This window comes from Apium graveolens, chromosome 4 (genome assembly GCF_009905375.1).
Source record: "Apium graveolens cultivar Ventura chromosome 4, ASM990537v1, whole genome shotgun sequence".
Classification (NCBI taxonomy): Eukaryota; Viridiplantae; Streptophyta; class Magnoliopsida; order Apiales; family Apiaceae; genus Apium; species Apium graveolens.
Genome location: NC_133650.1, coordinates 286,139,308 through 286,211,396, shown reverse-complemented (window position 1 = coordinate 286,211,396; position 72,089 = coordinate 286,139,308). Strand labels below are relative to the sequence as shown.

At 35.3% G+C, this 72,089-nt stretch overlaps 2 protein-coding genes across 2 annotated transcripts; one reads left to right on the top strand and one right to left on the bottom strand.

The window, feature by feature from the left end:
• The first annotated feature begins 15,780 nt into the window (after window positions 1-15,780).
• Window positions 15,781-17,473, top strand: LOC141721139 (putative strigolactone esterase DAD2). The gene is made up of 2 exons (XM_074523899.1): window positions 15,781-16,203; window positions 16,803-17,473. Exons 1-2 carry the CDS (start codon window positions 15,833-15,835, stop codon window positions 17,230-17,232), a joined length of 801 nt encoding a protein of 266 aa, XP_074380000.1. The 5' UTR covers window positions 15,781-15,832; the 3' UTR covers window positions 17,233-17,473.
• An 18,089-nt stretch (window positions 17,474-35,562) lies between these two features.
• Window positions 35,563-38,786, bottom strand: LOC141721138 (ABC transporter G family member 1-like). The gene is made up of 8 exons (XM_074523898.1): window positions 38,211-38,786; window positions 38,030-38,109; window positions 37,414-37,878; window positions 37,238-37,324; window positions 36,997-37,122; window positions 36,677-36,871; window positions 36,459-36,545; window positions 35,563-36,378 (listed from the first exon to the last, which is right to left on the bottom strand). The coding sequence occupies exons 1-8, from the start codon at window positions 38,641-38,643 to the stop codon at window positions 35,713-35,715; spliced, it is 2,139 nt and encodes a 712-aa protein (XP_074379999.1). The 5' UTR covers window positions 38,644-38,786; the 3' UTR covers window positions 35,563-35,712.
• Window positions 38,787-72,089: the final 33,303 nt, after the last annotated feature.

Here is a 72,089-nt window from a genome sequence, read left to right as displayed (position 1 = left end):
TTTGAAAGAAACAAAGTCTGGACCTTAGTGCCAAGACCCAAGAATAGATCGGTTGTTGGTACAAAGTGGGTATTCAGAAACAAAACTGACAGTGATGGCATAATTGTAAGGAACAAGGCAAGGCTGGTTGCAAAAGGATATTCTCAACAGGAGGGAATTGACTATGATGAAACATTTGCTCCAGTTGCTAGGTTAGAAGCCATAAGGATATTCATGGCTTATGCTGCTCACAAAAAGTTTACTGTCTTTCAAATGGATGTGAAAAGTGCTTTTCTCAATGGAGAATTGGAAGAGGAAGTATATGTTGAACAACCTCCAGGCTTTGTAGATTCCAAACATCCAGATTATGTCTACAGGCTTGATAAAGCACTTTATGGACTTAAGCAAGCTCCTAGAGCATGGTATGAGACTTTAGCTCAGTTTCTTCTGGAAAGTGGATTCAACAGAGGAACTATTGACAAAACATTGTTCTATCTCAACCATGGCAAGGACTTACTTTTGATCCAGATTTATGTTGATGATATCATTTTTGGGTCTCCAAATGACAAACTTTGCAAAAAGTTTGCAAATCTAATGCAGTCAAGATATCAGATGAGTATGATGGGAGAACTTAGTTATTTTCTGGGCCTTCAAGTCAAGCAGAGTGAAGAAGGAACTTTTATTTGTCAATCTAAGTACACCAGAAACTTGCTAAAAAAAAAAATTTTGGAATGCAAGACTGTTCAAGTGCATCCACTCCCATGGCCACTGCAACAAAACTGGATAAGGATACTGGTAATTCAGTAGATATTACTGATTACAGAGGTATGATTGGCTCACTTCTCTATCTAACTGCTAGTAGACCAGATATCATGTTTGCTACCTGTCTTTGTGCAAGATTTCAAGCAGATCCAAGAGAACCTCACTTAACAGCTGTAAAAAGAATCTTTAAGTATCTTAAAGGAACAGCTGATCTAGGATTATGGTATCCTAGAGAATCAGATTTTAAATTAATAGGTTACTCAGATGCAGATTTTGCAGGTTGCAAAATTGACAGGAAAAGCACAAGTGGAAGCTGCCAATTTCTTGGAGGCAGATTGGTTTCTTGGTATAGCAAGAAACAAAAGTCAATTTCCACATCAACTGCAGAAGCAGAGTATATTGCTGCAGGAAGCTGCTGTGCACAGATTCTCTGGATGAAGAATCAGTTACTGGATTATGGGTTAACATATTTCAAAATCCCTATTTACTGTGATAATCAAAGTGCTATTGCTATGACAGGTAATCCAGTTCAACACTCTATGACAAAGCACATCAGCATCAGGTACCATTTCATCAGGGAACATGTGGATGAAGGTACAGTGGAATTGCATTTTGTTCCCACAGATCAACAAGTAGCAGATATCTTCACAAAACCACTGTGTGAAGCTACCTTTTCAAAATTGGTAAATGAACTTGGAATGATTTCAGGTTCTTTCTCTAAATCTGCTTAAACTTGTTCTATGTTATCAGACTTTATGATCAGTATTTACAGAATTAATCTCTTTGTATATTCTGTGCATTAATTGATAAATGTCTTCAAGTACTGACTGTTGTCTGATATATGTGTCTAAACTCTGATAAGTGATATGTCTGTTTCAGTAACTATTCTATCCTATGAGGATAACTGTGCTAGATACTGACCTACTAGTCTTCAATAAACAAATGATCCCATGAAAGAAGTAGTTATTTCTGTGGAAATCTTATGACACAAGCAAATTCTGATAACTGAGCTTAGTTAAGTTTACTTTGTATATCTTATTACTAAGTCACAAATTAGAATAATGCTACTCATCTGTTTAAGTTCTGATTCTAGTAAAACTGCTGAATGTACTAAGTGCTGATAAACCTCACTTATCAAAAGAAGAAGAACAAAAATCAAAGAATAATATCAGATACTCCTTTGAGATCTAGAGTAAAAATGTGAAAGGGACGACCCAAGTGCATTGCTGGTATTAAGTAAATATGCATTAGAAAAGCAAAATATTTTCTTGGTGACTTTTCACACTCTATGATTACTGGAGAAATACTCTGATAATAGCATAAATTCTAATAAACAGTCGTGACTCACTTACACTGAGAAGCCTCTGTAAAATAGAATTTCAAAAGATGCATAAAATTAGCACAAAAACAGTAGAGGTGAACTCATGCATGAACTCATTTATCAGTAGGTTTCAGGATAATGACAGATCTTTAGCAAAAATTTTAATTATGACTTACTTCTAAGATGTACTGAAGTAGATCAGACTTTACTCTTTGTCTGTTATTTAGCTTAATGCACACACACATCACTCCATATGAATGATGAAATTTCTGTGGTGGTCTATGTTATTTTAGATAAACAGTCATTGTGTCACTTCTGCACAAATTCTGAGGACAAGTTCTAGTTACACGTTCTGATGATTAATTTCTGACGTTCATAACTAAGAACTTGTATGAGTATTTACTAAGATAGATATTCCTTGTTCGAGTTAAGACATTATGTTCTGATGACTGTTAAGTTCTGGTATAGGTCTAAGTTCTGATTTTTCAGTCTAACCCTTTACTTAACTTATCTGTGAGTAAAATTTGGTAACAGTCTCAGATTAATTTCGAAATGTTGAAGTGGAAGCTCCAACAGCAAATAATCCTTCCACAACACCTGTTACTGATGCTGTTCAAACTCCTGAGTTATCACTAACACCTTCTCTGCATCAAGATGATGATCAGATTTTAGGTGAGCATCAGGATATGGCTGTTGATCAGAACTTAGTATCAGATCAGCAATTAGAGGATGTTGAAGCCTCCATTGCTACTCATACAGTTGTCTTATCAGAAGATACTGATTCTTTAAGTTCTGATGCTGCAAATGTTGGAGATACTGGTGATGCTGCAAATGTTGGAGATACTGGTGAAGCTGCTACAACTGTAGATGCTGATGCAGCAGGTCCTTCAGGACATACTCCTCCACTGACTCTTCCTAAGTCTGAACTGCTAAAGGAGTTTGTTATCAGGGATGCACCAGTACCTTGGAGTGAAACTCCTGCAGGACAGGAGTGGACTAAGGAATGGAACTCAGTTTCATGTGTTCCAAATGCTTTACATCTTGCTGAGCACTTGACTAAAGCTGATGAAATGTTAAATTCTGATGATTTTAAAACCCAGCTTAGAGTCACTGCATTGAGTACTAAACATCTACAAGGTCTTCATTCCAACACTCATGCAGAGCTACACAAGATTCAGGAGAACTTTATTAAACAGGAACAAGTTTGGAAACTTGATAAGAAAAAGTTCTTCCAACCTACCATTGACAGGGTTGCTTATATTGAGAAAACTCAAGAGAAGCAACAAGCTCAGATTGATCAAATTCTGACAAATCAAGCTTCTCAGCAATCGCAACTTACTGAAATCCAGACCTCAGTGGAACTACTTATCTCTCTTTTATTACCTGCTGATGCCAAAAAGGGGGAGAAGGTAATTAAGTCCAAATGCAAAACCAACAAGTCACTGCAAGGACAGGATGATGGAAAAGATGACCAAGGAAACTCTGGAATGGGTAGTGGTCATAGTCAAGGTAGAAGATTTACATCAAGACAAGCTAGTCACAGAACAAGTTCTGATACTGGGAAAAGAATAAGTTCTGCTGCTGGTAAAAGGATAAGTTCTGATGAACTTCTAGATCTTGATGAGGAAATGTCAAGACAGTTATTTCTTCAAGAAAATCCAGGGATGGACTTGGAAAGTTTAAAGGAAGAAGAAGCCAGACTTAAATCAGAGAAAGTCACATCTAAATCTGAAGCTTCTGGTAAAAAGTTACTTCCAAAACCTAAAGGCATTGTGATCAAAGAGAGGATACATACTGAAGAAACTTTGGCTAGATCACAACCACAGATAGATCCAAGATCCAAGGGTAAAGAAAAGGTTGGTGAACCTATCAAGCCTTATGTACCTCCTGAGGAAGAAGAAATTACTGATGGAAAACATAATCTTGCTCTGACTTCAAGAAAAATTCTTAAAACAACCTCTGACATGGCTCAAGTTGTTCAGAGTCAAGAAATTGTAAGTTCTGATATTCAAAAGAAGCAAGTAACCTCTGACAGTGCTCAAGTTAACTTGATATCAGAAGATAAATCTAAAACACTCCTACCAGGATTCACTAAAGCAAAACAGACTCAATCTTTGAAGACTACTTTAAGTGGTTTTGAAGCAAGAGTAGTTACTGGAAAGGAAGCTAGAGATAAAACTGGATTGGGAAGTGCTGATGAAAGAAGAGTACACAACACTACTGATGATCCAACTTCCTTGAGTGAACCAGGTATTGGAGCAACTCCTGAGAGATTGAATCAACTAGAATCTGTACAGATGGTTTACCATACCTACTTGAAAGAATACATCATGTTGTATTTCATGACAGATGGTAGGGTTTATCATATAAGACAAAATGCCATTCCATTGAAGTATTTTGAAGAATTGGAGCATGTATTATTCTTACTTCAAGTGGATGACAGAATAACAGAGACTGCTGCAAACTACTTAAAGGAACAGATTCAGAGACAGAAAAGACTTTATTCTGTTAAGTCTGACAGCAGATATGTTCCAAAGTACAGAAATCACAATGGTGATATTGTTGATATGAAGCCTAATACTGCACAGATCAGAACATATCTTGGTATTAAGGGGCTTGAATTCAATCTAGAGTCTAACAAAGCTTATGTCATAAGACTAGATCGGGAGTTGAGAAAAGCAAAGATTAATGATCTCAGAGCTGCAATATTTCAAACTGGTGAAGATACTGCAGAGCTTAAAGATGTCAAACGGAGAATGATTGATGAACTCAGATATGCTGAGAAATGTTTGTTGAAGAATTATCTCAGAACAACTCCTGACATCAGAGAGATTGGAAAATGATGAAGCCAAGTCGAAGATCTACAACTGCTTAAATTCTGATATTTATACAGGTTGAAGTTGTTATCAGAAGTTGAATTGGTAAAAACTTTAAGGACTGTAAGTTGTAGTTATCTTGTCTATTTCTCATGCATTTGTACTTAATGTTTTTGACATCATCAAATATCTGTTAAACTTGTATATTTTGTTAATTTACAAGTTGGGGGAGATTGTTAGATATATTTGATAATGTCATGGCTAATATGTTTTATGTTTAGATTTCAGATCTTATTTGAACAGAACAAATCAGTACTTAACTGATCAGTACTTATACTGGAAGTCAGAACTTAAGGTACTGGAAGTCAGAACTTAAGGGATATCAGTACTTATGTTATCAGGAGATAGATATCAGAACTTAAGTGCTGAAGGACGATCAGATAAGGACAGTAGCTGATTAAAGTTAAGAAGATCAAGATAAACATAAGAAGAGATATGCATGAAGAAGGAATTCCGTGAAGAATGGAATACTTGGAATAGAAGATATCTGATTGATATATTTTAGGAAGCAGAATTATATTCCATATCAATTAGCGAATATCTTGTAACTGTGTAGTATATAAACACAGAAATAGAGTTTACACTAGAGGTGTTATCATTATCGAGAATATTATTTATTATAACTCTAGAAGCTCTCGTGATATTTTGTTCATCACTGAGAGATAACAGTTCCAGATTGTAACAGAGTTTATTGTTTAAATAAAGTTTGTTTTCTGTTACATAAGTTCTTGAAGTTTGATTTGATTGTAATAAACACTGTATTCACCCCCTCTACAGTAAAAGTGTGACCTAACATTGAGACATTATTTTGAGCCACATAAGATACACGTCATGACGAACTTTCCTTTGAGGAATGTGTTAAGTAAACCTGACTTGATGGGGAGAATGGCAAAATGGGCAATACGACTAAGTACTTATGACATAACGTATGACACGAGAACTGCAATAAAGTCGCAAGCTTTTACCGATTTTATGGTTGATTTCAGTCCAAGCCAAATGACGGATGCTGAGCAGGATTTTCAGGAAGTCCTTTCAAGAGTAGACGTGAAGCCTTGGATATTGTATACGGATGGGGCATCCAATATAAATAGAACGGGATTGGGGCTTGTCCTCAAATCGCCACAGGGGGATATGATAGCCTAATCGATATGTTGTGACTTCAAAGCCACAAACAATGAAGGTGAATATGAGGCGTTAATCATGGGACTCATAGTCACTAAAGACATGAAGATCAAAAATATTGATGTTAATTGTGATTCATTACTTATTGTCAATCATGTCAAGGGCTCTTATGAAGCCAAAGATTCTAAAATGGTGGCTTGCCTCGACATCACGAAATGAGTAATCAACCATTTCGACAACTTCAACATACAACAGGTCCCAAGGGAGAATAATGTGCAAGCTGATGCATTGGCTGGAATGGGAGCTGTGTTCAAAAACTTAGACCTCAACAACATCCCAGTAATTCACATCGTAAAGCCTGCTATGGAAAGATTAACCTTTGGGACAGAAACAATAATTCTTGATCAACGTAATGATGAAACCAGTGAGGATGCAGACAACTTGATAAAGAGGTTCAAGGATTACATACAATTTAGAACACTGCCAACCAACAACAATGAAGCAAGGGTTCTCAGGATGAAGGCGTCAAGGTTCACAATTATAGATGGGGAGTTATTCAAAAAATCTTCCACATGGATGCTACAAAGATGTTTACAAAAGCATGAAGCATACATGGTGTTAAGGGATGCACACGAAGGCGAATGCGGGAATCATACTAATGGAAGAAATTTGTCTTTGAAAATTTTACGCTTGGGATACTATTAGACGATATTAAGACAAGATGCCCTAGACTATGCAAAATAATGTGACGCCTGTCAATGACATGCACCTGTCATACATCAACCATCCGAGCAGCTTCACACGTCCATTCCATCTTGGCCTTTCATGAAATGGGGAATGGACATTGTGGGAAAAATACCACCAGCACCAGGACAGAAGGTGTTTATGTTAGCTATAACTGATTATTTCTCAAAATGGATTGAGGCGGAGGCATTCAAACAAGTAACGTCAAAGGAAGTGATTTCATTCATTAAAAGAAATATTCTCTGCAAGTTTGGCGTGCCATCTGAAATCATTTGTGACAATAGATCACAATTCATCAGTGACAAGACAGAAGCATTTTGCAAACGTTGGAATATTGATTTGATTAAGTCGACGCCAAGATACCCTCAAGCCAATGGACAAGCTGAGTCAAGCAACAAGATTATAATCAACAACTTAAAAAGACGGTTGACGACTTGCAAAGGAAAGTGGGCTAAAGAGTTGCCTTGGGTGTTGTGGTCAGATAGAACAACCCCAAAGACGTCTATAGGACAGACACCATACAGTCTAGTATATGGCACCGAAGCTGTGTTACGAACAGAGATCATGATACCGACGGCAAGATATGGACTCCTGACAAATGATGTGAATAATGTAGAATTATCGCATGACAAAGACACAGTAGATGAGCTGAGGGAAATGGCAAAGATTAGAGTGGCTTCTTATCAACAAAGAGTGGACAATGTCTACAATAAACATGTTCACGTAAGGATTTTCCGTGTTGGTGACATGGTACTAAGAAAAATATTCCAGAACATGATGGACATGACGGCAGGGAAGTTTGCTGACACTTGGGAAGGCCCTTACTTCATAGATGCTTTCGTGGGACGTGGGGTTTACCGACTGTCGAGTATGGATGGAACGCGGATACCAAGAGCTTGGAATGCTTCGCACTTAAAACTTAGTAGACCTTTCCTCACGGGATCTCTTATTGAATAAGTCTTTATTAGAAATCAAAAAAGGCTTAATAGTTGGGGGCTTAAATTCTACAATTAGAAAACATGGTTCAATCAGGGATAACAAGAAAGTCCACACAGATAAAGCCAACAAGACGTACATCAGGAAAGAAAGGAAACGACATATACCTTTGGCGTATTTCCGTCCTGTGCTCATCCCAGCGTCCTGGTCACTTTTGGGGCTCTCCAAAGTTTCAGAAGATAGACTTTGGACTGACGCATAAGGTTTGATAGCAGCAGATACAACCAGTTTTCCTCTAGTCATGTGTGCAATATTCCTGGACCCGGCTTTCTTCAAAATACTACCTTCACCTCCTTGTGATTTATTCATATTGGCCACGAACTCCTCAACATTGACCTTGCCAGCGTTGCGTTGCGAATTGGACGTCCAAGACAGTTAGGCCACAGCCTCTCAGGCACATGCAGAGACCGGATCTTGTCCACAATGGCCTTAGTGGCGGTATCATTATCATCAAATTCAAAATCACAATCGATGAAAATAAACAATATATATAAGCACCTCAACGAATTAAGTCTACGATTAAAACGTCTAATTACGAAGGGATAAGAATCATACAGTGCTAACGGTAGTGAGACAAGCATGAGAGATCCACAACATATAACACATACGGTGAACATAAGAACAATACAGTGAATTAAAAAACTCGCGGAGAATAGTTGAGAGTCATACCCGTGTTGTTCCAACGTTCCAGAAGGTAATCAGCATCTTCACCCAGCGTTTTCTTCTCAGCAAACACATAATCTTTCTTCCAATTTATGTCATTGACGGTTTCATTGTTGAGTATCAAGGGGTCTTCGGTATCTCTATTTGTGAAACCAACTCTGCAATTACTAAACTTCTTGAGGCTGTAAGAATGCTTCACGACGCCTACATCGATATTCAGTCCATGTTTCTCTTCAATAGCGTCAAGACATGTCAAAACTCTCCAAGCAGACGGCATAAATTGACCAGGGGATATGTTCAATGCAGTCAACACACTAGCAATAAACTTAGAAAAAGGGAAAATGAGTCCAACGTCAAATGGGTAGTAGTAAAAATATACCCATCCTTTCCTGAATGAATCAGCACGAACACTCGAGTCTGGGACGATAATATTGACGTCAGTGTGGAAAAGCAACTTCAACTCTTCAAATCGTTCTGATTTGATTAAACTGGGTTGGCTATCACGAGTATCAAGTATATTGGTCATAATCCAATTAGGGTTTTCGAGAGAAGTTTTAAGGGACTCACTGTGACTTTCAGAGCTACGAGCGGATTTTTTGGCCATGGCTGAGGGAAGAAAATTGTTTTCGATTTGAGGCAAGAGATGGAGGAAGATTGAACAATATGTGGTGAATAATGTCACGGGAGTAAGAGTTGTGAGAGTATATAGGGAAGAAGAAGAGAAAAGATAATCACAGCAGAGGGTTTTTTGGAAAATGGAGAGCCAATGCATGCATATCCGCGTTGCACACGGAGCGATAACCTAGGGGGATGAAACGTCTTTCCAGATACTTCCAATTATGACAACATATTTTGTTTAACCAAAATTCTAGCTAAAAGATTTTATTAATCTAATCTTTACATTTATAAAATCTGGGGTTATTGTTATGTGTGGAATTTCATGACGTGATGGGAAGGCTTCACAGAAAGGGCACGACGAGATGTCAAGACGGGAACTCGAGAAAGCTGTCATGAACAACACCAGGAAAAAGAGCAGACGACTGGGAGTATGACTTAGTCCAGCAAATCCCGATTTATGTGGAGGACGAATAGGTGAGACAATCTGTATTAGTAACAACCACGATTTGAAATGGAGAAAAAGAAGGATGAGTTGGAGAAAAAGGAGGAAACATGGAGGATAAGAGAAGAAGAGATAACAAGATCAACACACATCCATTCAACATAAAAACAAAGACAACAGCCGAGAGAGAAAAAAAACAATCACAAGTGATTCGACATCATAAACCACAAGTTAAACACTTATGTCAATCTCAATTATTCATGTAATTCATATTCAAGTAGTATAAGATTTATGATCGTGTATCCATAATTATCATTCTAGTGAAACTCATTTTGGTTGGGTACACATCCCACCCGCAATTTTTTCCCGTTCTCGGGTTTTTCGCGTCAACAATTCTTTGTGTTATTTATCTTATTTTTCCTTATAAACACATTAACGTTCGTAGTAGAATACGATAGCCAAACTTAGCATTTAACCCGTAAAATCCAGCGAAAACAATATAGACCAGGACATATAGTTTATTTAAATAAAATCAATTTTTTTGGTCAACTATGTATTCCACATATATGTTAATTTTTAACTTTTTCTTTGTAAACATACTAACGGCATTTTATAAATTAAGTTTAATCGTATCATTTTAAACGTACACTAACTACCCTCTTTTTATTGTTTCATTAAATATAAATTATACAACACAAATAAAAATATATATTTTAAATTTCTATTTTTTGGGTGCCCTCATTCATTGGCATAAAGTGTTTGACCTCCTGACCGATTCTGGCTATAAATGAAATGTATACTGATTTGTTTTAAATGGAATTTAGGAGAGAAACAAAATTTCACTAAATTTGAAAATATTTAGTTATAAAATAGAACTAGTATGGAGGTTGATTTCATATTTTAGTACCAAAATATATTTTTTGGTCTCAAATTAGAACAATTGATATAATTATTTTAGTTTTAACATTGAATTTGCTCTAAAAAATTACTATGACGTTATTGGACATGCTCTTGCAAGGCAATTATAGGGAGCTCTAAGAGCAATTATAGGGAGCTTTAAGAGCAATTCTCACGGTTTTCTTAAATATGCTCTAAAATTTAAATATAAGAAATATGACACAAATGATTCCTTATATCACTAAAACACCTCTCTCGTGACTTATCTTTAAAGAAACACAAGTCATCCCTTATTTTATTTTTATTAAAAAAATAATATATTTTTTCTTTTGTTTTTAGTTCTTATTCTCTCTTTTCCTTTCATATCTCATTCAAATTTATTATTATTATAATAATAAAGAATGAAGATAAAGATTATTGTTGAAGTTTAAATTCAAAATAATATTTTAATTCACTAAAAACCAATATATTATAATATTTATAAGGAGTCTATTAATACACAGTTGGACTTGGTAGTTTGTTTCATTTAGAGTTAACGGTCAACCAAACAAATTCCAATGCTTATGATCAGTGTCTATTGCAGCACGGGTCCTGTGAGTGAACGTAGCCGCCCATATTTATACATGTTTCCGTGCTTATTATGTGTTTTTCAACATACAATATATTTAAAACCCTTATTTATTTTGTTCCTGTTTGTCGTGAAATACTTGTTTTTGAGGATGTAGAAAGAACACTGTGATAGTGGCACGAGCTACCTTCCACTGAAACAATTGCACTAATTGGAACTATTTGTGTTGCATGTACATAACAAACCACATCGTATTGCTCAAATCTAATCTAGGCACATGAATGTAAACATGCAAGGGTTCGAAAGTCAATGTAGTTCAAAGAATCTACATCACGAGGAAAGAAAGTGAAAGATAGATAAAGAAGAGTGAATGGGAGAAAAACAGGAGCGTAAAAGATAAGATAAGCAACATGACTCACATACCATCTAGACTTTACAACAAGCAAAGCAATTGTAGTAGTACAACTCTCTCAACCACACTTGTAGAGGTGTTTGTAAAATGTCATTGTATGGATTATATGCTTAAATTTTGAGAAGCGGAGAGGGGAGGGTCCCAAATTCCATAACTTATCTGCAATATTTCACGCTCGTGTCCTCGCATTCTTTCCTTATCAATTGATAGCTACTTCATTTTTACCTCTTTTTTGTTTTTGCCGACAAGCCTTCTACATTCTTATGCTTCAATAACAATTAACAACTATGAAATCTAATTTGAATTCATTTAAGATATAGGTCTTGTTTGACAATTAACAATTCATCATTAGTTATAGCGGATTTTGACTAGTAAATTGAATTTATATATTTTAATTGTCTGATTGAATTACTTATTTTAAAATAAAAAAATTCAGTAAATAACTGTTTAAATTAACTGTTTGTATTTTAAAAAGATACATCTCAGTCCAGCATTCAAAGTAATTTTTTCAAAATTAGTGGCTTGGGTCGAAAACAATATTTTAACCCGTTAACCACTAAACATCAATGTTAAAGAATTTATTTCATCAAATCTATGATTTGTTCGATCAATTTATTTTTTCAAACCTCTCACTTTTAAACAAGACCATACTAAAATAATCATATTACCGCCATTAACGGGGTAAGTAAATACCGAATCCGCTCATTCTTAGCGCCATTATTACGAGTCGTGGATTTTTAAACTATAGTGCTTATCAACAATAATAACGATAAATATGTTGTTAGAACCATATATTTTTAGAATATACTCTTTAACATAAAATTTGGACGATGTAATTAGAACAATAATAATTTAATTTGTATAACCTTTATACCATTGAGGTAACACTTCAACAACCGAAGAGAATAGATGATGCACCCCCAACACAACACTTGTGGACTCCAATAATTTGGTAGAAACTTGTGGATTAGTTAAGGATAATGTTGTTGATTACAGAAATTGTGAAATGGTACTTGTGTCTGTAGCATCAAAAGAGATGGGGCTAAGTGGTACAATATTCACATGGGATTTGGTGGGTATAAAGGTGATCAACTTTGAGCTAAGAGTGTTGGAGTATATGTGTAAATAGACATGTCCATCCATACTCATCAATCTGTATTAGCTGTTCCCCCCAATATCTTCCACTGTGTATAAAGCTAAAGCTGTATATATGTTAGGTCGCCTTTCCGGACAAATATATATTGAAGCATACCGTACATTAAGCACGATTTGGTTCAGAGCGCGTTTGAATACATCGTGGAAATGAGAATCAGAAATGAGAATGAAGGGTATGAAAACGAGAATTAATGAAAATGGGAATGAAATGGAAAATCAAATAATATGACAGGTTTAATTTATCTCATTTCTCACCACTAAATTAATAATCTAAATACTATAATTTGATTTTAAGATTCTGATTCCCGTCAGCGGGACACATTAATCATCAATCAAACACCTCTTAATATTTACTACACGCGGTATAGTATGCCGTAACTTCGGGGGTGTTATATTACTCTGATTAGGGTAGTAAGAGTCGAACTTGACATGCATCCAGTCGAGATATGAATGATTTGAAATTTGGGTACATGGAACATTGTCATATGTTTGGATCCTGGTACGCATAGTGACTATAATATATTAATAAACAAGTATGCCATGTATGACTTCATAACAAAAAGTAATAACAATACTTATATTAAACGGACTTTGCTAATAAATAATCTTTTCGCAGTTTTATCTTATTCTTATTTCTCTTTTAAATTGAAAGTTCGCTCTTAGTTAGTTTTTAAATTGATCAAAATTTTCACAATTTAATCAAATAATTTGACACGAAATAAGTGTGGCGTCCAAATAACACCAAAGGAGTAACATAGTGCGAGTGTTGCGGGCCTGAAGTCTAGTGTAATCTATACAGATCAAGTTCCCAAAGTTTACAAGGATTGCTAGCTGCATAGATGTGGTTGCTAGCTAGTTAAATTTGTGTAAGATATATCGTGTGTGTATGTGTGGCAGAAAAAAGAGGAGAGTCTAGAATTAGCTATTTAGGTGTCAGTGGGAAGAATGCGGAAACAAGAAAACGAGGGACCATTTAAATTTATACATTCATAGTATGTGGGTAATTGGCCATAGATGAAGGCTCCCACCATTGAAATGATGGATTTGAATCTGATTCCTGTTTATAATGTGACCCCTACTCTCTTTTGTTTTGCAATGTATACAAACTTAGGATGAACTTACTTCTCCTACAGATTCCACTGGGGTATGTATGTATGCCACTTAATTGGATCTACCCTTTTTATATCATGTAGCGCATTATTAGCTGATTCAGTTAGTTTTTCTAAAGCACAACATCACTTGCTTCGGAGCGAATTCATTATTAATTATTTACTTTTGTTTTGTTTTTATTAAATTTACAAGGAAACAATTATTTAAGTAAATATAATATAAAATTTGTTATATATTCGTATTATATATTACGTATAAGTTCTATGATATATATTTACAAATATTTAGTTTACATATGATTTTTATATACTTTAATTTAATTTAAATTATACTAAATATATGAATTAGAATATAACTGCGACATATTAGCTGGAGTTTTTGTTCAAAAAGTAATTTGATAATTTTATTAAAATATACACCCACACATAAACAAAATCATAATTTATAATTTTAACTTGGAGGTATATAATAGAATATATATATGTATATATAATAACGGTTCAGTAGGATTATAACGGTTTTGATTTATTAGAAACTATAACCAAATCATTTATGTGTGAACGTTCTGGTTAACCAAACCATTAAAAATAGTTTTAGCAGTTTCAATTTTTCTTGGTTCAGATTGTCGTGGTCCGGTCCGGATTCACAGTTTGACGGATTTTTTGAACATCCTTAATAACTTAGTACAGTTTCTATGATAAATTTTGAAAAATATTATTTTAAGAGCAATTTTGTTATTTCTCAGAGCAAAGAAAAAGTAAAAAGATAAAATTGCCCCCACATTCACAGTAAAAAGCTCTTTGAAAATATTAAGACATGATAATTTCATAATTTCTCATATTTTTGCTTTAGAAATTTTAAAAAAAAGACTCTGAAAATAATATTTCATAAATTTTGCAGGTGAATTTGAAAATATCAATCTGGTTGTTTTACCTAAGTAATTCTTCTCTTAGAATTTCAGTTTCAAGGTGTTAAAATGAGAATTTCATATAAATATATGTTATCTTAACAATCTCCAAATACTTCATTTGTCACCTTTAACTATATACACTTTAACTTTTTGAATGTCTCTGGTTCTTTATATTTTAAAAGTTACTAAAAATAAAGATAATACAATTTTATAATAATTCTTTCAATACACTCTATTTATACATTAATTCTGATTGGTCCAATAATTTACACACTGCTCATGTCTCCCTAAATTATAATTTTTTTAATTCCGTATCCAAATAATTTGTGTACAAATTAATGAGAGTCAAGGAAGGAGTAGTAAATTTATTAGTGGATATGTCAGTGTCGTGCTGTTTTAAAATGACTCGTTTGAGCAAAATTCCCATTAATGATGTACAACAAATTTCTATCTGTGGTAATAGATAAAGGAGATTTGAATTCAGCGAAATCTGGAAACTCTAATTATCAACCATTGAGTTATCATGCAAAAGATGTATAAGCAAAAATTAAAACGGAACTTTACTTTTTCTCACAAGGATTTTAAGGGTAAATTCAATAATGATCCAAAAATTTAAATTTGAAATAAATTATTCCAAATTTCATTTCAACAGTTATTCAAATAGTAATCTAAATTTGGATGAGATCACTACTGTTCACTAATCCAAAAAATACCATAATTTTTAATAGAACCCCTCCAAAAAATGCTAGACAATTAGCCAAAATACAAAATAAAAATTTCCCAAAGATACAAAACTAAAAAAAAAACTATTCTTAAAACAAAATTTCAATTTTCAAAATAATTCACATTGAAAAATATGTCCAGTTTACTCTCACAAATAAATTAGGAAAATGTTAAATTCAGAGCAGATTTCTAATTTTCAGAGCAAAAAAATGTGTAAAGACCAAAATGTCATCTATGGATTTATATCAATAATCCTAGTAAAAATTAGTGTGAGGGTAATTCAGTATTTACAAAGCTCTTTTGCTCTGAAAATTAAAATCCTACTCTGAATTCAACATTTTCCATAAATTATCCAAAAACAAAAATCCATATATTAAAAAAATGGAGAAAATCTATCTAGGGTGAGGTCACAACACATTTGTCTTGTCAGTACACCCCTCTATGAATAATGACAATATAAATACCAGACCACCAAAAACCTTCAAGATAATGTAATATATCCATACAACACACACACATTTTCCACAACCCCAAATGGGTCAATCTCTCTTAGACGCTCTCAACGTCCGGGTCATCGGATCCGGGCGTCGGGTCCTCTTCCTCGCCCACGGTTTCGGCACCGATCAATCTGCCTGGAATCGCATTCTACCTTATTTCTTACCTTCTTACAAAGTCATTTTGTATGATTTAGTTTGTGCTGGCAGTGTTAATCCTGATTACTTTGATTTTCGTCGCTACACTTCTCTTGATCCTTATGTTGATGATCTTCTCAGCATTCTTGATTTCTTGGGTGTTGATCGTTGCTTTTATGTGGGTCACTCTGTTTCTGCTATGATTGGTATTTTAGCTGCCATACGTAGGCCTGAGCTTTTCACTAAGCTCATTCTCATCGGTGCTTCTCCCAGGTAAAGTTTTTGGATATAACACTCGGGTGTTGTGAGAACCCGAGAACTAAACTTTCTGCAAAACAGAATTTGTTTGCAGAAGGTTTAGTTCTCCCCGATATCGGTTTCCACACGAGTGTAACCGATTATTTTTTATGTTTTTAAGGTATAGTATTAGTTTGTTTTTAATGATTTGATTTGTGTTATTGCGGTTGTACTGAAATGGTATGAAATTAGGGGTTGTTTTGGGTTCTATAATTGGAAAATTATAATTTTAATGGATGATGTAATTTTGACTTTGCAAGGTTTAATATTTTTGTTCTTGATATCGACTTAATTTGACAAGGGGGATTGAAAGAGAATTTATTGATTTTTTGAAAGCAAAGTCGAAGCATATTTACTCAATTTGATACTAGAAATCATCAATATTTACCAATTTGCGCTGCCTATTGCTGTGTGCGTGTTTAAGCATGTATGTTTTGTGTTTTGTTCTTGTGTGTTTATGTTTATGATTTAGTGTGTAGTGAATCAAGTTTATTAGAACGGAGTACTTTTTCAGCTGGATGTAATAGCATGATTTTGTTGCAAGCAAATTGGTAACTTAATGAACAACTTTGCAGGTTTTTGAATGATCCAGAGTACCATGGAGGATTTGAGCAAGGTGAAATAGAAAAATTGTTCTCGGCAATGGAGGCAAATTACGAGGCATGGGTGCACGGCTTTGCTCCACTGGCAGTCGGAGCTGATGTTCCGACTGCTGTTCGTGAATTTAGCCGAACACTGTTCAACATGAGGCCCGATATTTCATTATTCGTGTCACGTACCGTCTTTAACAGTGATCTAAGGGGAGTTTTAGGCCTGGTCAAAGTTCCATGTTGCATAATTCAAACAGCTAAAGACGTGTCCGTACCAGCATCCGTGGCAACCTACCTGAAAAACCACCTAGGTGGTCGGAACACGGTGGTGATGTTGAACATAGAGGGACATTTGCCACATATGAGTGCACCGGGATTGTTAGCTCACGAGCTAAGTCGCGCACTTTCCCGGTGACCCGTACTGCTCATCTGGCCAAATCACATTATAGTTTGTGCATTTGGCTAGATATCACGACGAGAGAGCGAATACAAGGAGTTTCAAAAATATTTATCAGATATTGTATCGAATGATGATTCTATAGTGAGTTAATTCGTAACTTTGATCAACAGCCTATAGTTGTTTATATGATCTATTGCGACATTGTTCGGACATCATTTGATAAATGTTTTGAGAAATTGAGATTTTATTTACCTAAGTTAGTCTTAATGTTTGGCTGAGACTCGTCTTGTAACTACACCTAATGGTTTTGTGGTCCAAAACTGAGAAGGGGGGGAGTGGTGTCGAATAATGGTTGTGAAAGTTTTGTGTCCACTTAATTTGGAGTTATCCTATAAATATCTACAGAGGATAAGAGAACATTTGCGCTAGTTTCGTGTGACTACGTCTACTTTATCTTTGTCTTTTTTTCTTGTTTTGTTTAGACTTTGTGTTTGATTTTAACCCCTACCGTTCACTTGGTATACATAACAAAAGAAACAATGTGAGAAAACGTTTTCGTACTATCCACTTCGTGTTAGATTGGAAATTACAGTGGTCCGTCAAATGCGACTGCCACTCGTATTGTTTAGTGGTATTTGTCTTATTTGTTTTGTCATTGCATATCGGGAGTATGTGATTTTAGTTATATTCGCAAGTCATCGAATTTACGATGATAATGATTAGATTTACAACCCAAATCAAAAGTCAAGTTCAGTCTTAGAAATGTCAACTGCTCTATGTAAGATTTCAAATAGGTACATATCCCGGTAGCTCATTTGATTAATATAGGGGCTTGAGAATTTTACCCTTACAAAATTTTAAGTTCGATTCTAGGTAGATGCACGGGTTTAAAAAGAAGGGTCAGTGATAGACTAATGTTAAGATATTGTGCTAGCAATTTGGAGAATTAGTTGAACTGCGTATAAGTTACCCCCAAATACTTAGTTATTAAAAGTCAAATAGGCCAATATACTTTAAACAAAGATTTTCCATAGTTTAGTCATTTAATGCGTTGCCCCCAAATACTTAGTTATTAAAAGTCAAATAGGCCAACATACTTTAAACAAAGATTTTCCATAGTTTAGTCATTTAACGCGTTGCCCCCAAATACTTAGTTATTAAAAGTCAAATAGGCCAACATATTTTAAACAAAGATTTTCCATTATAATTTATTCATTTAACGCTCTTTCAGGAGAAACTTTCAATGGTACATGTTTTCATCGGTAGGACTGTTAAACGGATAATTCGGATACGGATCCGCCTATATTCGTATTCGGATCCGAATCCGAAAATTCGTATCTGTATCCGCATCCGAATCCGGAAATATTTAAAGAATAATATCTGAATCAGGATCCGACGGATACTATCCGGATACGGATAATATCCGGATCCGAATCCGAATCCGATTTTCAATCAATTTTTTTATTTTTATATTAAAAATTGAAAAAAAATAAAAAAAAAATTGTAAAAAATAAAAATTCAGTTTTAAAAATTAAAATAAGAGTTGAAGTGATTTAATCCTATTTTAATTTTTCAAAAAATTAATTTTATTTATCTTTTCAATATAATTGATATCTTTAAATTGTTGAACTCAAGTGATTTTTTAATATATGTCTATAAAATTTGTATAAACATAATATTTAATATATATATATATATATATAAATATATATACTTTAAATTTAATATAATAAATTCTAAATTATTTGAATATTTAATATATATATATATATATTCGGATTCAGATATTATCGGATACGAATATACTTATATCTGTATCTGTATCCGCAATCGTCGGATTCGAATACGGATAATATCCGGTTTGTTTCGGATACGGATAATATCCATTTTATTTCGGATACAAATGTAAATTTTTCGGACGAATATCGGATTTTTCAAATTTTGTTGACAACCCTATTCATCGGTTTCAAAATACTCTTTGATCTTCATTCCTTATCGACATGACACTTCAAGGTGAATGACTCTCTTTCAATTTTATAAGGAACTGGAACCTTTGTAGCGGTGACACTACCGTTGGCCATTGTTTTCACTTTCGCTAAATCCATTGGCCATTGTTGCCATAAGCGAATTTCATCATTTATATGAAAAACAAATAAAAATTGATAGCCTTTTTGCCCCCACAAGTTATCAGACATTCCATTGAATTCTCTATCATACTGTACCAATAGTTTTCTTACTCGGTTCAGCCTTGTTGAGGCTTGAGGGTGTTTCTTTTTTATGATTCTAACATTAGTGCAACTTGTTTTTATTTTCGGAGGTGATTCATCTCGCATTACACTGAGGACGAAATTGATTTTTTTTTTATTTGGATTTAGGCTTAATATCCGCCTATGGTTCTCAAGAAAGACAATTTTGTAGGGGAAATGTTTCAAATAAGCATTTTGGCGGAGAATATATATATATATATATATATATATATATATATATATATATAAAAGAGTGCGTGCATGTATTTGGTTTGTAATGTTCTTGTATCTGGAGTTATATAATTTGTCTCATTCTGATTTTAGGTTTTGTGTATTGTTTTTTTAGAGAAGGATCCTTAGATTAACATTAAGAGAAAAATGATAAGAAATGGTATATATATTTAACTTGCATGTCCACTGTAATACCCGATCGACCTCATAACACAAATTTTAGGGTGATGTTTCCGAGTATGATAATTTGGGAAAAAATGTCCAAAATCTCACCAGCACGAGAAGTTGACCCATTTCACTTAAAAACACAACTTGCGTTATCCAGCGGAAACATAAACGCCAATTTCTATTGCGCTTATTAGTGAGGTACATGACATGACTTTGGTGAAAACTGATTAGATATATTTATGAACTGCAAACGCAAGTCTCAAATGCATTTTGAAAAATAAATGCCGAAGAGAAGAATCGATTTGTGGTTTCCAGACTTGCATGCATGTGTCACACGTAGCAGAGATCAGAAAATTGTGTTGAAATGATAAATGTAACTAAAAAAAGCTGCAATGCTGCCCGACCAATTTGTTATTTTTAAAATTATTCTGTCAGTCAGGTGAAAAAACAGGACAGAAGAAATGAAGTGGGCAACTACCTCCAATCCTATCTGCCCGCTTGCCACATTTAAAGGGTTCTCTCTCTTTATATTACATTACATTTGTAAATAGAGCTGTTCGCGAACCGAGCTGTTCGTGAACAAACTCGAGTTCGGCTCGTTAAGGGCTCGGTTCGGCTCGGTTCGTTAAGGGCTCGAGCTCGAGCTCGAACACAAAAATGTGTTCGTTAAGAAAAGGAGCTCGAGCCGAGCTTTTGGCATGTTCGGCTCGAGCTCGGCTCGAAAAAAATAAAAAAATAAAAAATTATTTTTTATATATTTAATTATTATTAATTTTATTCAGATTTTTTATAAATATTTTTAAATTATTGAATTATACGAATGTCAAACTATATTTTGAAAAAAATCAGATATTAAAAATAAATTTTTTAATTTGATATTTTAATAATTAACAAGTGATTTAACTACTACTTATAACTAGTATTTATTTCTTGATTGATGTTTCGATTTTTTAAATATTTATGAATGATCCAACCATACGGATGTTAATATTTATATATTTTAGTGACATGATAAAAATTTTAGAAAAAAATAAATTTATTTTGTTTGTTATTTTGACAATCAACCAATTGTTTGAACACTACTTGTAACTAGTGTTTAGTCTCATATTAATATTTCAATTTTTTAAAAAATATTTATGAATGATTCAACCGTACAGATGTTAATATCTATATATTTTAGTGACATGATAAAAAATTTATAAAAAAATAAATTTATTTTGTTTGTTATTTTGACAATCAACCAATTGTTTGAACACTACTTGTAACTAGTGTTTAGTCTAGTATTAATGTTTCAATTTTTTTAAAAATATTTATGAATGATCCACCCGTACGGATGTTCAAATCTATACATTTTAGTGACATGACAAAATTTTTAGAAAAAAAAAGTATTTGGTTTGTTATTTTAACAATCAACCTGTGTTTTGACCTGTACTTATAACTAGTGTTTAGTCTCGTATTAATGTTTTGATTTTTTTAAAAATATTTATAGATGATCCAACCGTACGAATGTTGATATCTTTATATTTTAGTGTCATGATAAAAATTTAAAAAAAAATAAATTTATTTTATTTGTTATTTTGACAATCAACCAATTTTTTGAATAGTACTTGTAACTAGTGTTTAGTCTCATATTAATGTTTCAATTTTTTAAAAATTTTTTATGATTGATCCAACCGTACGGATGTTAATATCTATATATTTCAGTGACATGAATTTTTTTTTAGAAAATAATAAATATATATGATTTATTATTTTAACAGTCAACCGGTGTTTTGACATATACTTTGTAATATCCGGGATATATCGTGTAATTATTTTTGATATTATTATGTGTGCCCAGTATCTATTCTGTGAGTTAATTGTTAAGTGTTATCTGTACTTGAATATTCAAAAATAATATTAATTGAGTATTTTAATTTTTATATGTCCAAAATAAAATATAGATAATTGTCATATCTTCCTAATTATTTTTATGTTGGTTTATGGATTTATAAGAATCATATGAAATTTCTAAAATCTTTTTTCGGGTAATTAAAATCTATTTTATAAAATCGGGAACCAACCGACGTCAACCGTTGTTACGTTTTTGGAACCCGAAACTCTTTCGAGAACTCCTTCCTAACCTAATTGTAATATTCCGAGCATATTCCATGTTTCGACTTTTTCGATCCGGCGTACGGTTTGTCCTGCGTGGGTCCCGGCGCAACATTTTCGATACACTATTCGTTTCGGTAAATCAATAAAACCCGTATTTTCGATAAACGGGAGCTTTTTATTAAACTATCCCAATTATCACTTCGTAATACGTGTAACCAGGCACTGAGACCAAGACTGCAGTACAAATTGTACTGATTTGGATAATTATCCCGAAAACCGATACCGTTTGGATCAGTTTTTACAAATAAACGTACCGTTTTATATCCGGAATGATCCAACGGGATACTAATTTTCCATAATTATGAATAGCCTTTTACCGTATTTTATTTCGTATCAAAATCATTTGCAGATAGTTAATTATATAATTTTCAGAGAAAAACCCTAATTACATAAACTGTTCTAAAAATCAAACAGCAAAACGAAGGCGTTACCGATCTCTGTTTTTAAAGCTTGAGTAACCAAAACGGAGGATTTGAGGTGTTCTATCAGGTTCTGAGCTTTGTTTCACTGCAGAAATCAAGGTTATTTTTCTAAAAATTTAATTATTTTCGAATTTATTTTATTAAAAATATGAATTTTTGTTCGGATGATTGTTTGTATGATTTGATGATTGCATGTTGTAGAGCTTATTTTCCCGTATGAATGTTTTCAATTGAAATTTGGGGGTTTTTGATTCAGGGGTTATTAGCTGTTGATTTATAGTGGGTTGTGTTCCTTATAAAATTTGCAATCGATTGATATATAGCTCGTTAACAGAGGATGCTTGAATCGAAAGGAGTTGTGTTTTAAAGATTTGCGATGTTCGCCGGAAACCGGCGATGTTCTTGGCCAATTTCCGGCCAGAACAGGGATGATTAGAATGTTTTGAATGCATGAACAAGTTCCTGGTGTTGTGTAGTGTTGATCTGGAGGTGTTGGTGGAGTGAGGACGCCGGGATCATCTTCTCCGGCCACCCCCGACTTTTTCCGGCGACTGGACTGCAAAATTGCAGTTTGGTCCCTGCAGTTTTGAAAACGATACAGTTAGGTCCCTGAAGTTTCCAGACTTTGCAAATTTAGGATTCCTGTTTATAAAATGTTTAAAAATCATATTTCCTATTTATTTTTATTATAAAAAATCGTTTTTAATTTCTGAAAATTCTAAAAATTATTATTTTAATTCCGAAAATTATTTTTTATTCACAAATAAATCTGAATTAATTAGTTAATTAATTTCAGTTAATTTTTAATTGATTAATTAGTCAATTAATTCGAAAATTAATTGATTAATTGATTTAATTAATTATTAATTGATTTTAATTAATTATTTAATTAGATTTAATTATTTAAAAATGATTTAAAAATTCTGAAAAATAGTTTCGAGCTTTAAAATATTATTCTAAATTATTTCCAAGGCTCGAGAATTATTCTAAAATTGTTTCGAAGCCAGAATTGGCCAACCGAACCCTGTTTATTATTCCGAAATTGATCCAACCACCCGTTTTAATTCCGAAAAATATTTTAAAAATCATTTTAAATACCAGAAAGCCTATTTATGACCCTAGACTTCTTTATAAATAATTTATCATTGATTACGTGATGTATTATGTGCTATATGTGACTTATTAATTGACTATCGGTGTATATATTCGGTGTTTACTTGGTTATTGCATAGATTTCAATCCGTTAATCGGATTTGGGTAAAACGAAGGGTAGATAGAAGTATGTGTTGAATAGAATCCTGTGAGTTGATGATTGATAGATGCTTATGATATGTGAGCAGAAGAGGCAAGGCGTAGGAAAGGGAAACAGGTAGTTGAGGAGTAAGACGATTGTGATTGAAAGCAAGTGCAGGATAGTAAGCTAATATCAGGCAAGTGTTCTGAACTTTCTCGAGATATTGTAATTCTTGATAGTCTTGTTGACATTGCAAGTGCTTTGAAGCACGGAAACCTAAATCCTGATTTCAGTTATTGTTTCTGAGCTATGAACCATATTCTTTCTAAGCCATTGATTATTGTATACCCAAACACGAACCACAAATCTACGATACTACTCCACAAATACATACAAACTAAATACCAGACACTGAACTGAATTATTATATACTCAATCCATGATATCTTATGCTTTGAAAGACCAAATCCTTGAAACCTTGAAACGTTGATTCCTTTGTTATCCAATTATTTCATTACCCAGCATTCAAGCTTTGAAAGTACCTTGTTGATCCTTACAAGGATTGAAACCCTTTCATTGTTAAACATTTATTGTTGTTAATGATTTCGGTTATTGTTTATTATTGCATATTCTGTTATTATGTTAGAATTGGATTGTTTTTATAAAATTGTGGACCAGATTCGTGGTCAGACCATATAATGGTCAAGTTAGGCCAATGTGTGCCTTGGATCCAGTAGTTAGAGCAATGTTGTGTGTCTTGCTCGAGGTTAGTGCGTGACTGATCAGCAGCCTAAACTTGGTTTTAAATTAAAAGTATAATATCCAATTCTAAATCATAATCCATTGTTCACTTGATATCATAACCATATTCACCTGATGATCATTATTCTCAGTTTTGTCATTATGACTTGCTGAGCTAGTTAGCTCATTTGTGCGAGGTTGTTTATATTCTTTCCAGTTAAAAAGGAACCAGTTGGTAAAGAGGATCCCCAGTCCAGCGCGAGAGCTAGGGGTTCAGGTTGAGAAAGCTGAGCTAGTAGGCTTCATTTGGAATAATTTAAGTTTGTAAAAAGTTGTAATAATGTTTAATACTCAGTTTGAGTTTGAAATAGTTGGGATTTGAACGGTTTGTAATATATTAGTGTGTTTGGCTTGTGTGCATACTTTAACCTGTTGCGGTCCGTGGTGGTTGGTAAGTAGGGTCATTGCATATATTACTATTATCTTTATTATTGTTATAAGCAGGTTATAATTAAGGTGTGTGTGTGGACCCCAAACTTCTGACCCGGGTTTGGAAGGCGCCACAGGTTTGGTATCAGAGCTACAAGTTATAAGTCACTGACACAAGCCTAGGTTGACGGGAATGGGTAGAGGGATAGGATTAAAAGTAAGGTATAGGATGATAGAACGTCGAGAGGTTGAGTGTTATGGTATAACCGGTATTAGTATAGTTTGCGTTGCGGTACGAGATTCTTATATTACGATATGATTTCAGATAGCAGAGATGACCGACTCTTTTATTCCCGTATCAGCTGATCACTCAGAGCCTTCAGTTGGAGTGCCGTTTTCGCATCCACGTCCTGTTGTTCCACCAGCATTGGCTATTCTACCTCCACCAGTGTTGCAGCCCGTACCATTGCAGGCTATTCCACCTCCAGGCATGAGGCCACCTGTCAGAGGACCCCCACCTGCTGATTCAGGCTTTACTAGTCATTCAGTCACAGGAGTACCTTTCCAGTTCTCTTCCTATCCTGTCCCATATCATCAGTTTGAGGCTTGCCTTATGGAGCAGCGATTCCTACAGGGTCAGATCCAGGAGTTATTGCATATCATGCGTACCAGAGAGATGGGGAGTGGTGAGAGGCGACTTAGGGAGAGGCTCCAGGCGTTTCGTAGAATAGCTGCTGTAAGGATTGTTGAGGCTACACATGAGGACATCACCCCTGATTTCCTAGTAGAGTGGGCTAAGTGGGTTCTAGAGGAGCTTGAGGAGATAGGAGGTCCAGATTTGCCATGAGCCAGAGATTCAGAGATGGAGATACTGAGTAGTGTTGTATGGTTATGTAGTATGGACAGTAGTGTGTAGTGTGTATCAGAAGACTTTTGAGTTGTATTTATAGACTAGCTATGCTGACTAGTGAGTAGGTTGTTGTACCCTTTTTGCTTTTACTTCCGAAGCGTCTTTACGCTTGTACTACCCTAAAACTTTTGATCTATATATATCAGTACCTTTTTCCTTTCCAGCACTGTCATTTATTTTATTGCACCAGTTATACCCTGTGATACCATGTGCCCTGTTTTCCATAACTGTTTATATTCTGTAAAGAAGCATGCAATTTATTTAGTCACAACTGTTTTCAAAAAGAAATATTTCTGTTTTGCAAAACTATTCTTTTATGTAAAAGATTGATTCAAAAGCTAAATAAGTTGATTGATTCTTTACAGAGAATGCCTCCCAAAAGAAATACCTGCACCAACACCCAGAATGAAGAAACCAACAACAATAACAATCAAAATGATATAAACCAGAATGTGAACCCAGGACCTATGGACCCAGCAATAGCCCAGATTCTTCAAATCTTGGCCCAACAAACAGTTCACCTGGCACAACAACAACAAAGACAGACCAATCCCCAGGTAACTTTCAAAACTTTTCAGGCAATAAACCCACCAGAATTCAAGGGTTCCTTAGAGCCAATTGAAGCAAATGTTTGGTTAAAAGAAATAGAAAAGGCATTTGCCTTAGTGAAAGTGAAAGAGGAACAGAAGGTTGAGTTTGCAAGTTACTATCTGAAGAATGAGGCCACCTATTGGTGGGAAATGGTGAAGACATTGGAAGGCACAGATGTTATTAGTTGGGAAAGGTTCAAGGAATTGTTTTTAGAAAAGTATTTTCCTCAGTTTGTTCAGGATCAAATGGAGTTGAAGTTTTTAGAGTTAAAGCAAGGGAATATATCGGTAACAGATTATGAGGGTAAATTTGAGGAATTGTCAAGGTATGTGCCGTCGTATGTTGATAGTGATAGGAAGAAAGCTAAAATATTCCAGCAAGGTTTGAAACCATGGATCAGAGGGAAGGTAGCCATTTTTGAATTGGATACCTATGCAGGAGTGGTACAGAAGGCTATGATTGCAGAGACGGAGAGTGAGATGTTCCAGAAGGAAAAGGAAAGCAAGAAAAGGAAAGTTGGAGGAAGTGAGGGTTAGTCACAAATAGGGAAGTTTTCAAACTTTAAGAAGGGCAAGTTCCAGCCAGGGAGAAATTTTAATTTCAGGAGACAAAATGTAGGTGACGGAGGCCAGGGCAATCGTTCAGCTAATGTGAATCAGCCGAATCAGTTGAGATTAACTTTTCCAGATTGTCAAGTATGTGGAAAGAAGCATGAAGGAGTTTGTAACAAGTTGAATGTGGTATGTTTTAAATGCAACCAGAAAGGGCACTACTCGAGGGAGTGCCGAAATTAGCCAGCAAGAGAGCCAGCAAATAAGGATCAACCTATCCGGAATCCAGCAGTGAAGGTTCCAGTCATTGGATTTACATGCTTTAAATGTGGGAAGCCAGGACATATGGCCAGGGATTGCAAGACACCAACCCCAGTTAGTAATGCATTGAGAATTATGGGATCTACCCCAGCAGTAAATGAGACTCCAAGGGCTAGAGTTTTCGATATGTCAGTGAAGGATTCTATCCAGGATACGGATGTCATGGCAGGTACGCTTAATGTGAACTCTTTATGTGCCAAAGTGTTAATAGATTCGGGAGCAACTCGATCGTTTTTTTTACAAGATTTTGTTAGTAAGTTAAATTGTCCAGTTGGGTATTTAAATGAAATAATGACTGTGGAATTAGCAAATCAAGAACGTGTAACTGTTAACCAAGTTTGTGGGAATTGTGAGATTGAGATTTCTGGTAGTAAGTTTTGTGTAGATTTGATACCGTTTAAGTTAGGAGAATTTGACGTTATATTAGGAATGGATTGGTTATCTAAGCATGATGCTCAGATAGATTGTCGAAATAAGAAAGTAATGGTGAAAACGCCAGACGAAAGAATAGTAACGTTCAAGGGACAGAAGCAGGTAAAGAAGTTCTTAACGATGATTCAAGCCAAGAAGTTACTACGACAAGGATGTGAGCATTTCATAGCATATATGATCGACAGAAGTCAGGTGCCAGCAAAACTTAAAGATATTCCAGTTGTAAATGAATTTCCAGACGTATTTCCCGACGAGTTACCAGGACTTCCTCCAAATAGAGAAATTGAATTTGCAATCGATTTAGCACCTGGAACCGAACCAGTATCCAAGGCCCCGTATAGAATGGCGGCCGTTGAGATGAAAGAATTAGCAAAGCAATTACAAGAGCTGTTAGAGAAAGGAGTAATTAGACCCAGCGTATCCCCGTGGGGTGCACCGGTATTATTTGTCAAGAAGAAAGATGGAAGCATGAGACTGTGCATCGACTATAGGGAGTTCAACAAGCTGACAATCAAGAATAAGTATCCGTTACCCAGAATTGATGATTTGTTTGACCAATTGAAGGGAGCCAAGTATTTCTCCAAAATCGATTTAAGATCGGGATATCATCAACTAAAGATTAAACCAGAAGATATACCAAAGACAGCTTTCAGAACAAGATATGGGCATTACGAGTTTTTAGTGATGTCTTTTGGATTGACCAACGCCCCAGCAACGTTTATGGACCTGATGAACAGAATTTTCAAGGAATATTTGGACAAGTTCGTTATAGTATTTATAGACGATATTTTGATCTATTCAAAGACGGAGGAGGATCATGCAGAACATTTAAGGACAACTTTGGAGATTTTAAGGAAAAAGAAGTTATATGCTTAATTGTCGAAGTGTGAGTTTTGGCTACAAGAAGTTCAGTTCTTAGGACACATAGTCAGTAACGAAGGGATCAAAGTGGACCCGACAAAGATCGAAGCAATTACGAATTGGGAGAGACCGAGAACACCCACTGAGGTAAGAAGTTTCTTGGGATTGGCAGGATATTATCGACGATTCGTTCAGAATTTCTCAAGAATTGCAACACCATTGACAAAGCTTACACGAAAGAATGAAAAGTTTATATGGAATGACAAGTGCGAAGAAAGTTTTCAGGAATTGAAACGGAGATTAATCACAACACCTGTTTTGTCACTTCCAGATGATCAAGGGAATTTCATAATTTATAGCGATGCTTCCTACAAAGGATTAGGATGTGTTCTTATGCAGCACGACAAGGTGATTGCGTATGCGTCAAGGCAATTGAAACCACACGAACAGAAGTACCCTACTCATGATTTGGAGTTAGCAGCTATAGTTTTCGCTTTGAAGATTTGGAGACATTATTTGTATGGAGAAAAGTGTGAGATTTTCACGGATCACAAAAGTTTGAAATATATATTTACCCAAAAGGAACTTAATATGAGGCAAAGGAGATGGTTAGAATTGATCAAGGATTATGATTGCTCGATTAATTATCATCCCGGTAAGGCGAACGTGGTGGCAGACGCGTTAAGTCGGAAGGAAAAATTAAATGAGTTATCAGTACCTGAAGATATATATAAGGAATTTCAGAAATTGGAATTGGAAATTAGAGTTTGCGAACCTGGGGAAGCGAAAGTGTACAGTATGACTTTCCAGCCGGAGTTGTTGGAGAAAATAAAGAAATGTCAGAAAGATGTAATGGATCAAGATATAAATCGTTTGGTAGGTGAAGAATTATGCACGCAGAAGGATGATCAAGGCATTTTGAGATTTTCATCTAGAATCTGGATTCCACCAGTGACGGAGTTAAAGAATGAAATTTTACAAGAAGCACATAGTTCAAGATATTCCATCCATCCAGGGAGTACTAAAATGTACAGAGATTTAAAGAAGAATTATTGGTGGCCAGATATGAAGAGGGAAATTACGGAATGGATTAGCAAATGCTATACCTGACAGAAAGTTAAAGCAGAGCATCAGAGACCAAGCGGATTGCTACAACCATTGGAGATTCCAGAATGGAAGTGCGAACATATTACCATGGATTTCATAGTTGGATTACCAAGGACAAGGGCTAATCACGATGCCATTTGGGTTATAGTGGATAGACTTACCAACTCAGCTCATTTTCTGCCTATAAATGAAAGATTTTCGCTCGACAAATTGGTCCATATGTACCTAAAAGAAATTGTAGTTCGTCATGGAGTTCCAGTGTCTATCGTATCTGATCGAGATCCAAGATTTAATTCAAGATTCTGGAAGAGTTTTCAAGAATGTTTGGGAACAAGACTGAATATGAGTACAGCTTATCACCCCCAAACGGATGGCCAAAGTGAAAGAACGATCCAGACAATCGAGGATATGTTACGTGTTTGTGCTATTGATTTCAAAGGAAGTTGGGACGAACATTTACCCCTGGTAGAGTTTGCTTACAATAACAGTTATCATGCCAGCATTGGAATGCCACCCTATGAAGCCCTTTATGGACGCAAATGTAGATCTCCAATATATTGGGACGAAGTAGGAGAACGCAAAATACTCGGACCTGAATTGGTACAACAGACAAAGGAAGTTGTTAAAATTATCCAGAAAAGATTAATAGCCGCACAAGATCGTCAAAGGAAATATGCAGACCAATCAAGAAAAGATATGGAATTTGAAGAAGGAAGCTTAGTATTATTGAAAGTATCACCGTGGAAAGGACTAACGAGGTTTGGGAAGAAAGGGAAGCTAAACCCAGACCTTTTGAGATCCTAAAGCGCGTTGGCAAAGTAGCTTACGAATTGGCGTTACCTCCGTACATGGAGCACATTCACAATGTTTTTCATGTATCGATGCTCAAGAAATATAATCCAGACTCCAGACATGTAATAGAATATGAGCCAATAGAGCTTCAGGCAGATTTATCATATGTAGAGAGTCCGATAGAGATTCTAGAGGCAAGAGAGAAAGTATTGAGAAATAAAGTGGTAAAGTTAGTAAGAGTATTGTGGAGAAACCCAAAGGTTGAAGAGTCAACCTGGGAGTTAGAAAGTGATATGAGAGAAAAGTACCCTCATTTGTTTTCTTAGGAGATTCTGAGGACAGAATCCTTTTAAGGGGGGAAGGATGTAATATCCGGGATATATCGTGTAATTATTTTTGATATTATTATGTGTGCCCAGTATCTATTCTGTGAGTTAATTGTTAAGTGTTATCTGTACTTGAATATTCAAAAATAATATTAATTGAGTATTTTAATTTTTATATGTCCAAAATAAAATATAGATAATTGTCATATCTTCCTAATTATTTTTATGTTGGTTTATGGATTTATAAGAATCATATGAAATTTCTAAAATCTTTTTCCGGGTAATTAAAATCTATTTTATAAAAATGGGAACCAACCGACGTCAACCGTTGTTACGTTTTTGGAACCCGAAACTCTTTCGAGAACTCCTTCCTAACCTAATTGTAATATTCCGAGCATATTCCATGTTTCGACTTTTCGATCCGGCGTACGGTTTGTCCTGCGTGGGTCCCGGCGCAACATTTTTGATACAATATTCGTTTCGGTAAATCAATAAAACCCGTATTTTCGATAAACGGGAGCTTTTTATTAAACTATCCCAATTATCACTTCGTAATACGTGTAACCAGGCGCTGAGACCAAGACTGCAGTACAAATTGTACTGATTTGGATAATTATCTCGAAAACTGATATCGTTTGGATCAGTTTTTACAAATAAACGTACCGTTTTATATCCGGAATGATCCAACGGGATACTAATTTTCCATAATTATAAATAACCTTTTACCGTATTTTATTTCGTATCAAAATCATTTGCAGATAGTTAATTATATAATTTTCAGAGAAAAACCCTAATTACATAAACTGTTCTAAGAATCAAACAGCAAAACGAAGGCGTTACCGATCTCTGTTTTTAAAGCTTGAGTAACCAAAACGGAGGATTTGAGGTGTTCTATCAGATTCTGAGCTTTGTTTCACTGCAGAAATCAAGGTTATTTTTCTAAAAATTTAATTATTTTCGAATTTATTTTATTAAAAATATGAACTTTTGTTCGGATGATTGTTTGTATGATTTGATGATTGCATGTTGTAGAGCTTGTTTTCCTGATGATTTTCATATGTCATAAATCTGATTTGGAGTTCAATAACATGTTCAAATTTGAGTTTAATTTTCGAATTTCAAAATTAGGGTTTATAACCCGTATGAATGTTTTCAATTGAAATTTGGGGGTTTTTGATTCAGGGGTTATTAGCTGTTGATTTATAGTGGGTTGTGTTCCTTATAAAATTTGCAATCGATTGATATATAGCTCGTTAACAGAGGATGCTTGAATCGATGAGAGTTGTGTTTTAAAGATTTGTGATGTTCGCCGGAAACCGGCGATGTTCTTGGCCAATTTCCGGCCAGAACAGGGATGATTAGAATGTTTTGAATGCATGAACAAGTTCCTGGTGTTGTGTAGTGTTGATCTGGAGGTGTTGGTGGGGTGAGGACGCCGGGATCGTCTTCTCCGGCCACCCCCGACTTCATCCGGCGACTGGACTGCAAAATTGCAGTTTGGTCCCTGCAGTTTTGAAAACGATACAGTTAGGTCCCTGAAGTTTCCAGACTTTGCAAATTTAGGATTCCTGTTTATAAAATGTTTAAAAATCATATTTCCTATTTATTTTTATTATAAAAATTCGTTTTTAATTTCTGAAAATTCTAAAAATTATTATTTCAATTCCGAAAATTATTTTTTATTCACAAATAAATCTGAATTAATTAGTTAATTAATTTCAGTTAATTTTTAATTGATTAATTAGTCAATTAATTCGAAAATTAATTGATTAATTGATTTAATTAATTATTAATTGATTTTAATTAATTATTTAATTAGATTTAATTATTTAAAATGGTTTAAAAATTCTGAAAAATAGTTTCGAGCTTTAAAATATTATTCTAAATTATTTCCAAGGCTCGAGAATTATTCTAAAATTGTTTCGAAGCCAGAATTGGCCAACCGAACCCTGTTTATTATTCCGAAATTGATCCAACGACCCGTTTTAATTCCGAAAAATGTTTTAAAAATCATTTTAAATACCAGAAAGCCTATTTATGACCTTAGACTTCTTTATAAATAATATATCATTGATTACGTGATGTATTATGTGCTATATGTACTTATTAATTGACTATCGGTGTATATATTCGGTGTTTACTTGGTTATTGCATAGATTTCAATCCGTTAATCGGATTTGGGTAAAACGAAGGGTAGATAGAAGTATGTGTTGAATAGAATCCTGTGAGTTGATGATTGATAAATGCTTATGATATGTGAGCAGAAGAGGCAAGGCGTAGGAAAGGGAAACAGGTAGTTGAGGAGTAAGACGATTGTGATTGAAAGCAAGTGCAGGATAGTAAGCTAATATCAGGCAAGTGTTCTGAACTTTCTCGAGATATTGTAATTCTTGATAGTCTTGTTGACATTGCAAGTGCTTTGAAGCACGGAAACCTAAATCCTGATTTCAGTTATTGTTCCTGAGCTATGAACCATATTCTTTCTAAGCCATTGATTATTGTATACCCAAACACGAACCACAAATCTACGATACTACTCCACAAATACATACAAACTAAATACCAGACACTGAACTGAATTATTATATACTCAATCCATGATATCTTATGCTTTGAAAGACCAAATCCTTGAAACCTTGAAACATTGATTCCTTTGTTATCCAATTATTTCATTACCCAGCATTCAAGCTTTGAAAGTACCTTGTTGATCCTTACAAGGATTGAAACCCTTTCATTGTTAAACATTTATTGTTGTTAATGATTTCGGTTATTGTTTATTATTGCATATTCTGTTATTATGTTAGAATTGGATTGTTTTTATAAAATTGTGGACCAGATTCGTGGTCAGACCATATAATGGTCAAGTTAGGCCAATGTGTGCCTTGGATCCAGTAGTTAGAGCAATGCTGTGTGCCTTACTCGAGGTTAGTGCGTGACTGATCAGCAGCCTAACCTTGATTTTAAATTAAAAGTATAATATCCAATTCTAAATCATAATCCATTGTTCACTTGATATCATAACCATATTCACCTGATGATCATTATTCTCAGTTTTGTCATTATGACTTGCTGAGCTAGTTAGCTCATTTGTGCGAGGTTGTTTATATTCTTTCCAGTTAAAAAGGAACCAGTTGGTAAAGAGGATCCCCAGTCCAGCGCGAGAGCTAGGGGTTCAGGTTGAGAAAGCTGAGCTAGTAGGCTTTTTTTGGAATAATTTAAGTTTGTAAAAAGTTGTAATAATGTTTAATACTCAGTTTGAGTTTGAAATAGTTGGGATTTGAACGGTTTGTAATATATTAGTGTGTTTGGCTTGTGTGCATACTTTAACCTGTTGCGGTCCGTGGTGGTTGGTAAGTAGGGTCATTGCATATATTATTATTATCTTTATTATTGATATAAGTAGGTTATAATTAAGGTGTGTGTGTGGACCCCAAACTTCTGACCCGGGTTTGGAGGGCGCCACATACTTGTAACTAGTGTTGAGTCTCGTATTCATGTTTTGATTTTTTTAAAAATATTTATAGATGATCCAACTGTACGGATGTTAAAATCTATATATTTTAGTGATATGACAAAAAATTTAGAAAAAAATAAATGTATTTGATTTGTTATTTTAACAGTCAACCAGTGTTTTGACCTGTACTTGTAACTAGTGTTTAATATCATATTAATGGTTTAATTTTTTTAAAAATATTTATGAATAATCCAACCGTACGGATGTTAAGATCAATATATTTTAGTGATATGAATTTTTTTTAGAAAAAAATAAAATTATTTGGTTCGTTATTTTAACAGTCAACCGGTGTTTTGACCAGATTTTTTTAATTCAGCCCGGCTCGGCTCGTTTTGATGGAGAAAGCTCGTGTTCGGCTCGGTTCGACTCGGATCGATTTTGTTCGATAAAAACTCGTGTTCGGCTCGTGTTCGGCTCGAGCTCGAACATGAGTTTTTGTTAGTTAAGAAAGTTCGGCTCGGCTCGTCAGAAAAAAAATAAAAGCTCAGCTCGGTTCGATCAAAACTCGGCTCGGTTCGTGAACAACTCTATTTGTAGAGATGAATTGATAAAGTTATCCATTAAAATACTAAAAAGTAAAGGAACTGGCAGAAGTGGCCATGATCACTTGGGTGGCCATGCCCAGTTTTTTTAATATCCATCCAATGCAATTTTCCCACTTCTCTCAGTCCATTTGCCATTTTATGAGTCCCAAGACACTAGTTGGGCAGCGTTGAAGCTGCTCTAAAGGTCGTCTTATTCATCATTTGAGTATTTGAGCCATTGACCCTAGATGTGGTAATACTGGTATACGACCTGAACATGGTACAAAATGATATGAATAATTAGTATTTTGATTTTAAAATTTGGTGCATGAATACGAAAGTACACGAATACGAAAAAACGCGGATATAATTAGTGCCGGGTTTGAGTTTCCAATACAGATATACGACACAGAACGAAAATACAAGGAATAAATAAATAATCAAATTTTTTAAAAAATATAATATATATATATTACATACAAAATATGAATTTTAAGTATTCTAAATAATATATATATAATTGTAATTTGTAAATACTAAAAGTCTAAAATACACCTGATACTATTAAGAAGGTAATTTATTTCTATTATGAGTTTAATTTCATAATGTTGGACACACAATTTATGCACTTGATATTATTATGTATATATGTGTTAGTTGTCCTGCATCAAACTGTGGAAGCACTTACGACATCAATTTGACCATACAATTCTAAATTATAAGATTAAGGGCCATTATTGAAATATTTATTTAACTTGCATTTGTTGAAATTCGACATAACACTAAGATTCCAAAATTCAACAAGTATTGAATTGAGAATGGCAATGGGAAACGGAAAATACAACAAATTAGCAATACAATAATAAAAAAAAAAAAGATAAAAGGTCCAAGAAGATATGACCACATTTCTATAAAAAATTTATGACACTCGATACGGTCTAAGAAGGCAAGGAATCTTCCAAATGTGTAGGGTGTTCAACAGAGAAATTACTAACATAATCTCTGATCATAGGTTTAAACTTCTCTATTCCCTTGATTATCAGAAAGAACAAAACTCTGTATATGGCCATCATTCCCAGTAGAATTATCATATCCACCCATTTAGAATAACCATTTTCCACTTGCCAAATATCTCTCAAAATTTCATCACCAGTAATGGTAGCAGGTCCTCCAATTTTTTCATTAGGAAATGTTAGGCCTGTAAATTCATTCTTGTAAAACCCTTGGAATGCATACTTGTGGAAGGAAATGTAGTACATTGGGTACTTCCACACTGGATCGGGGATGTCATTCGGTAATCGAAAGAATCCACCATTCAACATCATTATGCCTTGAATTCCAGCACCTGCTATAATTCCCATAAGAAAATCGGGAACGATGCTAGCCACCATCATCATTAGGCTCTCGACTAACATCATGCATACGAAGAGGAGTAAGCCGTAGTACACAAAGTGACCGATTTCTTTCTGAAGCCCAACAAGGTAATATGATACTGCTCCTGGTATCAGTCCGATCAGGAACAAGAATGGAACGGATGAAATTGTGTTCGCCACAACAAATGCAGCTACACCGTAGTGTCCGTTCAGTCTTTCTCTTGTGAAAATCTAGTGATTAAGTTTACACTGTCAGTATTTTATTTTCAAAGCATTTTAATTCCATTATGCATTGTAAGTTAGATACTGACCTTCATATCCTCTACAAACGAAGGGAATCCACCAATTGCCATAAATGTCAAGAATGCTGCAACAAACATGAGCATCGAACCTCTAGCCTGTAGATACCGTAAATAGGGAGGGTGAGAGAGAGAGAGAGAGAGAGAGAGAGAGAGAGTGAGAAAGGGAGAGAGAGAGTGGGGGGGGGGGAGGGAGACGGAGGCGGAGAGGTTTGAAAAATTGTACTCACCTGAATCGAACCATAAGTGTGGCCGATATCATGAAACAAGGTACCTATGCAGAGGCCGAGTGCAATATAGATCATCAAACGAAGCCAGTAATACCCTAGATCGCGGTGCATATTGAGAAAGGATCTTTTAGTAAGAACAAGGCATTGAATAATAAAGCTCGCTTGGCTTCCTTTACTTACCACAGTTCCTACGTTCTGCATTTAGAAAAGAGCCAGAAGTAAAATAAACAGAGACGTATTTAGGCCATTATATAGGTTCTAATCTTCCCGATAGTTTTAGCTTTTAACAGAATACACAACTTATAGATTTTCTCCTGTACCTTTTCACAAATCTCTGAGACTCTACGCTGAACTTGTTGACTCTGCTCAGAAGATTGAAATGCCTTGACAAGAACATTAGTGGCTTCCGCGGCAGTTGTGCCTCCATAAATTGTTTCCTCGCCCTCCTAATAAAACGCGTTTTCAATAATTAGCTTCTTAATCATTAAATACGCTGAGATTGAAGAACTGTTAACTTAGAGCTAGCTATAAGTAGTTAAGTGGAATCAAATAAATACATACAGTGTCAAAATCTTTGTTGATTGTTCGGAGGAAGTGATCAGAAGGGTTCCTCATAGCTGGGCATGGGAAGCCATTTAATGCGAAAAACTGCAAAAGATTAAGATTTATGAATCAGGTTAAATTACGCTAGTCTACTAATGTGTCTAAGACATTGATCAATATTAAAATAATTTTACCTCATTCGCTCCACTGGTCGAACCAAAGTAAACTTGTCTACCGGAGGATAAAAGACAGAGATTATGGAAAAGCTCAAAGACTTCAGCACTGGGCTGATGAATGGAGGCTACAATGGTTCTTTTGTCTTGTTGAGCTAGTTTTATGATGCGGCTCATAACATGGTAAGATGCTGCACTATCCAATCCACTAGTAGGCTCGTCGAGAAAGAGAAGATTAGGACGAGTTAAAATTTCAATGCAGATGCTAACTCTTCGTTTCTGTCCACCACTAAGACCTTTTACAGTCCAGCCTCCGATTCTTGTGTTTATGTCATCTTGTAAACCCATATCGATAATTGTTGTCTCAGCTCTTTCTTTCTTCTCAGCTGTTGACATGGAATCAGGGAGTTGAAGTTGAGCCGAGAAGTAGACAGCTTCCCGAACAGTGAGCGTTGTCATCAGCGAATCATCTTGAGTCACATATGCCTAGGTAATTTACAACATATGCGTAGCAGATGTAAACTTAAACAGATGTAGTCTCGTATACATTCAGATATTTGTAATTAAATCTTACAATAATTAGCAAATATAACAAATGAATATCAGCTGGAATGTGATTTTCGTGTATATAACTTACTGAAGTGCCAAAGGCCAGAGTTTGTTTGCGGCCATTGATTAGGATATCTCCATTTTGCCTTGTGTTTGAGCCTACCCGCCCTGAAATATTAGACCATTGAGCATAAATTGCTTCTCTGTAAATCATAACAATTCAAAAACTATTGTGCAGCAATTCAGAAAGTAATGTGCATGTAATTTACCTGCTAATGTATCAAGAAGAGTGGACTTGCCAGAACCAGAAGGTCCCATGATGGCCAAAGACTGACCAGGTTCAACATACCCGGATAGTCCCTGCAGAATCGAGCGGCGACCGCCTTTCTTAGATGGCACCGTCACCCACACGTCCTTCCATGTCATGTAAATTCTGGTGCCATCATCCCTAGGCGCACTTCGTACTCGTTCAATGTTTATTATTGATGATGATCTTCTGCTATCTGATACATTGCTACTATTCTGCCGTAGCGAGGGTAAATTGGTAAACGGAAACTTCTGGAGATTATCTCCTCGATTATGTTGATCGGAGACTATGTTTTCCTCCTCATCATGTCTTTTATTTGTCACCAACTCTGTCACAAGTGGTTTTGATGGGCTTCCACCAGGACTCCATCTTGGAACCTTGCTTATAGAATCCATACTCTCTCTCTCTCTCTCTCTCTCTCTCTCTCTCTCTCTCTCTCTCTCTCTCGTTTCTTCTCTCTCTCTGCGTGCTTCTCTATGAGTTTACTGGTATCATATATATACTTATATAGAGTTTTATACAAAGCGGTGGAGCTGCATGCCTTCCTTCCTTCAATATTCATGTATAATTAATTTTCTGATATTTTAAGTACGTCTACTTGCCTAGTCACCTCATTGTAATTTAGCTGTAGGGACCGGAGACCACTTTTATTTGACTATGAACAATTACGTAAATTCTTTCTTTTTGAGCTACTCAAAAACTTGTTTGAACGTTCTTGCAGTCAGCCAGTTGGCACCCGATCTCTGTTCATGAACCTATTGAAATTTGAAACTTTAAGTAAAATTTTTTTGGTGTGAATATACTTTTATCTGATTATTTATATAAGAGAGATCAGAATCAGGGCATCTAATTAGAAGGAGAATAAAATTTTGAAAAATGCTAAATTTCCAAAAAAGTCATTGTATCTTCACTTATAAATAAAATTTTATTTAACAGTTAGTTTCAGAGGAGAATATCATTTTTCTTTAAATGTTTTAAAATTTTCATAATAATTGAAATTTAAAATGGGATGAAAATTATTTAGAAACAGGCTGATGGGAGATATTATGAAATTATGTATAATTTTAGTTCATTCCAAAAACATATTTGATTGAAAATTTTAGTTTTTTAAACTAATTCTTCGAATCCCCACTAAAGGGTGAATTTTTCACCTGACGCATGGATAGAGATGGTTCAAAAAATTCGCAGCCCGAAATCCGATCCGATTTGATCCGAAAAAATCTGAAAAGTCTATTTCGGGAAAAAAAATCCAGGTCGGTTCGGCCCGGCTCGTTAGTCTTAAATGGATCTTCTTTTTTCTCAAAAATCTAACCCGGTTTGAAACCCGAAAAATTTGGATAAAAGCCCGATTTTAACAAAACCCAGATCTAAAAATCCCGGATAAAAGCCTCGGATAAAAGGCTGGTTCGGCCAGAATAAAAACCCGATTTAGAAATCGAATTTTTTATATAAAATTTGAAAATATACAATACTTCTTCTAATTTTTAAAAATAATAATATTAAAAGCAATTAAGGTATATATGATTATATGCCGATTTATTTCGTTTAATTTTTCTGTTTTTTGCATCAAATTAAAAGATATTAAAGATAAATACTAAATTAGTTATAATTGTAATCGAATTTTATTATTATAAATTATAAATGATGGCCCATTTAAATTTATAATTTTATATTATATAGTCCGTGACTATACAAATGTATGAATTAGGCATTCCACTGCATCAAAAATGCATAGTACATAGAGAGTAATAACAACTAACAAGTTTGTGTTTGGCACTAATAACTAACTGACCATTCCAGATTTTGGACAATACATATTGTTATACATAATTATATTATTATAATTATTTATTATATTACAAAATAATTATTTATTTCGGTATCTAAACTACTCTATCTGATACATCAAGATATTATTTTCTCCGGTATTTAAACTACTCATAATTCGAGTTATAAGATATAAAAATAATTTTAATATATAAATAAAAAACCTAGATAAAGCCCGTTCGGCCCGATCCGGGACGCTTGTGGGCCTAAAACGAGTCTTATATTTCTTATAAAATCCGGCCCGCCCAGATTTTTAAAAAAGTCCGATACGATCAGTTTTCAAAAAAATCGGGCATCTTAAAGTCCGAAAAAACCTCGATCACATAGGCTATTTGTGCATCTCTACGCATAAATAGAGAGGGTACACTTATTCAAATTTATTTATAGTATTTCATTTTTATCTAAGCCTTATATTATAAATATTTGATACACAGTAAATCAATATACCAAATATATTAAACTAATAATTAAATGAATATTATAAATTTATTACAACTGGTCATTTAAAAATATATTTAAAAATATTCTTTGAATTTTTTACTTGATGTCATTTAGTTAATAATAATATAATAATAACTTTGTTGTAATTCATCATTATATTGTGAATATCGAATATTCTTTTCTTTTCGTATATGAATCTTAAGCCCGTTCAACAAACATACATTATTAACTTTTTGAAGAAAACAAATATAAATTATTGATTTTTTTCTTTGAAAACCAGTAAAAATTATTGATTTTAAATTTTAATGTGCGTAGGTATATTATTATCAGTATTGGTGTATTATTCACGGGCTGAGTCGTTTAACTTTAAAGGTAATAATCACGTATAGTTTGTGATGTGTCATGTGTCTATACTTTATAGGATATTTTCTTGGTTCAGATATTTTACGTGTAAAACACAATTTTTAGGAAAGCTAGCGTTTCTTTTATCTCAATGAATATCTTAACTTAATTATTTATTATGCATATTTGAAATTAATAATAATAATAAAGATTATTTCTATAAGTTTAACTCACGTTCATTCTAAAATTGACAGATAATCTCTTCCTTTTGTTGTATCAATTTCATCGATTTTCAAGCAAACAATTATTTATCTTGGACACATTCCGTAATAAGGAATATATTTAATACATATCCTCATTTTAAATTCAAGAAAGAAATTAGAATACATTTGACTGACTTAAAATATTACAGAATATACAATGATATTTAAAATATTACGGAACAATTCTTTACATCGGATTCAGTAATATTTAAGCATTAAAGCGTTGAGATTACTTATATAATTAATAACGTACAGATTAACCTGACATAAATTAATGGTGATATATAATAAATTCATTGAATCGTTATGAAACTGGCGGCTCAGTTTCAACTTTCAATGGTATTGGATTAAAATTATACTAGTGGAGTGTATAATATAATTTCATGACTATGACACTGCAATATCTAGTATGTATTTTCGACATATCAGGCTAATATATCCGATATACAATAACTTAAATATCCTGTGGAAAAATGAAAAGATAGACTTGTGGTTGAAGACGTATATAAATTCCACACTCATTGTTATTCGCATACGTAAAAACCAAAGACTGATTCGTTACTCAACTTCGAAACCGCAGGATGCGCGAGCTTCAAACAATTTCAAATCGGTCAATATAGTTAAAATATTCGAAGTTTAGTTGATTAATAGCAAAGTGCGAAGAACGTTATTGAATAATAGTAAGTGTTGATATTTAAAATTACTTTTTTATATTGAATTTAGTACGATGTTCATACGTTACGGAGAATAATTGATCATTTATAGGAATATACTTAAATTAAAACCCCTATGTTGAGATCTAGATTCAGTTGTAATCACTATTTTTATTATTTTATTTTACTTCGTTATTTTCCCTCACATGACCGTTTCCTTTCCACCCATACCGTCGTCTCTTTCTCTCATTTACACATTTCAACCACCACATCTCTTCACCGGTTCTCGATTTGATTCAAGTTCATGTTTTTCAAATTTAACCGGTGTAAGAATATAATCCACCACCTTCTCAGTAAAATTTGAAACTCGATTAAGTAATAATAATTAAAATTATAGCATCACTAATATAATATTTTTCTTTAAATTCAACATAATGTAGACAATATATTTTTATTTTCGAAAAATTAATATACTCACTAAAGTAATTTTTATTCGTGATCCAGACGTATTATTTTAAAAAGATTTAACAGTACATAATACACACACACACATATATATATATATCTATTGGAGGCCCGACTCGCCGGACCCATTTAACCGATTTGGGCCGATGAATAATTGAAGGTCATTGTGGGCCGAACTGTGTCATAGCTAAGGCCCAATAGGGATGAAGACATGGTCCATTGATCACAACGTCCACTTCCCTTCCTAGACGGAACTGACCGAAGACTCCGGGGATATAACGTTAATGTACAGGTTATATACACCGGACAAGATACGTCCAATATACACACTGAATACAACACTATCTCGTATTCCAAATTATACATACAAAAATCGATTAACTTATTCTCACACCGAAGGTGAATCGGGGGATCATCCCCCACATTCTTCTCTTTGCAGGCTGAAGTTAGCCTACAGGACGAAGATCGGGTCGGGAGAAATTAGGTTATAATATTTGGCACCGTCTGTGGGAATACGAGATTAAATCCTGAGATCTAAGACGATGACTAATGATAATGATGAACGTGGCCCTCCGGGGTTCACCGATCCAAAAACTAATCCTACTTTGCAATCTGTGATTACCCCTCATAATCTGGGGGCTGATTTCGAGAAGTAGGCCGAAATAATCCCAACTCCTGAGGAACAAGCGCTGTTGAGAAAGCTGAGGGTCGAGAGGATGGCCAAGAAAAAGGGAAAATCCAAGGAGACCGACGAGGCTGAACAGGCAAGGGCTAAGAAACGGGAAGCCGATGCACTGTAACTAAAGGCCATCAAACTGAGAAGGGAGGAGTTGGAATTGGAAGAGAATTCGCTTAGGGCGTCGCTGGAAGAAACAAAAGGAGTAAAAAGTTCCCAAAAAAAAACGGGTCCATATTGAGGAAGATGAGTCCACAGACTCTGACTCACACCACAGGAGGAGGAGAACGAGGGTCGCTCTGAATTTGGACTCCGACCAAGAGGAGGAAGGCGACGTGTCTGGCACCAGGCTGTCCAGGCTAGAAAAAGCCATGTTTGGGGACATGAAATTCAATCGCGAACCAGTGGTAATCGAGGATATAAAGGCTTATCGGCCTCCCCCAGGCGAAGAGAAACATTTCCCAAAAATGACTGAGTTCAATGGGAGGGGGGGTCCCGAAGACCATTGTGACAAATATGAACTGTTGATGACTGGTATGGGTCACAGCCAGATGATGATATGTAATATGTTCAAAACATATTTGAAAGCGCTATTAGAAATAGTGTCTACGACATCACCCCTTTAACATCGGTTATAAATATCACCGATGTTAAACGGAATTTTAACATCGGTCACTTTAAAACTGATGTTAAAGGTGTTGTAAGACATCAGTATCTTAACCAACCGATGTTTATAATCGTTTTTAAAAAAAATAAAAAAGGCCCGCTTCTTTCTTTCCCACCTTAATACACCAAAAATCCCCCCCCCCGCTTAACCAAAAATTTTATTCTCAGTTTTTCCCCCCTTAACCAACACCGTTTCCCCTCTCTCTCATTCTATCTTCTCTCTCTCTTCTCTCTCTCTCTCTCATTCTCTCTGCTCTATTCTCTCTCACTGTATCGTCTCTCTTCTCTCTCATCTCTCAGTGTCTCTCTTCTCACTCACTATCTCTAACCTAAAACCCATATTTTGTACAAACCTATTTATATGAATTAAACTCGATTAATTCATAAATCGAGCTCGATTGGTGCTGAAGAGCCTTGAAAGAAGTCTGGACTACTCGATTAGTGTGAGAAAAGTATGTTTCTTTCAAATTTATTTTCAAATTTTATGTTTTGATTTTAATCGAGTTTGTTTACAGGTCGGTCTCTGGAGTTTTGTTAATCTTGTAACTGGGTTTGCTTGATTAGGTAATATTTCACTAAAAATGTATATGTATGTGTATGTTTTATTACTTTAATAGATGCATGTGTATATATAAGTTGGGTTTGCTCTGTTTAATTATGAAACAAATTGTATATATTGTAAATTTATATGAACAAATTTATATGTGATCTTCCTGTGTATGAGGATGGGGGGTTATGTATACATAAGGTCATGTTTTGTTGCAAACTATTTTGGCGGACAAGTTTTATAAACAAATCATAAATCACCGGTCAAGATGGTTCAAGTAACAAAAAGTGATGCAAATTACCTCGTCTGATCCTTTTGTACTTTGTAATCAGTGGACATCTATATACATATTTATACAGAATGAGTGACTTAGATGGAACTAGTACAATTTTAATGATGTACTTGTTCGTTCTCAGTACATGTATATTCAAATTTTTGTAACTTACAACTTTGGTTTATCGATTCATCAGATTCTTGAGACTGCATTTAAGAAGGAAATAGTGGGCCTGGTTACTAGGGAGCAGTATGTTGAGTAGGTATATCTCTATTTCTAGTTAGTTTTTGATTTAATTCTTGAATTTTAGTAAAAATTTCTATGTAGAGAGTTAATATCCGTACCAAAATTGACGAAGAAGAAAAGGAGAAACTTCAAAAGATTCAACAAGAGTGAGTGTTTTTTTGGTGAAATGTGATAATTTGTGACGTTTCACATAGTTCTTCTTTTTTATATTTATTATATATTTTATTTTACATAAATGGGGGGAGAAAGAGCTTCAAATGCAGAAATTGAAAAAAGCAAAAAATAAGGGCAAATCCTCGATTATCTTTTTCTGATGACCTTGAGAATGGATGTGAAGAAGAAGACGGGGACAACAGTAAGTGTATTATATTAACTGAAAGTTCCAGTCATTATATTTGATATTACTAGTTATCTAGTTTAACTCCTTTAATATGTTCGTATACAATTAATTTTTTCTGAATCATGCAATTGCATGAAAGAAATGGGGTAAACTTGATACAAGATATGAACATGAATAAATACCTTTATAGATGTATAAAGGGTTGTCTTGGTTTTTGCTGCCAATAAAAGATAAGAAGTAACTGAGTAATAGAGACATAAGCACAAGATTAAGTGATGACTATAACATTTTTCACATTATAGATAATTTACATTGAAAATCTGAACGCTGTCCGCGCTGTATCAGATCAGCAGCATTAGCTGCTTCAACGAATGAGCTTGAGCTTGTCAATAATTCCTACAATGATCAGCCAATGAATATATGACATTCCACTATCACATCCTATTCTAATGTTCTAGCTTAACTTAAAATGTATAATTTGCTATGATAATCTTAACTATGCCAAAGTTAAATAGTTAGGTCAGCATCCTAACTTAACGAATGACTGAGCATGCACAAAAAGAAATGAGTATATATTGGAAAGAAACACAAGAAAAATAGAACAGTAGCTGATGTCCAATTAAAAGATAATTACAGGAAAAATAAAAAAAGTGCATAAAATTAAAAGTGAAATAATGAACCATTCCAATGGCAACCCCAAGGGACTGAATAACGTCTCGTCGGGGAAAGTCATGCTCCTCAATGCCAACATTTTCTTGAATTTTACAACGAATAGTACCCTATTTATACTCCACAAAATAAACTCTTAGTTAGAAATACCACATACATTTCTGATTTCTTGATCCAAAACATGTAATGAACTTTGATTATGATATTCAAATATACACATATCATCCATGCATTTCACAGGCGGGTGCTCCAGGTTATTAGTTGCTACTCTCTCCCCCCATTATTATCCTGCGATTCGTTTATATTATCAATCAATATCTGCAAAATAACCAACTGTTCTCTCTGTCCCTTCCCTAGGCTAATGGGACACACAAGTTGCCTATTGCAGGCCCTGCATATACAGGATCGTCATTTCTGATCAAAGTTTGAACGAAATTCACAAATATTGCTTCTCTCCAAATGCAACTTCAGATTTGAAGTGTTATAACGCAACAATAACAGTTACATCGACCTTGAATCAACATATGGATATCTATAATATCTATGCTTCGATTTACACCAATCGGAATCTTACTTCAAGACCAAAGAGAGTTTCGGTAACATAATATCCAACTTCCTTTCAAATCCTGTATTTAGAACTCATAACATGAATTCGGTTCTTGTGCTTAAAGAAGTAAAGACTTAGGTTCTGTAATAAAGACTAATATAATTTGTATTTATGCAGTATACGACTGACCCATGCATCAACTATTATGTAGACGCTTATTTAAATCGACATGATGTGCAGAAGGCTCTGCATGCTAATGTGACAAAACTTGATCATGTGTGGCAAGGATGTAGGTATGTATATATATTTTATGCACCAATATTGTTTATCCTGCGCACAAGCATACACACTTATTTTTATTCATGTACATATGCATATAGTTTTGTACTTGACTGAGTTAAAGCTACTTTATCACATGAGCAGCGGTTTAACAAATTGGGTAGACTACTCCTCAACAAGTATTCCCCAGCTAAAAGAGTTAATGGCCAGTGGCACTCGAGTATGGGTTTTAGTATATTTTAAAGTATTTGATCTGAACCACATTAGCTTATATTTCAAACAAGTAAGAAGTTCTTTACTGATGGTTTTTTATGGCATTACTCACGGGACTGGCAAACAGCAAGTGGAGAAGCAGCTCGAGCAGTTGGAAATATTATACCCAGACAAGGCCAGAGGAGTGGCAAAGTTTAATGTTTCATTGGCCCATATGATCATAACCGTGGCTGATTTTATGATTGTTCCTAGTAGATTTAAACAGTAAGATAAACCTGAAATTATCTCCACCAACATAATATTATATTTGTATCGACTGCAATCATGTAACATTTAACCATTTACTGCAGGTACCCATAGTTGCATCAACTAGTGGGCTAGTTGTGTTGTGTGCATGTTTAATTATGCGTGTTACAAGCATTCGTATTAAAAGCATTCGGTGATGCGTACATTATGAGTATTGTATAATAGTTGTAATGATATGTTGAGTATAATCCTATATAAGTAAACAACTATGTGTTACTTCTTAATGTTGATTTAGTATTTTTTTTCTTTTGTTATAAAACTAATGTGAAACAACTAAAAATACATCACCTGCTTAAACTAAAAATGATGTCTAAACTAACAAATCAAATCGAATTATAGGAATGAAAACGATGTCTAAAATGTTAAAACACATCGTTTTGTGCAAGTATATAAAAGTAAATAAAAAAAAACTGATGTCTTCCAGAATAATGTACTTCGGTTTAACTTACGCGACCGAAGTTAAAGTATAAGTTTAACATCGCTTCCTCAAGTAAAACTGATGTTATAAGTTATGTTTAACTTCAGTTGTGTAAATAAACCGATGTAAAATACAAAGTAAGACATCGGTTTTTTTTAAGAATATTATGTCTATCAGTTAAAAGTTCTTCCCTATTATATGTTTATAGTACTTCTTAACCTCCTAAATACCATTTTTCACAATCTAGTTTTAACATGTTATTAAAAAAAGGGCTAATTATACATCAGTTTTCTAAGAAAAACGATGTCCATGTACATCTTTAACATCAGCTAAAAACAGATGTTAAAAACCCCTACCTTTCTCTACACATGCAAAGACATCAGTTTTAAAAAAAAGACATCGGTTTATAACCGATGTCTAAGGAAATTTTTCTAGTAGTGAAGGAGCGGTTTCGATGTGGTATAAATCGCTTCGGCCACGATCAATCCACTCATGCGAACAACTGAAGGGGAAGTTCATAAGGCATTACTCACATCTATGCCGAAGAGAAAAGGATACCGAGACCCTCATCTATTGCAAGCAATGAACGAATGAGTTTTTGGGTGACTACCTAGCCAGATTCAAAGAAGAAGCGGGCATGGTCACCAACCTGAACAAAATAAAAGCTATGGGATACTTAACTACTAGACTAGACCCAATCAAAGGTAAGAAACTCCTATCTTCACTTTATGATTATCCCCCCCAAGTCCCTTAATGACATATATGTGAGGGGTGAGAACATCCGGAGAAAGATGGAAATTCTGGATATGGCTTGATTTCAAAAGACAATGTCATCATTGAAGAGGTTTCCTTAGTGGATGGTCTCAAGCACAATTTGTTGAGTATCGGCCAGCTTTGTGATAAAGGCAATTCAGTAACCTTCAATTCAGAAGTCTGTGTTGTGACAAACAAAAGAAGCAACAAAGTGGTTCTCAATGGAGTGAGAAAAGGAAATATATATTTAGCTGACTTCAACTCATCTAATGCAGAATCTGTCACTTGTCTTCTCAGTAAAGCAAGTCAAGATGAAAGTTGGCTATGGCACAAGAAGCTGTCCCATCTAAACTTCAAGACCATGAATGAGCTTGTCAAGAAAGAACTGGTTAGAGGCATTCCTCAAGTGGAGTTTTCTAAGGATGGATTGTGTGATGCCTGCCAGAAAGGAAAGAAGATCAAAGCATCATTCAGAAAGAAGCTTGATTCAACAATTGAAGAACCTTTGTAATTGCTACACATGGATTTATTTGGACAAACCAATGTGTTGTCTATCTCAAGGAAAAGATTTTTCCTAGTAATTGTGGATGATTTCTCAAAGTTTTCTTGGACATATTTCCTAAAATCTAAAGATGAAGCTAGTGAAATCATCATCAATCACATAAGGCAAGTCAACAATCATCCTGATTTTAAAGTAAGAAGAATCAGGAGTGACAATAGAACTGAGTTCAAGAATTATGTGATGAGATCATTTTGTGAGGAGAATGGGATTATGCATGAGTTTTCTGCAGCAAGAACTCCACAATAAAATGGAGTAGTGGAAATAAAGAATAGATCTCTTATTGAAGCTGCAAGAACAATGCTTGAAGAATCAAAGTTACCAACATATTTTTCGGCTGAAGCTGTGAATACTGACTGCTACACTCAGAATATTTCTTTGGTTAATCAAGCAAAGAGTATGACACCCTACCAATTGTTCAAGAACAAGAAACCAACTCTAAATTTTCTTCATGTCTTTGGCTGCAAATGTTATATCTTGAGGAATCAAATTGATCAACATGGGAAGTTTGATGCTAAAGCAGATGAAGGAATTTTTGTGGGATATGCTATGGAAAAGGCATATAGGGTCTACAATCTAAGAACCAAAATTGTTATGGAATCAATACATGTTCTGTTTGATGACAAAAAGATTTAAGGACTACAAGATGGAGATTTCCATGAAAGCCTCAAGTTTGATAATGTGGAGACAATGAATAAGGATAATGCAGAAAAATCTACAACTAGTGAAGCACATAATTCAACATCTGTCGAGTTGCTAAATACTTCATCCGTCGGGAGACAATCTGCCTTATCCGTTGGGAGACAGTCAGCTTCATCCATCGGGACACAAAGTGCATCATCCGTCGGGTCATGAGAAGCTGAAAGTCAGAATAGATCACTTACAAAAAGTTCCCATTTCTCAAATCAAAGATTCACAAACTCAGGGGGAGTTTCTAATAATCAAAACTCAGTCACACATCAAGACAACAATGAGGCCTCTTCATCTAGATCTAATCTACCTCAACAAAGAAAATGGACCAAAGATCACCCTTTTGAGCTCATCATTGGTGATGTATCTTCTAGAGTTCAAACAAGGAGAGCAACTCAAGAAGAATGTCTATACAGTAGCTTCCTATCTAAGGAAGAACCAAAGAAGGTAGAAGAAACTTTGTTGGATCCTGATTGGATTTTAGCTATGCAGGAGGAGCTAAACCAATTTGAAAGGAACAAGGTATGAAAGCTGGTATGTTAGGTCACACACACTGTAGAAGGGGGTTGAATACAGTGTATAGCATAATCAAATCGAATTATAATAACACAAGTAACAGAAAATAGACTTTATTCAATGCAATAAACTCTGTTACAATATGGAACTGTCCTCTCTCAGTGATGAACAAATATCACGAGAGCTGCTAGGGTTACAATGAATAATATTCTCGATAATGATAACACGTATAGTGTAAACCCTATGTCTGTGTTTATATACTACACGGTTACAAGATAATCGCTAATTGATATGGAATATAATTCTGCTTCCTAAAATATATCAATCAGTTATCTTTTCTTCCAAGTATTCCATTCTTCACAGAATTCCTTCTTCATGCATATCTCTTCTTACGTTTGTCCTGATCTTCTTTCCTTCCAATCAGCCGCCTTCCTTATCTGAAAGTTTCCTCTAAGTCCTGATAAATATCTCCTGAACCTTAAGTACTGATAACTTAAGTTCTGACTTTAGTATAAATGCTGATTTTAGTTAAGTACTGATTTGTCCTGTTTAAGTAAGATATGAAAACTAAACATAAATCATATTAGACATGACATTATCAAATATATCTAACAATCTCCCCCAACTTGTAAATTAACATAATATACAAGTTTAACAGATATTTGATGATGTCAAAAACATTAAGTACAAATGCATGAGAATTTGACTAGATAACTACAACTTACAGTCCTTAAAGCTTTACCAACTTTAACTTCTGATAACAACTTCAGTCTGTATACATATCAGAATTTAAGCAGTTGTAGATCTTGACTTGGCTTCACTTTCTGATCTCTCTGATGTTAGGAATTGTTCTGAGATAGTTCTTTAACAAACATCTCTCAGCGTATCTGAGTTCATCAATCATCCTCCTTTTAGCATCTTTGAGTTCTGCAGTATCTTCACCAGTTTGGAAGATAGCAGCCCTGAGATCATTTATTCTAGCTTTCCTTATATCCTAATCCAGTCTAATCAAAAATGCCTTGTCAGACTCAAGATTAAATTCTACATCCTTATAACCCAGAAAGGTAGTTATAATCTTAGCAGAGTTAGGCTTCATCTCAACAATATCACCCTTGTGATCTCTGTACTTTGGAAGATATGTGCTGTCAGACTTTATAGAATAAAGTCTTTTCTGTCTCTGAATTTGAGTCTTCAAATAGTTTGCATCACTTTCTTTTATTCTGTCATTCACTTGAAGTAAGAATAAGACATGTTCTAGTTCTTCAAAATACTTCAGTGGTATAACATTTTCCCTTATATGCTAAACCCTACCATCTGTCATGAAATATAACAGGATGTGTTCTTTCAAGTAGGTATGGTAGACCATCTGTACAGATTCTAGTTGATTCAATCTTTCAGGAGTTGCTCCAGCACCTGGTTCACTTAAGGAAGTTGGATCATTGGTTGTGTTCTACACTCTTCTTTCATCAGCACTACCCAATCCAGTTTTATCTCTTACTTTCTTTCCGGTAACCACTCTTGCTTCAAAACCACTTGCTGCAGTCTTCAAAGGTTGAGTCTGTTTGGCTTTAGTGAATCCTAGTAGGAGTAACCTTGAGGATTTAACATGAGCAATGTCAGAGGTTTCCTTTGATTTATCTTCTGATATCAAGTCAACTTGAGCTATGTCAGAGGTTGCTTGCTTCATGGTTATATCAGACTTAACTATATATTGACTCTGAACAACTTGAGCCATGTCAGAGGTTGTCTTAGAAATCTTCCTTGAAGTCAGAGTAAGATCAGCATCTTCAACAGAAATTTCTTCATCCATAGGAGGCACATAAACCTTTATAGGTTCACCAACTTTTTCTTTGCCCTTGGACCTTAGATCTATCTGCAATTGTGATTTGACCTTAGTTGCCACGGGATTTGTCCTTTCTTTTATCACAATGCCTTTTTACCAACAGAAGCTTCAGATTTATAGTTGACTTTTTCTGACTTAAGTCTAGCTTCTTCTTCCATTAGACTCTCAAAGTCCATTCCTAGATTTTCTTTCAGAAATAACCGTCTTGAAATTTCTTCATCAAGATCCAAAAGTTCATCAGAACTTATCCTTTTACCAGTATCAGAAGTTATTCTTCTCCCAGTATCAGAATTTGTTCTATGACTTGTAGTTCCAACTCTTCTTGATGAGAGACCTCTACCTTGATCATGACCTCCACCCATTCCAGAGTTTCCCTGGTCATCTTTTTCATCATCCTTCCCCTTCAGTGTCTTAACAGTTTTATATTTGGACTTAATTACTTTCTCCCCCTTTTTGGCATCAGCAGGTAAAAGAAGAGAGACAAGCAATTCCACTGAGGATTGGATTTCATCGAGTTGAGATTGCTGAGAAGCTTGATTTTTCAGAATTTCATCAATCTGAGATTGTTGCTTCTCTTGGGTTTTCTCAATGTAAGCAACTCTGTCAAAGGTTGGTTGGAAAAACTTTTCTTTTCAATTTTTATAGTCATTTCTTGCTTGAGTAATGCTTCTTGAATTTTATGCACCTCGACATGAGTTGTTGAGTGTTGACCTTGAAGATGTCTAGTACTCAATGCAGTAACTCGTAGCTGTGTCTTGAAATTATCATTAATTAACATCTCATCAACTTTTTCCAAGTGCTCAGCAAGAAATTTTTTAGATGGAACAAAGGTGACTGTGTTCCACTCTTTAGTCCACTCATGTCCTCTAGGAGTTTCACTCCAAGGTACTTGTGCTTCCCTTGTAACAAACTTCTTGACTATCTCAGCTTTATGAATAGTTTATTGAGGTGCATGTCCTGATGGACCAGCTGCATTATCATCTTCATTTATAGCAGCATCACCAGTATCATCAGAATTTGCAGCATCAGAACTTACAGAGTCAACATCCTCTGATAAAAGAACAGTATGAGAGGCTATTGAGGCTTCAACATCATCCTCTAAGTGCTGATCTGCTTCCAAGTTCTGATCAACAGCCATATTCTGATGCTCACCTAAAGTCTAATCTTCAATGTCTAGATGCAGAGAAGGTGTTGTAGACAATTCTGGAGTTTCATTAGCATCATGAATTGGTGTTGGTGATGGATTAATTGGAGCTGGTGGAGCTTCTAAGTAGAGAACCTCAGGCACAATTAGGTTGTGAATATCAATCTCAGCACTTGTGCCTGGGTCTACAGTAGATACTGGTTCATTCACAGGAGACATATGTGGTGTAGATACTTTATCTTGAGCAGTTTCCTGAGTTGGTGATAATGGAGGTGTAGATGCAGTAGCTTCAGCAAATTGTGACTCTTTTGAGATCAGAGATTCCTGATCTCCTTCCTTAGCTGCTGCTTCCTCATCCTCTGAAACTGACTCAGCCATGTACCTTTGTGCTCTCTATTTCTTGTATCTCTTTGAAGATGGAGATTCCTTGGGAGTTTCAGTAGAATACATCCTTCGAAGCCTTTTGAGAAGCTTAGAGCCCCCAATTCCAGTATCCTTCTGAGAAGAGACCTTCTTAGCTTCTTTGAAAATAGGTTCTGACACAGGAACCTGTTCCTCACTGTCTGACTCATCTCTCAGAACAATCCTCCTTCTCTTCTGTGGTGTCTGAGGTACAGTCTTTGTCCTCTTGGGCTTTGAAGATGAAGGCCTCACAGTATGTGCTGATGATGAAGGTTGAGATATCTGTGAAGGTTTGATATATGTTCTGGTAGAGGGTTGAGTAGGGTGAGGTGTATATGTGGTATGTTCTGATGCTTGTTGTGGTGTCTGGGATGTGTTGGTGGGTTGAACATCAGGGTAAACAGATCTGTAAGTTTGAGGATCAGCATTTACCAGGATCTTTTTGACAGATTGAGGTATCTGTAAGGGTCTAACTACCTTTTTCTTAAGGTCAGCATTTACCAGATCATTAAAAGCCCATTTTGCAAGTTTAAAGGGTGGAATTAAAGAACTGGCTAGTTGAGGGTCATCAGCACAACAAAAAGTATATATAAGCTGACAGAATCTAGCAAAATATACTACATTCCTATCCTCTGTCATCCTATCCCCTATAAAGCCTAGTACATCACTTGCAAAATCAAAATGAGTTCGGTGAATAATAGCATACCCGATGTGTTGACTCATAATTGGAATGACATCAAAGTTGGAACACTTATTGGCGAATGCCTTAGTGATGCAGTCGAAGAAAAAGCTCCATTCCTTTCTGATATGTGCTCGTTTCAACTGTCCAAGCTTGGCCAAACTCTTCTCATACCCCAAATTGGCCATGAGCTACTGTAGAGCAGGTTCCTCCGGTGTTGAGAAAATGCAGCCTTCTGGTAAGTGTAGAGCTTTACGAACTGCTCTAGGAGTTACCACATGCTTAACATCATTTACTTCAAAAATAATGCTTGAAGTACCAGTAGCACCACCATTATCAAAGTGCCCAGTCCGCCAGAACATCAGAACTTGTTGGCTGGAAATGACTTAAGGCTGGGTCAACGCATACCCAATCTCACTGTGTGCTAGAAGATCTTGCACAAAGTGCAAATCAGATGGAGCTTCGGCATGGTTTAAGATTGCAGCATAAATGTTGGGTACAAACTTGGCTCCATCTATAATCAAATCCTTAGGTGCCATGAGAAAAATTGAGAAATAAGGTTGCCTGTAAGGTATTTGATAAAATGTCTGTATGAAAAAAAAACGTCAGGAGATGAGAGAGAATAGAAGTAAAGAAAGAGAGATAAAGTGTGAAAGTAAATAAAAGATTTTACAATCTTCTCTCTCTTTTACTTATACACGGTAGAAAAAGTAACCGTTGGACACCCGTCAGACATGCAGTAGTAAAGGATAATTAATGGGCACGGGAATACAGTAATCATTACTTATCACATGCAGTATTTCAAGGAAAAACTGTTCCACTTACCAAGTAATCCCATTAATTAAGGTAGTTCCATTTTAATTTAAAATTTAAAACTGTTCCCATGTAATAAATTATTTTTACTGCGAGACCAATATTCTGTAAAAATATGACCAATGATAAAATGACCATAAAGAAACCAAGTAGCAAATATTGACACGTCAGAATCAGAACTTGATTTGTATCAGAGTTAAAACGGTCATCAGAATATGGGTAAATCAGGATTTATAAATGTATCTATTTGTCAAACGACTCAGAGACAAAATCTTGCATAAATATAAAATTTCATTAATATATTGAGCAAATACATTCCATGAAATTTAAATTACATCAGCTACAAGATTGTCCTAAGCTACAATTCCTAACATCAACAGCTTTTGTCCTAAGCTTTAGAAGCCAGATAAAGCTAACAGTGAAGAGAACCAGGAAGTAGAAACTATTTCTTCTTCCTACTCTCAACAAAAAGAACAACGAGACGAATGATTCGCTCCTGCTGTCGGAGACGACGGAGATGTAGATCTCTTCGGACTGTCAACAGATCACGTTTAATGATCTCTGGAAATTGAATCCAAAGATTGTGAGGGATGTTGTCGATAGGGTATGAAGTTGGAATTCTATTGAGAAAGACATGTACTGTCTTAGTACCATAATTGTAAAACTAGCCAAACGCAGCCATATGTGGTGATAAAAATAAGACGAGAGTGAGTTTATGAGAAAATGAGAGATGTGTTGGCTGGAATGAAGTGTTGGTTTATATAGCCAATGGAATGTCAGGAGACGCAAGGAAAATTTAATGATTGTAGGTAGAAATAATTCTACCTCGTCTCCCTAGACTGATGAGAAGAAAAACAGCCATTGGAAGTGTAAAACAGGATTTAATGCGCACATGAAACAAGTAACAATTACTGTGCACGGACGTGTGCCACTAACCCTAATTGTATTGACTGTTAATATCTCACCTAAACATATTCTGATTTTAAATAAGACTGTCGCAGATAGGAACCACAAATAAGTCAAGTAAAGAATCAGAATGAAATTTCAGAACTTAGACTCATATCAGAACTTAACAGTCATCAGAACATGATTTCTTAACTCGAAAAGTAAATGCCTATTTCTGCAATTCTTCACACAAATTCTGATTTCATTTCTTCAGAACTTAATCATCAGAACTTCCATCATAACTTGTCCTCAGAATTTATGCAATCTGACACATAAACTGTTCATCTAAAACATCATTTATCACCACAGTAATTTTCATCATTCATATGGAGTGTTTGTGTGTGCAGTGAGCTAAATATCAGATAAAGATTAAAGTCTGATTCACTTCAGTATATCTTAAAAATAAGGCATAACTAAGAACTTTGCTCAAAATCTGTCATAATTCTGAAGTGTACTTTAGAATGAGTTCATGCATGAGTCCACCTCAACTGTTTTGTGCTCATTTTATGCATCTTTTGAAATTCCATTTTACAGTGGCTTCTCAGTGCAAGTGAGTCACGACTGCTTATCAGAATTTATGCTATTATCATAGTATTTCTCCAGTAATCATAGGGTGTGAAAAGTCACCAAGAAAAATATTTATTTTTGCTTTTCTGATGCATATTACTTAATACCAGCAATGCACTTGGGTCTTCCCTTCCACAGTTTTTACTCTAGATCTCAAAGGAGTACCTGATTTTTATTTCTTTTTCTTTTTCTTTTCTTTTGATAAGTGAGGCTTATCAGCACTTTGTACATTCATCAGATTTACTAACATCAGAACTTAACAGATGAGAAGCATTATTCTAGTTTTTGACTTAGTAATAAGATAGATAAAGTAAACTTAACTAAGCTCAATATCAGAATTTGCTTGTGTCAATAGATTTCCACATAAATAATTACTTCTAATATGGGATTTGTTAGTATATTAAAGACTACTATGTCAGCATCTAGCATATTTATCCTCATTAGATTGAATAATCACAGAAACATTCATATCACTATCAGAGTTTAAAAATTCATATCAGACAATAATCAGTACTTAAGCAATTTTCAATTAGGCACATAATATACGAAGATAGTAATATCTGTAAATACTGATCATAAGTCTGATGCATCAGAACAAAAGCTAAGCAAATTTAGAGAAAGAACCTGAAACCATTCCAAGTTCATTTACCAATCTTGTAAAAGTAGCTTCACACAGTGGTTTGGTGAAGATATCTGCTAGTTGTTGATCTGTTGGAACAAAGTGCAATTCCACTGTACCTTCATCCATATGTTCCCTTATGAAGTGGTACCTTATGCTGATGTGCTTTGTCATTGAGTGTGGGACTGGATTACCTGTCATAGCAATAACACTTTGGTTATCACAGTAAATAGGGATTTTAAAATATGTTAACCCATAATCTAGTAACTGATTCTTCATCCAAAGAATCTGTGCATAACAACTTCCTGCAGCAATGTACTCTGCTTCTGCAGTTGATGTGGAAATTGACTTTTGTTTCTTGCTAAACCAAGAAACCAATCTGCCTCCAAGAAATTGGCAGCTTTCACTTGTGCTTTTCCTGTCAATTTTGCAACCTGCAAACTCTGCATCTGAGTAACCTATTAGTTTAAAGTCTGATTCTCTGGGATACCATAATCCCAGATCAGCTGTTCCCTTAAGATACTTGAAAATTCTTTTCACAGTTGTTAAATGAGGTTCTCTCGGATCTGCTTGAAATCTTACACAAAGACAGGTAACATACATGATATCAGGTCTACTAGCAGTTAGATAGAGTAGAGAGCCAATCATACCTCTATAATCAGTAATATCTACTGATTTACCAGTATCCTTAACCAGTTTTGTTGCAGTGGCCATGGGAGTGGATGCACTTGAAAAATCTTGCATTCCAAATTTCTTCAACAAATTTCTGGTGTACTTGGTTTGACAAATAAAAGTGTCTTCTTCATTCTGCTTGACTTGAAGGCCCAGAAAATAGCTAAGTTCCCCCATCATACTCATTTGATATCTTGACTGCATCTGTTTAGCAAACTTCTTGCAAAGTCTGTCATTTGTAGAACCAAAGATGATATCATCGACATATATCTGAACCAAAAGTAAGTCCTTTCCATGGTTGAGATAGAACAGTGTTTTGTCTATTGTTCCTCTGTTAAATCCACTTTCCAGAAGAAACTGAGTTAAAGTCTCATACCATGCTCTTGGAGCTTGCTTCAGGCCATAAAGTGCTTTATCAAGCCTGTAGACATGATTTGGATATTGGGGATCTACAAAGCCTGGAGGTTGTTCAACATATACTTCCTCTTCCAATTCTCCATTGAGAAAAGCACTTTTCACATCCATTTGAAAGACAGTAAACTTTTTGTGAGCAGCATAAGCCAAAAATATCCTTATGGCTTCCAATCTAGCAACTGGTGCAAATGTTTCATCATAATCAATTCCCTCCTGTTGAGAATATCCTTTTGCAACCAACCTTGCTTTATTCCTTGTAATTATGCCATCACTATCAGTTTTGTTTCTGAATACCCACTTTGTACCAACAACAGATCTGTTCTTTGGTCTTGGCACTAGGGTCTAGACTTTATTTCTTTCAAACTCATTTAACTCTTCCTGCATTGCTTGCACCGAATCAACATCTTGAAGAGCTTCTTCCACTTTCTTTGGTTCAGTCTGAGAAAGAAAAGAATTATAGAGACATTCACTTGAAGTAGCTGTTCTAGTTCTGACACCTGTATCAGGATTTCCAATAATTAAGTCAGGTGTATGTGATTTAGTCCACTTCCTTGCAGATGGAAGGTTTTCTCTTAAACTGGATGCTCCCCCATGATCCATGCTATCTTCATCAATATTTTCTGATGCTCCCCCTGAATATATGCTCTCTGAGTTGGATCCTTCAGAATTTAATTTTTTAGAACTATCAGAACTTGGCTTATCAGAACTTGATGAATCAGAACTTGAAGAGCCAGTTGTATGTTCTGATGCTTCTTGAGATGTGGTTGTATCTTCAGTATGCCCCCCTGCACTGGTGCATCTTCCTTTGACATAGTCACCACAGTTTAAATAACATCAGAGTTTAATCCATCAGAGTTTGCAGTATCAGGATTTAAACTGTCAGGATTTTCAGTATCAGAATTTAAGTTTTCATTTTCGAATCTCAGTTGATCATGATCATTGAAATCTTCAAGTCCAGTAATCTTCTTATCATCAAAGGAGACAATGATAGATTCCATGACAACCCTTGTTCTTAAATTGTAGACTCTGAAGGCTTTTGTGGAAAGCGGATATCCAACAAAAATTCCTTCATCAGCTTTTAAATCAAATTTGGATAGCTGTTCAGGATGACTCTTAAGAACAAAACACTTGCATCCAAATACATGAAAATACTTCAGATTTGGCTTCTTTTTCTTCACCATCTCATATGGTGTCTTTCCTTGCTTGTTAATGAGTGTTGCATTCTGAGTGAAACAAGCAGTCTGCACAGCTTCAGCCCTAAAATAGGTTGGAAGCTTTGCTTCATCAAGCATAGTTCGTGTAGCTTCAATGAGAGTTCTATTCTTCCTTTCAACAACTCCATTTTCCTGTGGAGTTCCAGGAGCATAAAATTCCTGCTTGATTCCATGGTCTTTGCAAAACTCTTCCATTGTCAAATTCTTGAACTCAATGCCATTATCACTTCTTATTATTTTCACAGAATCTTTGACCAGTTTATCCAGTTGCTTGACATGATAAATCAAGATAGATGCAGTTTCACTTTTTGTGTGCAAGAAATACACCCATGTGTATCTGGTGAACTCATCCACTATGACCATAGCATATTTCTTCTTTGCAATGGACATGACATTCACTGGACCAAATAGATCAACATATAGTAGGTGATATGGCTCAAGAATTGACGATTCAGTCTTGCTCTTGAATAAAGATTTTCTTTGTTTAGCCTTCTGACAAGAATCACAAAGGCCATCATGAGAAAATACTGACTTTGGCAGTCCTCTCACAAGATCTTTCTTGACTAGTTCATTTATATTGTTGAAGTTTAAATGAGAGAGTTTTTTGTGCCAGTTCCAGCTTTCTTCAATTGATGCTCTACTCATCAGACAGATTGCAGAACCATCAGTACTTGTTGAAAGCTTGGCTTCATAAATGTTACCATGCCTGTATCCTTTCAGAACAACTTTTCATGTAGATTTGTTTACAATTTCACAGTGTTCTTCAAAGAAATCTACATGATAACCTCTGTCACAGATTTGACTAACACTCAGCAGATTGTGTTTAAGTCCTGAGACCAGAGCTACTTGTTCAATGATGACATTCCCCAGATTGATATTGCCATATCCCAAAGTTTTTCCCATGTTGCCATCTCCATAAGAAACACTTGGGCCAGCTTTCTCCATAAAGTCTGATAGCAGGGCTTTATTTCCAGTCATATGTCCTGAACATCCACTGTCCAGAACTAGGATGTTTTTCCTGTTGCCCTGCAATCACAAAGACCACTAATGATTAGTTTTAAGGACCCAGACTTGCTTGGATCCTGTGGCCTTATTAAGTTTGTTAACATTTACAGTGGATTTAGCATCAAAATTTATGTTAACAGTTTTCTTATCAGTATTTACAGTATCAGACTTTGCATAAGAACTTACACTAGAAGGAATAATGCTAACTTTCTTTAAAAAAGGTTTTATTTGATAATAATCATAGTACAAACTATGATATTCCTTACAAGTATAAATGGAATGTCATAAACTACCACAATGAAAACAAGGATTTTGTGGCCTATATCTAACAGACTGACTCTTAACTCTTGACTTTGAAGGTAAGGAGTTTATGTTCTTATTCTTCCTGCAAAAAGAAGCCAGATGGTTAGAACTTCCACAGTTATGACATGTTTTTCTAGGAACATTAGGGACAAGCTTATAATCATTGCTTTTATTCACACCTTCCTTTCCATTCTTATTTTTCCTAGGTGACTTTACCTTGTTTATATTCTTTACATCTTTCAGCTTATGCTTAAGCCGCTTCTTTGTCATTAAGCCTACGTTAACTTCAGTTATCTTTTCCTGTTTTAGTTTGTCAGAAGTTAATTCCTCTTTAACTTCTGATTTCTCAGTATCAGACTTTACAGTAACAAACTTAACAGGTTTTAACTTTGGCTTTTGTTTAACAACTATGGGCTTAATTTCTACAGTTCCTTTATCATTCTTATCATCTCCATAACCTAAGCCCTCTTTCCAGTTTCCACTACTTAACAAATTCTGAGTTGTTCTGCCAGAGTTAGTCCAAGTCTTAATAATCTCTCTTTCCTTTTCTAACTCAGTTTTTAGAGATTCATTCATTTTAAGTACTTCATCCCTAACATAGAAAGCATCATCTCTATCTTTCTGAGTTTGATGGAACATGACTAACTCTTTTTCTAAATAATCATTCCTCTTTTTACAAGCAAGATTTTCAGAAGTTAATCTTTCACATATTAAATTTTGATCTCTATTACTAATAAACATGGTTTTAAGATATCTTCTCAACTCATTAATATCATCAGTATGAAAGGCATAAGTAGTTTGAAGTACCTTTAACTCAGCAGCTTCAGGACTGCTATCAGCATTTGCCATATCAGCATTTTCCATCAAGGCATAGTTCTCCTCACTTTCAGAATCTGAAGTGTCTGTCCAGCTTTTCTTTTTGTTACAAGAGCCTTGCCTTTGTCACTCTTTACTTTCTTGAAATCAGGAGATATGTGGCCTTTCTCACCACAATTGTAGCATTTGACATTTGTGTAATCTCCTCTGTCAGACTTCCCTCCTTTGCCTTCAGATTTTCTGAAATTCTTCTTATCAGAACTTGCACCTTTCCTGGAAAACCTCTTTCCCTTCCTGAACTTCCTGTATGCAATCCTTGTGATTCCTTTCACCATAAGAGCACACAGCTTCATCATCTCTTCATCATCATCCATCTCAAGCAAGCTTTCAGTTTCTAAGTCATCATCACTATCAGAACTTGATGACTCAGTATCAGACTTTGTGATGAGCGCTTTTCCCTTGCCTTTCCTTGAGGTAGCTGCCTTGGGGGATTCTTCTTCAGCCTTAAGAGCAACTGACCTTGACTTTCCTCCTTTCCTCTTGCTTCTATGTTCCATCTCAAGTTCATGAGTCTTGAGCATCCCATAAATTTCATCAAGAGTTGTTTCATCAAGATTATAGTTGTCTCTTATAATTGTTGCCTTCAAATCCCAACTTTCAGGAAGAGCTAACAGGAATTTAAGGTTTGAATCTTCAATATCATACTCCTTATCAACTAGTGACAAATCATTCAAGAGTTTGACAAATCTGTCATATAAAACAGTCAATGACTCATTAGGCTTTGAGTCAAAGTGTTCATACTCTTGAGTGAGTATTGTCTTCTTGTTCTTCTTAATCAAATCAGTTCCCTGGCACCTTGTCTCCAAGGCATCCCATATCTCCTTTGCAGTCTTTCAGTTAATTACCCTGTTTGACATTACATTATCAATGGCACTATGCAGCAAGTGTCGTACCTTAGCATTCTTAGCAATTGATGCGATATCTTCAGCAGTGTAATCACTCTTCTCCTTTGGTACAGATTTTGCTGCTTCACCTGCAACTACAACAACGAGTTTTGTTGGCTTGTGAGGTCCTTCATGGATTCTGTCAAGATATTCTGGATCAGTAGCTTCCAAAAACATAGTCATCCTCACCTTCCATATGGGATATTCAGATGGCTTCAGTATGGGAACTCTAATAGCCTCATATCGACTATGGATTTGAGTCTTTGGTGGTTCTTCAGTTTTGGTGGGCTTGGTTGGAGTTTCTGCTTCAGACATGATTTTTTTGGATCTCAAACTGTTTGTGTGTTAACAGATAGGCTCTGATACCACTTGTTAGGTCACACACACTGTAGAAGGGGGTTGAATACATTGTATAGCACAATCAAATCGAATTCTAATAACACAAGTAACAGAAAACAGACTTTATTCAATGCAATAAACTCTATTACAATATAGAACTGTCCTCTCTCAGTGATGAACAAATATCACGAGAGCTGCTAGGGTTACAATGAATAATATTCTCGATAATGATAACACAGATAGTGTAAACCCCATGTCTGTGTTTATATACTACACAGTTACAAGATAATCGTTAATTAATATGGAATATAATTCTGCTTCCTAAAATATATCAATCAGTTATCTTTTCTTCCAAGTATTCCATTCTTCACAGAATTCCTTCTTCATGCATATCTCTTCTTACGTTTGTCCTAATCTTCTTTCCTTCCAATCAGCCGCCTTCCTTATCTGAAAGTTTCCTCTAAGTCCTGATATTATCTCCTGATAAATATCTCCTGAACCTTAAGTACTGATAACATAAGTTCTGACTTCAGTATAAGTGCTGATTTCAGTTAAGTACTGATTTGTCCTGTTTAAGTAAGATCTGAAAACTAAACATAAATCATATTAGACATGACATTATCAAATATATCTAACATGGTACCCAAACCTAAATGAAAGAATCCAATTGACACCAAAGTGGGTATTCAAAAACAAGATGGATGAAAATGGTATAGTGGTTAGGAACAAAGCTAGATTGGTTGCTAAGGGCTACTATCAACAAGAAGGAATAGATTTTGATGAAACCTTTGCTCCTGTTGCAAGACTTAAAGCCATCAGAATTTTCTTAGCCTATGCAGCCCATGCAAATTTCAAGGTCTATCAAATGGATGTCAAAAGTGCTTTTCTAAATGGAGATTTGGATGAGGAAGTATATGTTAGTCAGCCTCCTGGTTTTGAAGACCAAATTTTCCAGATTATGTCTACTATCTTTTGAAGGCACTTTATGGACTGAAGCAAGCACCTAGAGCCTGGTATGACACTTTATCAAAGTTTCTTTTGGAAAATCACTTCACTAGAGGTACTGTTGATAAAACTTTATTCTTTAGAAATGTTAATGGCTCTAGTATACTTGTTCAAATTTATGTAGATGACATTATATTTGGCTCTACAGATGAAAAACTTTGCAAAATGTTTGCCAAATTGATGCAAAGTAAGTATGAAATGAGCATGATGGGAGAACTAACTTACTTTCTTGGTTTACAAGTTAAGCAAGTTAGTGATGGAATATTCATTAGTCAAACTAAATATATTCATGATCTTTTAAAGAAGTTTGATCTAATGGATTGCACATCTGCAAAAACTCCCATGACCACTGCAACTAAGCTTGAATTAAACACTACTGAAAAGTCTGTGGATATTTCAAGCTATAGGGGCATGGTTGGCTCACTTCTGTACTTAACAGCTAGTAGGCCATAAATAATATTTTCTACTTGTTTCTATGCTAGATTTCAGGCTGATCCTAGAGAATCTCACCTAGTGGCTATTAAGAGAATTTTCAGATATCTCAAGGGAACACTAAAACTTGGAATTTGGTACCCTAGAGATTCTGGTTTTGATCTAACTGGTTATTCAGATGCAGATTATGCAGGTTGTAAAATAGACAGAAAAAACACAACAGGAACCTGTCAATTTCTAGGGAAAAAACTCGTGTCCTGGTTCAGTAAAAAGCGAAATTCAGTTTGTACTTTTACAGCTGAAGCTGAATATATTGCTGCTGGTAGTTGCTGTGCACAGATTTTGTGGATGAAAAACCAATTGTTGGACTATGATCTACAAGTGGATAGAATTCCCATTTTCTGTTATAACACAAGTGTAATTGCCATCACTGAAAATCCAGCAGCATTCAAGAACAAAGCACATAGACATCAAGTACCACATCATAAGGGAACATGTGATGAATGGTACTGTGGAACTTCATTTTTTCCAAGTGCAAAGCAGCTTGCAGATATATTTACCAAACCACTTGAAGAATCCACCTTTTCAAGGTTGGTAAGTGAGTTAGGTATGCTTAATTATTCTTGAATCATTTCAGATATTTTTGCAAGTTTTAATGCAGCCAGAAAATTAATTAATTTTTCAGCTTTGGATGAAATTTTGCCTAAGTCAAAATTTACATCCCGACGGATGCTCATTATCCATCGAGTTTGGTCATCCATCGGAATATTATTTGTTAATAAAAATCAATTACTTTTCTAGATTATTTCATGACTCGACGGATAACTGATTTATCCCCATCCGTCGAATTGTCTCAATCTTAGCCGTTAAAACTCTGAACATTATCCATCGAGTATACTTACAGTTTGTAAGCATGACACAACGGATAAGTGACAAAATTTTTACAGTTTATTTATTTTTAAACATCTATTTTGGGATATTTTGATTGGTCACTTTATTTTACTTTATTATTTTTGACAGTTTATTTCTGAGATAGTATAAAAGCAGAATTCATTTTTATTTTACTCTTTTATCATTCTCAAGAATCAATTGCTCTAACTTCTTTCTTCCTTAAAAGAAAATTCTCTCTCTCTCTGCATATTTCAAGTCTTTAACAATGGCACCAGTCGTCAAAATCATGTCTCAAACTGGATATATCTATGAAAAGAACAACTTCACAGCTCCAGTGAACAAGGAGATTCAACAGTTTGGAGATTATAACAAAATGATGGATTTTGTGAAAGGCTGTAAACTCAACTATGCTATGCTGGAATCTCCCACAATCTATTGTGAAGTTGTGAAGGAGATATGGACAACTGCAATGTACAACTCTACTAACAAGACCATCACTTTCACTCTCAAAGGTAAGCAGTTTTGCATTTATAATGACATTGTCAAGGCATGCTTTAAATTTCCTGATAATACTACTACTGTTCCACACACATACATAGATATAGTGAACATGCTAAATTCCATGGGATATGCACTTACTACCTCTAAGTTAAGTAAAATTAGGAGGTTAGGTCTTAGAAATGAATGAAGCTTTTTGTGTGATGTGGTAACTAAGGTATTCTCTAGTAAGATTAGTAACTTTGACTCTTTTAACATTTCCATGCTTAACATGCTTTACATGCTAGTTACTGATAATTACTTTAATTCCAGTGACTTGGTCTTGTTTGAGTTAGGTTTTATGTTAGGAGAACTCAATAAGAGAGGTAAAAGTGTCTAATATGCTAGATTCTTTATGATGCTTGCTAACCATCTCATTGAGGACATTGCAATTAAGAACCCAACCAACAAGCTGAATTGTTGGGTTCAAAAAAGAAGAATTATTGTAGATCTTAATAGAGCAAATCACCACAAGGAGGTACCCTTATTCTATTTTCCTGTCATGGAGGGACCTCAGGTAAGTGAAGTAAGCACTACTGTCTCCACTCTTCCAACCTCACAAATTTCTTTACCTTCTAGTGTAGCTATAGTATCTGTGTCAATGACCCAACAGATGCCTACCCAAGCTACCAAACCAATAATTTCAAAATCCAAATCTAAGAAAGCCCGCTCTGGTTTCTTTCAAAAGAAACCAGTTTCAAAATCCACTAAGCACAAAGAGGGGAGTGTGAAGGTGAGTAAGCAAGGTGACAGACAGGGTGAAAATCAAAGAAACCCTAAGGATAAGGCTGGTGAGTTGAGTGTACCCAAGCCTAGCCACAACACAGTTTCCCAACAAACTATGGTTGTTAATAAGGAAATTAGCTCACTTCTAGTTTCATCCTCCCAAAAGGATGTTACTATTGAAACAAGCTCCCAACCAGGAACATAGATCAAGAGGGCTAGGGACACAAGTTCACCACAAACTTATGCTAGAAAGAAAAGATCAACAAACCTTGGGGATGCACAGGGAACACACACAGTGTAAACTGGAGCTAAAGACCCAGTCACTGCACCTTTTCAAAGTCAGATTGATGTGACTCCAATAAATGTGGAGTCACAGCCAAAATCTTTAACAATTGAAGCACCTGAAACACCAAATTCTCCCACACACTCACTGGATGTTGACATGATCAATACATCACTTCCAAATTCCCCATCTTTAACTCTTGTAGAGAAGCCAAAAATCCAATCAAGTGAGCATCATCTTTTAGATGATTTTGTGGATCACTTGCCATTTCTTTCTGAGTCTATTGAGATATCTGTGCCAAAATTTTCCTCAATCTGCACAGAGTTTACAATAATTTCCACTCCAAACTCATTCATTTCTTCTATCTCGATGGATATTCATCATCCGTCGAGTAGTGATTGTATCCCGACGGATAAGCCTAATAGCAGTCATCTGTCGGATAACCATACTACTATCCCGATGGATATTCATCATCCGTTGGGTGTCTCTGCATAACTTCAAATTTCTTCAATTCTCACAAGTGCAGAAGACTTAGTGGTAGTGCAATCACTCTTAGGACTGAGGGAAGGGAGTGAACTGAGTGAGAGGCTGGGTTGCTCCCAGGAAAAAGGAGAGAATATGAGTGAACAAATGCAGTCCATTTCTTCTGGACTGGAAAAAATAGGTGAGAGGAGTCCCACCTTAGATGGTGAAGGTGAGGGTGTGACGGTGGGAAGCCAAGGGGAGCCCTTGATGCAAAAATAGAGAGATCATGAGAGAAATGCAGGTACTAGAGAAATAAGGATGGACATCATTGCTAGTGAGTCAATAATTGTCAGTGATGCAGAAAGGAAAAAACTATTTCAGCAAGAATATCAAGTTGTCATAGATTCTATTTCCCTAGATGCTGAGACATTTACTCATCCTGTTACAACTTATCAAACATTAGCTATACATGACAATGAGGAGGCTGAAAGAATTCTTAATTTGGTGCATACTACTCAATCTCTTCAAAGAGAAAATGATGCAATCACTGCTATGCCTTTAACTACTGGCAGTGATTTTGAACTGGCTGAAGACTCATTTGGAGATGCTGGTGGGGATGATGAGGAAGACAGCATGAGCATAGGGGGAGATGCAGATGTTCCTGCCTGGATGCTAACAAAAGAATGTTCCTACTCACATCTTCAATCAACACTATTTAAGTTGATAGATGACACCCAAACAGCCATTCCGACATCTACAAATGCCAGCACCAAAAAGCTACTAACATCACATCTTGAAGCACTCCAGCTGCATAAGATTCAAGCTTTCCAATACAGTCAAAGTATGGATGAAATCCAGCAGGAAGTTTCTGAAGTAAAGCATAATTTCATAGCAAGGTTGAATGCTAGACTTCCTGGAACCACCATGACTGAGATAGCTCAGAAGCTAAGAAAAGAGGCTGATCTCAATAGAAAGGTTGAGGCCATGGACTCTAGATTATCTGATGTGGAGAAGTCAATGGTCAAGATACTTGCTAATCAAGAAACTCAGACTGCTTTGCTCCAACAATTGGTGGCTGCTCAACTCCCTTCTACTCTCCAACTTGATGCTAACAAAAAGGGGGAGAAAGGCTCAATTAGTGAGGGGGAGAAACAACTCAACATTCAAGTTATCACAGTAATTGTGCCTACAATTACTTTCACAAAGCCACCAGCCATGGACAGAATTGACATCATAAATCTGGCAGAAGTAAAACTGGAAACAAATAACAAACTGCTAAAGATTGATGTAGCAGCAGCTGAGAAGGAATTAAAAGAAAAATGGAGGAAAATAGATGCAGAAATTCAACAGAAATTTGGACCAATTCAGAAAATAGATAAAGTCTTTAATCATCACTCTCAAGTCAAGCACATCTCTGTGAATGATATAAGTTTGAATTATCTATAAAAGGATCAAACATCTTGCATCAAATCTCCAAAAGTAAAGCTGATCATGAAGCCTAAAAGAAACTACTCAAAGTTTTCAGACAAAAATCCTATGGATATTGTGTATGAAACACCTAGGCCAGATGAGAAGAAACTGTTGGCTAGGTCAATTACATTTTTCAAGGATCCAGCTGATTCAACACTTAAAAGAATAATTGCCAAGATTTACAGAAATGGTAAAGAAATCTGTGTGGTGGATGGACACCCTCTGTTCGTGGAAGCTAAGAAGGAAGAGAAGTAAAGAATCAGGCAAGAAAAGAAACAAGCTGCTCTGGATGCTAAGAAGCTCAAATAAAAGAAGAAGCAAGCTGCTATCTTGGCCAAACTTCAAGCTGTAAAGACCACAACTGAGATTTCTGCACAATCATCTCTAATTGCTGAACCTCAAGATCAAAAAGTGCAAGATGAACCACAACAGAAAAAAAGATTCAGATACAAGCTACCCTCCAAGAAAAAATTGGACTTTAGTGATGAGGAAATGAAAGACTACATTCCCAAAAAGCCTACAACTTCAACTCAGACATCAAAACCCTCGGTGGTATTTGAAGAATTCAAGTTGGTGGATCCGACTAGGAACATTCATAGTGAACCCATAATTCCTAAGGATGAGCCAGTAGACTGGGATAGTCTGCTAATTCCTGAATTAAACTTTCCAATCTTCAATAAGACAAAGAAAACAAAGACTAGAGCAATCAAGAAAGTGAAGTCTGTGTCTCTTAGATCCAAGACCCTAACCAAATCTTAACCCACATTCAACAAGGGAGATCTCATGTATATCTGTGATGTAAATGAGTTTTCAGACTTGAATCTCTACTTGGATGAACTAGAAAAAGTAAGAGGAATTGATGCTTACAGACATCTTCCTGAAAGACTGGTATTTAAATATAAGGGAGGGAAAGAGATGACATGGCCACTTCATAGGATTCTTCTAGAAAGCCAATATGTTCTAATAAAGATCTACTCATCTTTCAAAAAGAACTTTGGATACAATGTGACTGCAAGGAGATTAGTTCTAAAGAAAATTGAGGACCTGAGGAGTAATAGAGCCAAAGACGCACTACCAAAAACTCTGTCAATTCCCTTCACAGGAAAGAGAGTGCATTTGAGGCCCTATTGGCTGATGGAATTCAGGGATAAAAAGGGAGTAAGAATATTCTTCAGATTGGAGGACCAATTAAGTATCTCTAGCAATGAGACTCTATCGGAAATGCAAGAAATGCTAGATCTCTCAGAAGCTGATGAACTTGAGTTCCACAGACAACTCCAAAATCAGATAGAAGAGAACAACAAGAGGCTTGGGAAGAAATCCATACAATCAAGGAGATAGACTTATTTTCTCAGACTAGAGGAGCACCTTGATAATGATTGTGAGCAACTTCTTTGTACACTTTACTTTGTTCAATTTTCAATAATTTTTGTAGCACTTGTCAGTTTTATCTATTTTATTTATTCTGTATCTTTTGGATGTTTTGTTATCATCAAGTTTCTCTTAATTTATGGCTACAATTCCAGTAGACATAAATTGGGGGAGATTGTTGGGAATATGTTGTGAACTTGATGATAAATTAAAAAAAACACCTTAGTAGATTTAACTTAGTGAATTTTGTAGCACTCGATGGATGATCAAATATAGTCCTGACGGATGATTCAATATAGTCCCAATGGATGATGATTTGACATCCATCGAGTGAGTAGCTTATGTAATAATAAGTGTTGTAGCATATTTCTGCAAACAACTTTGTATAGATTCTGTAGGAGCATATGAGTCATGTTGACTACAAGTGGATATACAGAATAGGTTGATTAATTGTAAATATGAGATGTCTTGTAATTCTGTATAAATGAAATGGAGTCAAGTGACAAATAGCTACCCGACGGATGATCAACAAAGCTACCCGACAGATGATCAACAAAGCTACCCGACGGATGACAAGTATGTACCCGACGGATGATCAAATTCAAATATCTGTTGACAGTGACAATACTTTCACATGCGTTGGGTGTTTGCAAAAGGAATGTGGCATCCTATTTAACAGGAATTTGAGAACAAAGAAGCAATACCATTTCCATGCTATTATGAAGATATTCAAAGATGCTGGAATAGAGTAGTGAAGTAGCATGGAGTTAGACTAGATATGTTTTGTTTTATTATCTTGTCTTATTGTCATGTAAACTTGGTAATATATAAACCAAGTGTAGCAAGTTGAAAAATTATCGAACTAAGCACAAACATTTTCAGAGAAACATTTTCAAGCTGTATTCTGTAGCATTTCTCTGTAAGTTTAGTTGTTCATACTTGTAAGCAGCTATGAGCTAATCAAGCTTCACATGGTTCTCATTCGATATATATATATATATATATATATATATATATATATATATATCTCTGGTGGAAATTTTCAAATCCACCAGAAAGTTTTAAAAGCTTGTGTGTTTTTATTACTGTATGTTTTGATTCATATAAAGTATTTATTCCGCATTCTGCAAATCAAACACTTATATATTATCAAGTAAGAACTGTTTTTAAAAATCTAGAAAAAGAAGCCGGAATTATATTCAGCCCCTTCTGTAATTCTTGTTGTATTGTTAGGGAATAACAAATAAGAATGCTAGAAAGAGATATGCTTGCCAGGTTTATAATCTATATCATTTCAGCCATTCCAGGCAAGCAATTCCCCTCTCATTTATCGAAGCGGATTATGAAGATATCATATGCCCTCATGAAGACCCCTTAGTGATCAACCCAATGATTGGAGAAAATAAGATATGGAAAGTAATGGTAGATGAAGGTAGCTCGGCCAACATCTTGTTCCATCGGACATACACTAAGATGAACTTAGCGGGGCTAAAAATAGAGCCGTGCCGTAAGGCACCTCTCGAAGCCTTCGGCGGACATCACATCCCTTGTGAAGGTACGATCACTTTACCTGTTCTTATTGGTAAAATGCCCTATATTGTTGAAAAACAGGTCAAATTCTATGTAGTGAGGGTTGAAAGCCAGTATAATGCACTCCTCGGCCGACCTTTCTTGTCCGCCTTCCAAGCTGTGGAGTCCATACCTCATCTGAAGCTGAAGTTCCCCACGGAAAAAGGGGTTGGAGAGATGAGGGGTGACCAGAAAACAAGGATTATAATGCTTGAGGACCTCGAAAAGGACAATGAGTATAAGGAAAATGACTTGAATGGGAAAAGAAAGCGTTCGGAAGCCGAACCGAGTGGGAATAAACAGTTGTTGAACATCGAGTTGGAAAATTTTGGGGCCGACTTATCCTGCCCAATTGCTGATCCTGCGACCGAAATCGAAGAGGTCGAGCGGTATGCTGGATGTTCGGGAAAGATGGTCCATATAGGAAAGAATATGGAACCTGACCTGAAGGAAAAAGTTATTGATGTGGTGAGACAAAACCATCACGTGGGGCCCCGAAGACATGCCGGGGCTAGATCCGAAGACAACTAAATATTGTTTTAATGTGAAGCCTGAGGCCAAGCCTGTCAGACAGAGGAAGAAGACCTTTTCCACCGAGCGATAGAAGGTTATTGAAGCTGAGGCTGAGAAGCTATTAGACGCTAAGTTCATCGAAGAAACTGAGTACCCACAATGGCTTGCTA

Coding starts and splice junctions, on each gene's coding strand:
- LOC141721139 (XM_074523899.1), top strand. CDS start 15,833: ATGGGTCAATCTCTCTTAGACGCTCTCAACGTCCGGGTCATCGGATCC. Junction 16,204..16,802: donor CTCATCGGTGCTTCTCCCAG/GTAAAGTTTTTG, acceptor ACAACTTTGCAG/GTTTTTGAATGATCCAGAGT.
- LOC141721138 (XM_074523898.1), bottom strand. CDS start 38,643: ATGGATTCTATAAGCAAGGTTCCAAGATGGAGTCCTGGTGGAAGCCCA. Junction 37,879..38,029: donor CTCTGGCCTTTGGCACTTCA/GTAAGTTATATA, acceptor TAAATTACCTAG/GCATATGTGACTCAAGATGA. Junction 37,123..37,237: donor TCAACAAAGATTTTGACACT/GTATGTATTTAT, acceptor GCGTTTTATTAG/GAGGGCGAGGAAACAATTTA.